Below are 72,089 nucleotides of genomic sequence, written 5' to 3'. Positions count from 1 at the left end.
GCTCATTGCATCTCCAATATCTGTCTTATAATCACATTCTGCGTCTTAATCACATTCTTATTTTGCACAATCTCTAAAAGCTAATCAGGATTAGTTATATTCTTAATCAGTTATAATCAGATTAGTTAGATTCTTAATAAGATTAGTTAGATTCTTAATCAGATTAGGGGGATTCTTAATCAGATTAGTTAGATTCTTAATCATCTTAGTTAGATTATTAATCAGTTATAATCAGATTTTGTAGATTCTTAATAAGATTAGTTAGATTCTTAATCAGATTAGGGGGATTCTTAATCAGATTAGTTAGATTCTTAATCATCTTAGTTAGATTCTTAATCAATTATAATCAGATTTTGTAGATTCTTAATAAGATTAGTTAGATTCTTAATCAGATTAGGGGGATTCTTAATCACATTAGTTAGATTCTTAATAAGATTAGTTAGAGTCTTAATCATATTAGGGGGATTCTTAATCAGGTATAATCAGATTAGTTAGATTCTTATAACCAGATTAGTTAGATTCTTAATCAGATTAGTTAGATTCATTCGAGATGAATCCCAACGAAATAGATTTAATCACGTCCTTGTATGATTCTGAGGATGGTTATGCATCACCATACTCCGCAACCATCGACGATGACTTGGATTCGTCTACATCCGAAGACTATGAGTCGGCTTCATCCGAAGAAGAGGCGGAGGAGGTTGATCCCTTCATGTATTGTTCGGCGAGGTATATTGCGTTCACTAGAGGTATGTACGATTTAATGCTTAAAGATTTATTAGGTCAAGTTAAGGTAACATTTGAAATATTAAGCACACTCGCAAGGGGGGCACCTCTTAATTTACATGCATGGAGGCGCATGAAGAGTCGTCTCACGCTTATGAGTGAGAATGCAATACACCTTAAGGCATCGCCTCATCTTCAGATTACGCACGTAGAGAAATGGAGGGAGATAGTATTGGCGTCACATTGTGGCGCATCGCACCGTTCTTTGACAGGTACTCTGACAGAATTAAAGAGAAATTGGTCCAATGACCTTCGTGACTATGGGATCCCTAGTGCGTATGTGAAAGCAGTGATTGACCAATGCGGTTGTCAAGTTGTGTCGAGGTTAACTCCATCTGACATGGAGGGGACAAGTGTCGTGAAATATAAAAAGTCTAGACCCATAGAAGTGATCAAGATAGAGGCACATAGGGTTGATGATACGTTGATAGATGTTCAATTGAGGTATCACACACGCTTTCGTACAGGGGTCACAAGGGGTGCACATGTGACTAGGTATAATTGTCACCGATTCGGTGTGGCCAACAAGCAATATCCATGCACTCGACGTAGAAAGCATTCATCTCGATGTGGGTGTACTTTTCATGTGAACGCTCGAATGAATGGCGGGGTTGACCATGGGACAGTGACCCTTTCAATATATGGACCTCATACGGGTCATGTACCGGGAAGTAGACCAGATGCATACTATTTGCCAGTGGCCCCAAATGTTATAAGTTGTTGTAGAGATGACCTTTTTGATGTTGGTTGCGCACGACACGTGGCACGGATGAGCATGCGTAAGGAAGCATATCATAAGTCCAAGGCTAGTCCATTAGACCTTGTGAGTTATAGGTTCTTTATGATACCAAAGGAGGTCAATAACATGGCCAACAAGTTAAAAATCGGGAGTGCCATGTCAGGGGTTGATTGGTCTTTGATGATGCAAGATGCCTATGCCCTCCGAGATCTTGGGAAGGTGGCTCATGTCCAACCCTACTTGCCTGGTGAATATGGATCTCCCGCAAGGCAACCGTTCATCTTGGTGCTCCAAGATGAATGGATGTTAGAGATGTGTGAGCGACTGTCGATAAACAACTCTTGGGCAATCGACTCCACGTTTAAAACAAACCAATTTGGCTTGCCATTATATGCAGCTGTGGCTCCAAATGCCATGGGAGTTGGTATCCCATTATGGTACATGATATGTAGTTCTGATAAGGGGTCTAACCATGAGCAAGTAGCTTTAGAAACTTGCTTGAGAGTCATATTTGCACGGATGCCCAATGTGAGGCCAAATGCCATAGTCATCGATAAAAGTTGGACATCGTATAATGCCATAAGTAATGTGGTTGCAACAGACCGATTATCTTGGATAGTTACAAATGGGCAAAGGTCGCAAACACATTGTCGACTTTTGTTGTGTCACTTCCATGCAAAAAAAGCATGGTTGGACAACTTGTTGCCAAAGGTAAGTGCAAGTGAGAGAAACCACCTTTATAATCGGATGTGCCAACTCATGCAATGCATTACGGAATCCACATTCAATGCCCAATGTGAGGACTTAAAGGTAGAATATGCAAACAAGCCAGGTGTTTGGCAATATATAGAAGGAGGATGGTGTGGCTTGACATGTGTGTGGAGGAAACTGTGGCCCAAATTTGGTAGAATGTTCAACTACGGACATGTTGACACTACCAATCTTGTGGAGAGACATTGGCAGTTTATCAAATATACTGCCTTAAGAGGGAGGATAAACCGATCAATTACCGATCTTGTGCATGTTTTAATCGGGGACAGTCAAACTGGCACTTGCATCGGGGGTACTGTTATTGAATGGTACAAGCAACGACAAGAAATATGTGAGAGTGGTAGATTTGCACCACGTGCAAATTGTAGGGATCAAACAACTAGACTTAAAGAGGCCGAAAGGCTACTAGAGAGGTATGAAACTAATAATGCGACAATGCATATTGTGGACGAGCCTCGATATTGGTTTAAAATATTGAGCTTGACAAAACCGGATGTATGGTATAATGTATCGCTCCAATGTTCATATTGTGATTGCCACGACCCTGCGAGTAAATGTAAGCATATACTTGGCATCAGGATGATTATTGAGAGGCACATGCCACATCTATGTGGGTCATTGCCTTTTATAGATCATGCAACCTATATGCGCAATGACCATTTCACAGAGACGGAAATGGAGACAGAGGTAGAACCAGTCGAGGAGACAAACCCTATAACATCACGAGTGGAGGAATGTTTGTCGAAATTACAAACGCTTGAGGGGGCTATTCAATGTTTTAAGCAAGGGTTACAATCCCTCGACTGTGCAACAATTTTGGCATGTATGGAGTCCATTCAAGAAACAAGTGAGACATTGGTGTATCACACAGGTGCACCGAAACCAACTAACGAAGAAGACCGTGGATCCATAGGGCGTAAGCAAGCAATTGGTGCAAAAAGGGGAGCATCAATCAACATTTCACAAGATCTTATTGGCAGCTCCCCAAACACTTCCAAGGCACACACAGGAAAAATGCAAAGAGGCGCAAGTCGAGCTAGGAGGCGGTTGCCAATATGTGCGACAGATAAAATGCGATGCTTGCATTGCGATGCCTTGACCTTTAGATCAAGGGACTCAAATGTTGATTGTTGCAAGAATTGTGGTCGCATCTTGCCATCATCTCCGGATGAGCCATAAATGTTTGGTAACTTTCAACTTTTATGTTTTGCCAGGATTATTTGTTTTAACAGAAGTATGGTAAAGATCGTCGGTTTTAAGTAATTTAAGGTTGAATTTTGTGACTATTTGATATGTTATTGTAAGTTTACATTCTTCGTTTTATGTTTTAAATGTTTTTTAACTTTCAACTTTTATGTTTTAATATGATTATTTGTTTTAACATAAGTATGGTAAAGATCGTCGGTTTTAAGTATTTTAAGGTTGAATTTTGTGACTATTTGATATGTTATTGTAAGTTTTAAGGGTAATTAACAAGCTTATTTGAAGATTTTGGTTGGAATGATACATTTGGTTGGGCGACCTGCAACGGTTGGGAGACCAATCGGTTGGGCAACCTGTAACTGTCAGGGTTGGGTGACCTAAAACGGTTGGGCAACTTGCAACAGTCATAGTTGGGTGACCAATTTCGGTTGGGCGACCAACGACTCAGAGTTGGGTGACCTCTGACAGGGTTGGGTGACCATCGACTCAGAGTTGGGTGACCTCTGACAGGGTTGGGTGACCATCGACTCAGAGTTGGGCGACCTCTGACAACTTTTTTTTCCGCGCGCTCTTCCTTATCGAAATCTGACGGTGCAGATCGCACGCACCTTCCTCTAGGCGACCTGCACCGTCTGTGGCCGCGATTCCCTCACCAGCCCTCTTTATGATTTGGTGCAGGATAGCAACGAGCGTGCCTATCTATGTATCTATGTAATGTATGTGTGCGCCTATGTATGTATGTATGTAATGTATGTGTGCGCCTATCTATGTATGTATGTAATGTATGTATGTATGTATGTATGTATGTATGTATGTATGGGTCAAAGACAAATCCTTAAACCCCCCCCCACTCTTCTCATTTCATGCCCATCGCAGCAAAACCCTCTTCTTCTTCTTCTTCTTCTTCTTCTCTCGCTCTTCTCAGGAAACACACAGAGAAGGGAAGAACGCAGTACAGAGAATCCATAGCCATAGCCATAGCCATGGCCACCACCGCCGCTCGTGCGCTCCTCAGAGCCCAGCCATGGCGTCGCCGCCCCCTTTCCTCTCCCAGGTATCATCACCTCCCTTCTTCCTTCTCCTCCGTGGCCGCCACATATCCGTCTTCTTCTTCCAACTACATACCTGGACACGCTGACGCCGCCGGTACCACCCGCTATGCACAACGATTTGCAGGTCAAGCAGGTATTTCTTCTTCTTCCTCTTCCTCCTCCCTCCCTCTCTGTGTCTCTCGTTTCCTCGTTTATGCTTTGTTTGATTGATTCTCTTCTGATAGCTGTTGATCTGAATTTGCGCTACCTCTCTACCCCTTTCTCGTCTATGGATCTAGCTCGTCTTCTTCTTCCTCCTCGGTGCCACATTAACGAGAGTCCGACCTGCCCTAGCATTTCCTCTGTGCTGCTTAATGCCTGATGTAGACCTATAACGTCTCGCGTTTTTAAACCCTTGCTTTGAGTATTCTATCTCCATTTCTTCCGTATGATCTAAAACAGTGGCTGATGTGGTTTAAATGACGCCTACCCTGCTTGATGCCGTTAGTAACGTTGCCATTTGGTTCCTGTTTTCAAATGTTGCTTTGGACCTCCGTTCTTCTTCTTCTTTTTTCTTCGTCTGTTTTAGCTAAGCAGTGGTTACTGCAGCTTCACCTTGCCGTTTATTGATTGATGATAGCAATGTTAGCCATTTGTTCCTGTTTTTATCCTTTTCTTGGGATTTTGAAATCCATCTATCGTGCTTGTATCATGCATATCTGTCGCTAATGGCTATGTCTGCTTTATCTAAACAGTGGTTAATGCAGCATCACCTTGCCATTTATTGCCATGCATATCTGTAGCTAATGGATATGTCTGTTTGCTAGAAGTCACGTGTAAATTCATGTTTTAAAAACCCTGTTTTGAACCTCCCTCTCTTTGTGCTCTTTGGAGAAGCTACACTTATGAAAGCAATGGGTCTTTTTCATGTTGGTTCGTACTGATAGATTAAATTCATGTTTTGGAAAACCTAGATTTAGATATACATCTCTTTTTTATCTTTGTGTAAGCGTATATCTGAAAGTAATCGAGATCTTTCCCGTGTCTTTGAATTGATATGTAGCTTTTCTTCATGTATGACAGCTGCTGGTCATTTCAGAACACTGAGAGGAACCCCTAAAACTGGAGATCTTGTTGTGTCCTCACTTGGACATGGGACTTACCTAGGTTCTGATAGTGATGCAGAAGACCGAGACTATATAGAGTCGGTTACAAGAAGTATGACTCTTGGCATCAACTTCATTGACTGGTAGGCATCTTCTCACATCCAGTGCTGGGAACCTTCCAATATTAATGAAATACATACACATATATGTATGTATTTAATATATATGTATATACATACTAGAGACTTACTAGTGCCTTCATATCTGTTATGCTCAAATACGCCTACATTAATCAAAATACATATAATTGATATAAACATATGCACATGATTGATATGCATATGTGCATGCTAATATGCTATGGATTATTCATTTTCATCCATGGTAGTTTGTAGTTCTTATGTTATTCTATAATGTTTGGATTATATTTTTGATGATACAGTGCAAGCAACTTCAGAAACATGCGAAGTGAGGTGGCCATTGGACATCTATTAAATCGGGCAATCAAACAGAAGCTGATTGAAAGGAATGAAGTGATTGTATGCTCGAAAGCAGGATTTTTATCCTTTGATTTCCGCGAGGATATTGAGCCACGGACATATATTGATGATACATATGTGAAAACAGGACTTTTTCAGTTGAACGAATTTGTGGGAGGTTGCCATTGCCTATCAGGGCCATTTCTTAAAAACCAAGTGAGTTTTGACCAATGGTTCTAATACCTATAAACATCTTTTTGTTCACCAACCTTATGTATTATTTTGTGGGAGATATTAGTGCTTGTGTAATATTATTTTGATGCCTCGTCCCAAATTAGAAACACAAATATTGATACTAAATAATTAAAAGGGCACCTTCTGACATGTCCGGATAGATAGATAGATTCTATTATCGTCTTTGGAGGTCAAATATGACTTATGAGACCAAAAATGTTACATTTCACATGATACATGTGAAAGTGAGTGGTGACTCTCAATGTTCAAGAACTTAACCAATGAATATTGCAATCGAGATTGGACATTGTGGTTTTAAGAGGAATTCGTGCAAGGATTGGGCTTGGTCGAAGATGTGTGGAAAGCATGGTTGAATATGATTAAAGGCAGAGCATTGTATCAAAGTGTGATGCTCAGACTCTCGAACTTGGTTAGGGCAAAGTGCGCATAGTAAGAGAGAGAGGGAGAGTAAGAGAGGGAGAGTAAGAGAGGGAGGGAGAGAGTTTCTTATTATTTGTGCAAACAGGTCGAGATTAGTAGGAGAAACATGAACCTAGAGACAATTGACATCTATTTTGTTCATAATCCTGAAATTCAACTGAATGTTGTTCCTCGACAAACTGTGCTCTCTCGAATTAAATCTGCATTTGAAGCTATGGAGGAATGTGTGGCAGCTGGAAAGATCTCGATGTATGGTGTAGCCTCGTGGAATGCATTTCGAATAGCTTCAAGTGGCAAGCTTTCTTTAAGCTTGGAAGAATTGGTTTATTTTGCGAAAGATGTTGGTAAACATTTGTCACTCTTTCCCGTTTTATTTGAAGAATTCTTTTTGGATGTGATTATGTTACATAAGAGTTTGATTTGTCCTTTGCTTTGGAAATTTGGAAGACATTGATGCTGCGTATGAAATTTTAAATCAGAAGGACTATCTATACGAATGATGTCTCATGTTGTTAATTTAATCCCTAATTGTATGCCTTTAGTCCAGGATGCTTTTAATGATGAGGGAAATGATATGGATAGCTTCTTATATACATTGTTACATTTATAGAATGTATCGATTATTAGAAGAAACACTCAGAAGTAGTAGAGAAGTATGACAACAAGATTGATTGATTATGAAGCACTGATGAGTAGTAGAAATGGAAGATTTAGATGATGATAAGAATACATTAGACTCTAGAAATACATGTGCTGTTTAGAAATGAATACGATATTTGAGATGTCCATATAATCCACTGTATTTATGATATGCACTGATCATGTGACATCATTTCTGGACTACAGAAGTACATGTGCTTTTTGGAATGGATGGAGGCAGTAGGGTAGATACCATATTATTTTTCATACATTATATGCTCTGATATTGTGAAATAGGATTTGGATCTAGAAATACAGCGGGCTTTAGATATTACAATTTGGTAAGTACCCACATTTCCTAACATAATGTGCCATTTCCATGTCTAGCGGGAGAGAACCATCATTTCAAGGTTGTACAGCTTCCATACAGTCTGAGACACAAGGATGCAGCCATATCACCTGTTCAATCTGTCAAGGGGAAACGTATGCCTGCTCTTCATGCTGCACATCAGCTTGGGGTTCAAGTCATAGGGACAGCTGCCATTAACCAAGTACGTGCATTGATCTTAGTTTTCTTTTCCTATTTTAATTGACAGAAGCCTCTTATTGTATTGGATTTAACAGTGATATTACCATATTTAAGATTGACTAGTATTTAAGTGAGAACCAATTCAACTTAAGATATAACTGGATTTAAGTTAATGCTATTTGGATTCAATCTATATTGATCTAAATATGTATATCTAAATAAAATTTGATTGCATTTTATCTAACTTAAAACAAAAGTTTTACATGACATGTGATTTGACATAGATACATTGCATTTGGAGTTTACTTAAATATAACCAAATGTTCAAATCCTTGTAGGCAAACTTCTCCAATTGCTTCAAACCTGAAGTTCGTGAGTGGTTTCCAGAGATTGGGGATAGAAGAACTGATGCTCAATGTGCACTCCAGTTTGTGCGAACCACACCTGGTCTGACTGCTGGTGTTGTTGGTATGCGAAGTGTAATGCATGTGGAAGAAAATGCCGCATTAGTTCGGGTCCCAGCAAATCCTCGCACTGTAACTGCTTAGAAACCATTCAGTGCTGTCATATGCCCATATGTAAGAAAGAGATACTACAGCTGTTTAATGATTACTGACACCCTTTTTGTGAATTTTGGGAACATCATATGATTATGTTTATACAATTGACCATGAGGGGTATTATGTCATTATGTACTTGCATGGGTTTACTTTTGTAGATCTCTATCTTTTTCTTGGGTGCTCATCTTGTTCTAGCAAGGGAACATTGACTTGTGCTTACTCACTTAATGGCATAATGGTTGGTAATGTCTTTAAGTGTGTGGGCCTAGTTCGTATAAATTGCTTTGACTTAAATTCCTTTCCACTGTATAAAAAACCCTTGATGATGATAGTTTAGCATATACATTATCGTGGGATTATGCACTAATTGTAGCTTTGCTAGTGTAGGTAATGCACGAGTTGAATATGATTAGATAATATGGGAATAGCAATTTCGCTCACTATATCTGACATTGGAGATACTGCAGGACGAATGTTATGTGTACAAGCATTGGTGGTGAAGGACAACAGTTGATAGGCAGTCATCCATTGCATTGATATCATCATTGGTTATGTGTCACTCATATTTCAATTTATGTTGTGTTTATCTTGACACCATTGTTAATGATGGTAATTGCATATCATCAGAAAGATTCTCATATGGTGTGATGGCAAACGTTTATTGCAATACTTTCTTAGTAATGCTTTGTATAGTTTTCATCCATTTTTTAACAAGAGATTAGATTAGATCAGATACTTTTATGCATCCATAGAATGGGCCATATTGACCCATGGGATGTAGTACACAAGTTTTCTTGATGTGTCTCCTCCTTAAGAAAGGATATTTGTGCTTTGAAAGCACAAAGTCATCTTGATGTGTGAATAAGGCATACACATATGAGCTCAACATTCAGCGTTTACGAGCCCCTCCTCTCACAACTTACATGCCTTTATATTTGATGGATTTTGATGCCATAATTCAAAAACTAGCTTGTGTGATCAGGTATGAAGGAGTGTCAATATTCATGTTAATATTCATGTTAGTAACAAGGTAAGGTTGAATATGCTTAATAGGCCCTCTTTCCTTATATTGAATCCAACATTCATGATTGATGTTTGCAATGTAATATTTTAAATTTGTCTTTTAGTACATTCTTGTTTCTTCCTTAGTGGTGGTTCCATTAACCTTCCTCAATAATTGCTTGTTTCTTCTTCTTTTTTTTCCAAAAACAATAATTGCTTGTTTCGTAACATCACCTGAAAGCTTGAAGAGATCTTCCACAAATGCCCAAGTTACTACGAGAACTGTAAATTTTTATCTACAATGTAGATAATCGAATTAAAGGATAGAAAAAGTTAACTACCCAACTAGATTGGAGAATTTTGCTCTTGTTATTCTTTTGTAGTTTACATACAACTATACAAGCAAGATGTGGTAAGCTATGATTTTGCATGTCCTTGATTTTTGTAATGTATCTATGTACTCTTTGTAGTATCAATACCTCTATAGGTCGAACATTTGTTTTCAAGAGCATAACCTAATAGGAGGTGGTGATTCTAACTACCAATTGTCTCCATAAAAACATATTTTGAATTTTCTCAATCTTGTTCCGTGCATTAAGAGGGATGGTTCCTCCTCACACTTTTACTCCATAAAGCAAAACTTGTGTTGCCATGGTATTAAACAACATTAGTTTCACTTCCCATCCATGAGTATCACTTTGGTTGCATTCTTTTTCCAACATATAATAACTTTTCAAAACTAACTTGAAGTCTACACTCAAAACATACACTCCATTTATTTGTGGCGAGCACATTGATACCAAGACACTTAAAACTTGGGACAAATTGTACTTGTTCCATGATACTTGCCTTCCACTATAATGGTTTTGTTATGAATTAGCAATAGTTGAGCTCACCATGATTGTGCGATAATTTGATACTTGATTCTTATCTTGATTTGAAATTTTTAAAGGATGGGCTAGTGAAACAAAGAAGGGAAAGAAGGGTTGGATTGGAGTAGATATTTTTAAAGAAGACTTGGAGAAAGGCAACATTATTGAATGTGAAGATAGTTGATCAGCTTATTATATTTCAATGTAGAACATCCTATGTCGTTTTAAATTGTTGAGGACAATTTTGAGGAAATTGCTTCCCTTGTTCTATTATGGCTCATGTGGGTAAAACACAAATGTTTATTCTCAATTTAAAGATTTCACGCCATCTCTTATGAAATCTTGAACCTCAAATAATTTTTTCATAAAATTTCACCTTTGTTTCATTTCGCTCAAAGCATAGTCTAGACTCTAACCTTTGTATTTGGTACCAAAAACCCAATGCATCACCACTTCGGAGAATATAGTAAATTTACATTTTTATTTTACCTTTGGGAATATCTCCCTTCACAACTTTGATCAAATCTCACGGAGCATGTTATCACCACCAATAGGTATCGTATTTATTTACGTGATCATTAAAATTTTCGTTGAAAGGACATTTTTTTCTTCCTTTTAATGTGCTACTTCAAAACTATTGGTAAATTTGTTTGTTTTTTAGTAGCTCAACAATTTGTGCCCCTTCAACCTTGGTCTTACAAACCAAGTATCTCAATAACGAATACTAGTTTAAGTTCCCCATTCTGTTATCTTAATGTTGATTGAGATATAGTGAAGCATGAAGGCCCAAAATATGCGTGTTTGTAATTGGACATTGTTCGTTACTCATAGGAAATTAAAGATCCCCTTCGGAATGTACCATGCAAATGGAACTTGTTTTTATGCCATGCGATGAACATTGGCATGGTTGTTCTCCTTTCACTAGCCATTCAATCAACAACCTCATCAACCATTTTTGCAAATCTTTGGAATGTCCTCTAGGATAGATGTTTTCTTCTTTTAGCAATTTGGTTAGTCGGATTTATCTTGGCTTTGTATGGATCCCAATTTCCTACTAATATCCCTTTCATGGAATTCATAAATTTCTAGATTTCAAAATGTTAGTGATATTCATTGAACAATACTCATGAGTTGGCAAATCTACATCCAATCCAACTTTATGTAGCTCTAATCTAGATATAGTTAATTGGTATATATCTTGAATGATGAAATTGATCATGATTGTCAGAATGTTGGTCGTCTTGGAAAATCTATTTGCCACATTAGATTAGGCTCCTTGTGGATCATGGTAGGTCCTCTATTATCTATCACATGAGTGATTAGTCACCATCTTCCACTTGTCCAATCCTTGATGTACTTCTTCATTGACCATTATAAGCATACCCTTTGGTAGGCATTAGCTAATGTTGGATATCTTGCTTTAAGTTACTTCCAACAATTATGATATTTGAATTAGTATCCTTCGCCTCTTCCTTGAAGCTTGTGTTTTGATCCATAAATTTGTTCACTTGAACTTTCAACTTTTTCTTTGACTTCAACCTATAGTTGTAGGTTTATGGTAATGATCCAAATACATTACATTGTTTGACATATTACTTGATTAGTTTTGTTGCATTGAGATGGGTTATGTCGTTTGAGTTAAAGGGGTGTCATTGATCATCAACTGGATGTTCTCACAACTTATGACTAATCCATGGTTTGGTCCTTCCAATTGCACAAGTTAATCCCCAATTCTTCCATTGGATACAAGTCCTTCATGTGCACCTCTCTCCTCAACCAAACTTGATTGAGCTTTTTTACCATTGTAGTGATACTTCAACATCAAGATAAAGGCATTAAAAACATCACAAGTTTGCTTTGATGCCGAGTCTTTTATGTGCACAAGTATTGGATTATAGGATGAATGGGCGTTTACATACCAAGGATCAATGTTGATTCTAGCGTATGACCACAACTAGCAACAATTATGACTTCCCATCACTTGTGACCTTCCAATGTTGAACTTGCATCATATTGCTTCCAAAATCATACTCAATAGGTACATCGGAAGATCCATTCACTTTTTTGGAATATGTAAAGATTCGTTTCACATGCATTATGGTAGGAGAAGGAAAGTAATGCAATGTTTGTTGTTAACCTTCCATTTCCATGTACAATCATGAAGGTGTAATGTTTCATTTGAACTCAACAAAAACTTGGCCTATATTGATAGTAATATCCCATTTCAGGTTGGAAGATCCAATATCTAGTGCATTGAAGTGGACTTATTGAGTCATCATTACGTGGTCCTCAACTTATTAAGACAACTCAAAATATTTTAGGCATCCAATGATTAATTTCAGGCTCTCGAGTCTCATGTATGTGGGCATATGCAAACATTTACAATAATTAGTGCTCACAACAAGAAACGTAGCATTTTTAGGACATATACTATGTGGTCTCCACAACATAAAAAATCTTTCTCAACTTGCTAACTATGGATAATCAATATACATTGTATATACAACACTTCAAGAGAAAAGTACCATTTTTTATAGCTCATCTCAAGCACCATAAATTCCAATATTTAAACATGCATGCTCTAAGTTAATGTTGGATCGATTTATACTCTTCTCTTATAAATACAAAGATTATGTAGTAATAAAGCATGTTTGAAAGGGATTGTTTATCATGGTGCATAGTATGTGCCATGTGGAATTCGGAAGCACCCATGCATGGAAAACCTTTTGATAGTGTAAGTATGCACAATTTAAATTCATAGACTGTGTCGAAAGGGGAAGGCTAGTACAATACGGAACTCAGTTAATGCTAGAAAAGATCGAGCAAGTTGATGAAATGAGAAATGTACATTAAACTTGGTTTTGTTCTCAAATCTTGTATAAGGTGTTCTTGAAATTCAAGACATGTTTTTATCAAATTTTCCAAACTCTTCTGAAAGATTTTGTTTTTGAGACCCAAAAGATTTTAAGCTCACATTACATGACAAGACAAGTGGTTCTACACTTTATTTCCTTTCAATAGTCCGTGATGAATGTTCACATGTAGTTTACATTGGCTACAAATTTCCAACGGAAAAAGTTGAGAGGGCTATGATTTTTTGGGTGGCAAAAAGGTCCTCAATTCTCCACTTTCCCCCTAGTGTCCTCTCGACCGTCATGATGAGTGACAATTGTAGTAAGATTTCAACCAAGAAGTAAAACATGTCACCATTTCGTTAGTTTTCTTGAAACTCCCACTCCATTGGCACGGAGTTGCCAAGGTGTGAGGGCAATTTACTTCAAAGTCAAATTTGCAAGCATAAATTTCCAACTCATGTAAGACACCCAAATTGCCATATTTTCACACAAACACACATTGCCTACCTAAATGAGCTTCCGGTGAAGTCTATCTTAGATATGCCAATTTTCAAACATTTCATGCATTTGAAAGCTGGTAGTTGAGCAATTAACACAATGTCCCATTGTTTCTCCAATTTTCCATAGTGCGGTTCCTTGCTAATTGCTCATTTATCTTTTTAGTAAATTAATAGACCTTAAAACCTTGATTCTTATGCAAACGATTTCACACATGAATGCTATTTTGACTATGAAAAGTTCTCAACATGATTAGACAGAAATATAACATCGTTAGGCCTTCCATTATTTGGTCTTGATGATCCATGATCTAAAAAGCTGCGAGAAACTGATTACACGAAAAGAAAATTACGATGACAATGGATTGTGTAAATCCTTGGAATAAACAACACTTCAAGAGAAGTTCCATCTCATACGCATAGAATTCCGATATGACACATTCTTCCAAATTAACACATTCTTCAATAAAACGATGAAAACATACTTCGATATTGAATAATCATTGGACAACTTTCGACTATCCCATAACTATTCACAATTAAAGCAATCCTAAATAATCATCTAATCATTTTGGTTCAATATAGTTAGAAAGATTTTGAGACACTGGGAAATTTTCGTTTTAAGTGTAATGTAAAACACCAATCATTTTTACCAATCACAATTCAGGTCTTTAATAAAATAAAATACTAGTTATAGAATCTAAATGTGTCTTAAGAATATTGAAGGCTCATAAAAACATTTGTTTCCAAAGGCCAACTATTTACTATGGCAAAGGTTCTTAAGAAGGCTCATAAAAACATTTGTTTCCAAAGGCCAACTATTTACTATGGCAAAGGGGGCCTGACTTTCCAGCCTCAATCCAACACCAAACTGCTATGCTTTGAGACATTAACATTGAAATGTTAGCATGATCAATGTTATGTTAGGAACAACTTGGTTGAATACAACTAGATGAAGATGTTGTGGCTATTGTCGCCTTTGATTTATCATATATTACCATCTTTGACATGTGGCATAACCTACTATAGTTCAGCCCAATGACAATCATGCATTTATCACCAACTTTCATGGTTCGACAATATCATTTTGTGTATGAGAATGCAATCTTGATGCTCAATGTAGACAATTTGGTTACCAACTCACATTCATTTGAAAGTACATGAGAGTGTTGATGTCACGACTATGCAATTGGTATGTTGTTTGTGCCAGAAAAGATATGGCATGTATGTCTATCTACATGCTCAGGTCACCTTGCTAGGTGTTTCTTGTTACCTAATGATGGTACTCATTGGGACAAGAGTAGTTATGTGCCAAGTGGACTTCGAACATGTGTGTTTGCTCAATTATAGAATAAGTTACTTTACATCAATGAAGAAAGCCAAATTAGATAAGATCTTTGTTGAGAAGTGTGCCCATATCGTGTCTCATTGAGGCAATAGCTATTCTAGCAAATGCTTTCTCAAAGGCAAACTCGTTGTATGGCCATAGAAGGTTGTAGTCGAGGAGTTGTAAGTTAAAAGGCGCACCGTGAATATTAGAGCAAACTTACAAGTGATGCAAATTCGAAGACAAACTTTTTTATGAAAATTTTCAAATGTATGTGGATTATTTGTCCCCCCATTCAAATATCCATATCATAACTTGGAACCTTCTCTAGGTGGTTGAACTTGAAAAAACCAATTTCATTGCAATGCCAATAATTAAGGTAATGCAATCATTTTTTCGATGGAACGAGAGCTTAGTGAATGCAACCCATTTTGTCTTGAGAGCTAACTAATTCTTTTCTCCAAAACAACTATCTTATTATTAGATGCATCCATTTTACACATTTCTAAAGTTGCAATAGAGAAACAAAGCACAAAATAACTTTTAAAGACTTTGCTAGGATGGTTCCTTAGTGTCATACCACAAACTTTAATCTTTACTTCATAGTTGTGTTGATTCTAGCATTGTCTTTGCAAACAATTCTTGAAAAAGTTCTCAACAGAGTTTAGGGAGCTCGTACACTTCATGAAAGTTACTCATAGTTTTCTTATAGATGTTGTTAAGTTGCGTTAACCACTGTTTTATGAAAAGTGTGTACTTTGGTTCATGCAAAACCCATAATAGTGCTTTTAATTTTACTTCTGGCAATCCAAAACTTGGGAAATGAAAATCGTAACATGATATAGGCTTAGTTTAAGCATACAAGAAAACTTAGCCATCTAAACAATTATAGGGTTGTTGAAGTAGGAGGTAATATATATGCCATAATGTCACCTTGGATAAAGATTGAAACTAGGGGAAATAAGAGGGAAGGGCAGGGAGTGTTGATAGACCAATTGGCCACATCACTCATTATATGTATTGCTCCATGGACGCTACATTTGAGAGACGTCGGTCGGGGATATAGATACATAGATACAGATGATTCATCATCTGAAAGTGAAAGAAGGAAAGAGGTGCATTGAAGCCCATGGTTTGATTCCATTAGGCAATTTTGGTTGATAGAAGAATAGACTAGAACCTTAACCAAGGCCTAATCAAACCAGGGTTAGCTTAAACCAGGCTTTAAAAACCCATGGTTTAACTTTACAAAGGCCTAATCAAACCAGGGTTAACTTAACCAAGGCTTCAACAAACCCATGGTTTAACCCTACAAAGGCCTAATCAAACCAAGGTTAACTTAACCAAGGCCTAATCAGTCTCTGGGTCTAACTTTACCAAGGCCTAACCAAACCAGGGTTAACTCAACCAAGGGCTAACCAAACCAGGGTTCGCCTTAACCAAGGGCTAATCAAACCATGGGTCTAACTTTACCGAGGCTTTATCTGATTAAGATTGCGTGAACGAAACCCGGGCTGTTAAATTCCTGCATACATATACACATAATATAATATGTATATACGTATATGTATACGTATACGTAGAGTGTACTGACAGTCAGATTATCGTACTGTACATCGTAATCAAGTATAAATTAGTTGTAAATAAACCCCAAAAAAGTTTCGAAAAAAATCCGTTCCTTAATATTCTTGATCTAAATTGTGTGTGTGTGTGTTTTTTGGGGGGGGGGGGGGAGGTATTTATGAAAATTTGTCGGCCATTCAATTGGATTACGAGACTGTTAACATAATTAAGCAATAATGTAAAAAATTGGAGTATTAATAATTGAACGATAATGTTGATTGGGAGTATTAATAAATAATGAAGGGAATGGGAAATTCAACACATATACACACATAATTGACAGCAAATAATAAACAATTAATATCTGGCGTATTATATTATTCTGTAAATAATCATTAAAGGGTTGAAAGCATCGAGAAGAGTGCCTCTCTCCAGAACACATACATACACATACGCTTCATGTATCCGTATCCGTATCCGTATGCGATTATGAATGTATATGGGGATTGGATCCGTATTTAGATAGAGTACGTATAAGATTTGCTCGAATTATTTGTGTGAATACGTACACAGCTTGAAGTATGTATGTATATAAATTCGTTACATCCAATATTAAAACGGAAATTTAATTCCTAGTTTTATAGAAGAAAAATCGAATTAGAACAAACAACGAACCCAAAAGCTTACGAAGCCCGAAAAATGGCGGCCACCAGAAAAATAAAAGAAAAGGGGCCCAAAATGTAAATTCGGAAAAGAGTTTATTATTATTATTACCTTTTTATTTTAACGAATGAGTAAACTACATACGCAACAGTAAAACATATAAAGTGTATGTAGTGTTATATATGTTTTTATTTATTTAAAATAAATAAATAAATAAATGAATAAATAAATAAATGAATTTAAAATAATGAATAAATAAATTAGCGTAAATAAATAAATAAATTATTTACTAAAAATTTTGCTTCTTCTGAATTATGAGTTTCTTCGATTTCTTCAATACTTCTCTGTCTCTGTCTGTGTCTCTGTTCTCTGTGCAGAGAGGCTCATAGGTCATATAGGCCATAACCATCGCCATAGCCATAGCCATAGCCATAGCTGCACAGTGCTATATAGCCTCTGTGCCATAGCCATAGCCATAGCCATAGCCCCTTTCTGCTCTTCCCTGTTCCTTTCTCTGTTCTCTGAGACCCATTCTGCTTTGCTTTCTTCATCATACACAGCACACACACACACACACACACATGTATGTGTATACCGTCATCAGCCTTCTTCATCCACGCCATAACCTGCACTCCATCTCTGTCTCTGACAGAAAACAAACCCACCCTAACCCTAACCCTAAACCCTAACCCCTAAACCCTCCCCCTCGTTTTCTGCTCAGTTCTCCTCCTTCACAGTTAACCCACCCCTCTACATGCGCACATCGTATAGCTTAGCTTACCTGCAATATTCGCGCTGCTTCTTTCCTCCCTTTCATTACATACTTATAATTATCATCATGATTCATCATCATCGCCTTCATTATCACCATCTCCAATGTCCATCTCTATCTCCGTCTCCATCACCTTCCATGATTTCCATCTTTCTTCGTTGCGTGCAGTCATAACTCCTCAGGACTGCGTAGAAAAGCTTCAATTAATAAATAATACTAGAACATTCCTCCCTTATTTTTCACGTTAACTTTTCTTTTTTCTTCTTCTCAAATCTGTTTTTTATTACCTGTTTTCTGAAGAGATACATACTTTCTTGATCTGCATCTTCTTTTCTATGCGTAAATCTGCACAGATAAATCATATCTAGCAGAGCAAATAGAAAGGATGAATTAAAATATCCACAGCGGATATAGAATACCATCTCCATAAACCGAGTCTAATCTAAATTCTCTTCAATATCGACTCTAATCCATCATCATCGATTTCTTCTATCCCTATCATCCCTCCGGCCATTTTTCGTTAGCATTAATCAATCGAGCTGCAGTAAAGCTCGCAGCAAGAGAGCAATGGAAATACCATCAGTGATTCGAACAACGCGGAGAAAACAATCGAAGGCTATGAATCTGCTATATTTTCTTCTGTTGGCATTTCAGATGATGATGATGATGATGATGATGATGGGAGAAACGCACCTTTCCATGAATCCATTTGGAGTGGATGCTTTGCCATCGTCTGATTACTCCATGGATCAGGAAATGGTGGTATCTGAAGAAGAAACGACTGCAGTCTACGAAGTGTTGGAGGCGATTAACAACGAGGTTCCATGGAGATCTCTGTATGCAGGGAATCTGTGCGTGGAAGGTCCCCATGGATTCGTATGTGCCCCGGACGATAGCAATGTCTATCACATCGTAGAGATAAACCTCGGATGGGTCTCGAACGCAGACAACAATCCTGTCTGTGGCAAGAATGCTTTCATTAGCCCTTCCCTGCAGAAATTCCCCTTCCTCCGGAAGCTCTTCTTTTACAACTGCTTCACAACTATGGCCATGGAGCTCCCGCCTGTGCTTTGGTCTCTGTCGGCTTCCCTCGAAGAGCTCGTTTTCCTCCGAAACCCTAAACTCGTCGGCAATCTCCCTGCCCAGGTATCCGAGCTTCGAAAGCTGCAGAGATTGGTCCTCACAGGGAATGGTTTGGGTGGAGAAATACCCCCCGAGGTCGGCGAGTTAGGGTCCCTGCAACAGCTCGTGCTTAGCCATAACCGATTCGATGGTGAAATTCCAGAAAGCTTGAGCCAACTGAAGAGGCTCAAAGTCCTTGATCTGAGTTCGAACCAGATCCGTGGAACCATTCCATGGTCCCTTTTGCGAGAGATGCTTAGCTTAATCAAGCTTGATCTCAGTCATAACCTCATTACCGGTACGATTCCTGAAACAATAGGCTTAGCTCAGGAGCTGAGGCTTCTTGATCTTTCGTCCAATCAGCTATGGGGAGAGATTCCAGACGTAGCTATGGCGAATCTGAGTCAACTCAGGGTGATTCAGTTAAGCCATAACAACCTCAACTCAGAGATACCAAGAGCTATGTGGGAGAAAATGGAAAAGCTTGTAAGCTTGGCTATGGCGGAATCAGGATTAACAGGAAGAATACCTGCAGAGATTGGGAAGGTAAAGACACTGAGGTCTTTAGATTTGAGGGGCAATAAGCTTGAAGGAGGAGTTCCCATGGCTTTAAGCCAGATCCCGCATATCTATGAGATTGATTTGAGTTCAAATAAACTCGCTGGAGAGATCCCATTCTCTGCAGCTTTCATGATACGCTTGGGAAGAAAACTGCGTGTTGGAAGCAACGAAGGTCTGTGTTGTAACCCTGATTCTGCGTCCGCCATTTCTAATCTCTCTCCTCATCGTCACCAATACCATATCATCTATCATAATGCAGAGGATGATGATCCCGTCTCTCCATGTGTAGTCTCTTCGTCATCTTCTTCATCTTTGCATCAGATTGAGAAACAGAACCTCAGTGATTCCTCTACCCCTCCTTGATCCTGGTTTAATTTGACTTACATTATTTTGTTTTAACACGACTTCTGAAAATCCATCTCTACTTAGCAGGTTTTCTGATGAAACTATAATACATGATTGTGGCAAAGGTTCTGGACAGAGCACAGAATGTTGTTACTCTAATTCCTGGCAAGTAATAAAGGTGAAGTAAGTAGATTGCAGGTTTTCCGATCCGCAGAGAGTTTTGATTGTCTTCTTGATGGGTTCAGATTATATCCTGAAGGGTTCGTGATTGATTGATCCGTCATCATTACTATTATCTGTTTTTGTAATGGCCAATTTACTTTCTGCATCCATTACAATGGCCTTATATATCTGTGTTGTGTAATGATCTATCCTCTACATGGATCACCATTATCCATCTCCGAGTTTTGTAAATAGTCATTCCTCTCTGCATCTATCATGGATGTCGATCTGAGTTTTGTAATGATCCTATCCTCCACATTGATAGCTATCTGAGTTTTGTAATGGCAAATCATCTGCAGGGATCACCATCATTTCTGGTTCTTGTATTTGATCTATCCTCTGCATGGACCATCGCCATCACCACCACCTTTGCAGTTTTATGTATTTGGGTCTCTTATTAATCCTAAATATTTGTTTTACCACTATTTGAAGTAATTCATCCTCAACTGTTTCAATCCACTTCCTACATAAAGTTTTTAGAAGCTTCCTGCAATATCTATCATTTTTCAAATCATGTCTTTCTACGTATTTTGTTAATGCATCTCGAAACCCTGTTCGATTGCCATGTCAACAAACTTGTTAAGTTTTCTGTGGAGACGAAATTAGGGCATTCTATATAAAGATGATATACGTTTGTTCTAATGTTGGATGTCAATTTTCCCGTGAGACATGATATGCAATTGAACCACTTTGATCCTTATTGTACCTAAACCCTGAACCCTGAAACTCTAAACCCTAAAACACTAAACCCTTAACTCTCAACCTCTAAAACACTCTAAACACTAAACACTGAATCCTAAACCCTGAATGCAATGAAAACAGAAGATCGCTCTGCCAAGTTTGCTTTTTGTAGGGAGTTGCTTCAATATGTTAAAAATAATCGTTAAAAGTCAAGATAAGATAAGTGAATGAAATTGGACCATGAGATCGACAAACCACAATAGTATTCAAATATTGAAAGTGAGGGGCTCAAGTGTTTTTTTAGGAGGCTCTAGGAATCGGCAACGGTTTGGAAGTTTTCAAACTTGAACCAAACCAGTTTAGGGGTTTTGGTCAAAACGGTTTAACGGCTCGGTTTAGGCTTGAACTGAGCCGTTGCCTACTACTAGGTGAAGCAATCAATTCCTCTTCTCTCTCTCTCTCTCAATGGCATGGTGCATCCAAAGAAACCGAGGTCAATTGAGCTTTGGACCAACAAGCTTTTGCATTCTGTGTCCGCATATTTGGTAGTGCTACACCTACATTCATTTAAAAAACCAAGACTCGGACAAAATTAAAATCGAAGTAAATTCGAGTATCAAGCTTTTACTTCAAAAACTCTAATTTCAAGTATCAAGCTTTGTAGTTTTAATGAGAGTTGGTGTGAAATCAGGCCATGTTTAGCATAAATTTTCAATTTGGTTTCTCAAAACTAGGTAAGTTCACACAATATTACATTAGTTAGCAATGCCCATGCCCATCAGTCACATATATATATATATATATTTCAAACTATAATATGCATCCTAAATCATAGTTCATATCCACATTAAGAAAATATGTTTTATATAATACAAAAATTTATCGTTGACAGAGAACAAAATATGTAAGTGATCCTACTATCCCAAAAAAATAAGCAAATTGTTGGCTATGAGTTTGGTTGCCTGTGTTGCTTAGTGGCTCATGTAATGAGAGCTGAGTAGCTTTCACAGATTCATTGACAGCACTACAGAAAGGGCAGTGCAGAAATGGTACATATTTGGAAATAGTCAGAAGTGGATCTGACATGGAGCATTAATCTTAACATATTGAATTTATTTCAAATGTGTCAGTGTTTTGAATGAATCTTCTCTATTACGTTAGAAATGTTGATCCTTGAGAATATTTAAACAAAAACCATGAATCTTCTAGATTACATTCCTACTAATAACTGTCTGAACCATTTCATTCGTTTCCCATGGTATAAAAACTTCAAAATACATGTACAGAGAAAATCAATACAGAATTAATCATTAAAATGTTCACCATATGGCTTTCACAAGACAAAAGAATAGAGGCTATCAGATGACACTAGTTAATGTGCACGACATAAACTATTGATGCAACTAAAACATAGCTGTGACAATAGAGCCAAATACAGATCAAGTTTACATGCTAAAATAGAATATTAATGTTGGATGACTCAATATTGGTACCAGAAACTCACAGATAGCACAGAAGTCTGGTCTCGAGCATAATTATGTGAACACACCTTGAGCCCCAAAATCTAATAACAAAAATATCTGAAATCGTAGAGTATCGTTGTGCAGACTTATTCTCAACCATACTTGAATCAAGTCAGAGTATAAATAATCCACACTCGCACAATCAGATATCGGAAAATGCTATGCTCTTGAAAAAGTATCTATATACCAGCACTATGACACATCAAGAGATAAATATGATAAAGAAAACACACCCAAGGTTATGGAAATGCACACAAACAAGCACTCTCAACTGATAGATTCTATTGAGAAGACATGGCATCAAGTGGAAAATAGATAACACACTACTATGTTTGAATACTTTGGAATCTGTCAACTGATGCATTCTAGAATGGTATGCAAGGACATGAAAGTACACGATGTGGTCATGCTGTGAAGACATCTATATTATCAAGAGCAGACATAAATCCTATGCAAACACTAACGTAACCTTAGTAAAATGATTCTAAAACATTAGTTTTCCATGTTCATCCATCATCAGCATACAACAGCCAGATTTTTACCAATCAATAAAACAACCACCTATCTGGCAGCTGCTCTTGCACTCATGAAGCTATGGTAGCTTGTACTACGTTGCTTTCGGTAAGAAGTATAAACATCATCATACTGGGTAATCTCGTTAGGGTCAGCAACAGCTCCAAGACCAAGCCTCCCCGAGTTTATAGATCCTGGCTTATGTTCTATACTTCCATCAGGAAGTGTATTAGTCTCGGGGTCAACAATCAAGCTTGACGGCGGAGGTATACAATTACCTCCGATACGACTCCTTTCTCGTTCTTCCATTTCATCATCATCATCATCATCATGAGACCTCGACCTTTTCACTTTCCCTTCTAAAGGATCCACTTCTCCAATGTCTTTGAAGAACTTCGCTACTCTATCTAAGACATATGAATCAGAGACAGTTGAAGGAGGAATCACGGCAGGTATATCTAATGGACTTAACGCTGAATAAGGAACTCCTGTTCCTATTTGCATCTTCCTTACCATGCCTGGGATAAGGCCAGGTGGGAAAAGAGGATATGGAGATTGATCTGTCGTCTTCCCTGAAGTTGAGAGCTGAGAGAGATTTGTAAGAGAGCTAACAAAGGGTGTATTTAATGCTGAAACCGGGCCACTTGTTTGCGCATACTGAGCTGCAGCAAGTGCTGCAATCAATGGGTTTTCCTCTTTCCTGGAAGGTGAATGGAAGGTTTGAGAATGGTCAGGCGTTAAAATATGTGCATGTTCTTTGATTCCAGTTGGTTCTGTATGAATAGCACCTGACATCATGTAGGAAATAAGGTCAAAACATCTTCAACGACAAAAGGAGGTTGAGAATCTTCAGTAGCACAATGTGGTTAATATAATATTGCTTGACATAATGAGGATAAGAAGTATCGCTTAGGACAATAAAAAACAGCTCACTTTATTTTCCCTATATTTCATACATGAGAATAGCACACCTGGAATATTGGCAGATAAATGCAGAGACTTCTCCATTTGTGGACCCCTTGCAAGTAAAGCTGGCATTCGATAGCCAGTTGGCGGTCCTGCAATCATCTCATTCTCGAAGGCAGATATTATTTCCTTACCATACACCTCCTTAGAACCCCAAAACTGAACTATCTTCTGCAATCGTATCTGATTTGTTTCTTTGTTCTGAGGATTGTGGTATATTGCAGCTAGCATAGAGCCTAAAACAGGTTGGAATGCCAGTGCTTCGTTGTCAAGCTCCTTAAAATTCGTTCGTCTCTGCAAACTATAAATACTATCCGAATCAATATTCATATTCCAAAAATACAGTAATCCATTATAAGACCTCTTTACAAACCTAAGGTTGAGTAAAGTTCAAATCAAGATAAGTGACATTGCTCTTTAAATGCATTAATTGCAGAAGCATTGCATGGTTATTTCACAAATGAAGATTGGCGCCTTTTCTACCACATTACATTTATTTACTGGTTCTACATTACAATTCCCACCACAACTCAAAATGTGGTTCAAATGATGAGTGGATCCTTCCTTTTTTGTAACAACAATCCCCAAGCAAAAGCCAAACACCTGAGGGCATGGTTCACATCCCTAGAATCATTATGGCCTCAATCATCATTATAACTACAAATCTTTGCTTGTGCAGGCTCCCATCAAATCCCATTCATTGAGTATCAACCAATGAATTTGGTCTTCAATTGCCTTGAAGGGCAGCAGAAAATGCTGCTAACTTATCATTTCCAAATAAAAGAGGTAAATGGAAGAGATGCATTTGATTCTGTTAACACATATGGTTGACCATTACCTCTGTCACTTGGAAAATTGCAGTATGTTGTGACACTTAACATTGATGAAAATGAATTGTATCATAATGATGAACCAAGTATTTCTCCAGGAACAAAGTCAGACGACTTGATAGGATACGGCACCTTATAATAATGTGTTACATAGAAGTATATAATGTATCGCATTTCCATGTGTCTGGATGCAGATATTGTGGGGATTATAATTGGCAATGCACCTGATAGAAAAGGATATAACTGGCAAAAACAGATTTCCAAGTCCAGATGTATACTTGATGAAAATGTGGAGATGCAGGTGAATCTCAATCCATTTATGATATCAAATTGAAAGACAAAGTGTGTATGATCATAATAAGGATGCCCATTAAGGAAATGGAAAATGTAAGATTATGCCTAAATGGTTCTGAGAACCATTATAGATAATCACTCTCCTATGCAAGGACCAAGTATAACTGAGCATAAGTTTGAAAAAAATGATGATGTAACTCATTAGACATTCAATTGATATTTATGGATTTAAAGAACTCTTTCATATGAGGATAGAATCAATGGCAGTCGTAAGTGTGTATTCAGTATGTCAAAGGTATGATGCACCTTGTCATATTCTTATAGCAGTGACAGTTAGCCAAACTTGGTTACAAATTACAATTATTCAAAACAGGAAAATATGATAAGAAAGACAAAAAGAGCACATTGAAATTACAGATGCTGTTTTTTGCTTAGATTTTTAGTGATGTATCATGATAAGAAGCAAAAACACAATGTCCACTTCAAAAGATGAGCAAACCTACAGAAATAAAGACATGTTGACAAAAAGAAGGAAGTAGCAGGATGAGAGAAGGATGTCTGAAGAAATGCTGGAAAATGCTCATGAAACTACAGAGGCTCAGGAAATGTATGTTGCAGGACAGATGGACCCAGATGAGGAAATACAATAGAAGCATGTACTATAAAGGATTGATTGAAGACTTCATGACAGGTTGCCTGAAGCAATAGAAACTGGAAAACTGAATGTAGGAGATATGGAATACTGAATGCTGGCTGAATATATGGAAGATTGATCAGACATCAGTCTTGATCAATCGACAACTTTATAATAGAGAGCCCAGAGCAAGGAAACCTGGCAGGGATGAGGCCTTAATGGACAAGCGTCCAAATCAAAATTCAACAACAGGAAGGAGATCACAGGATACTCAGGACTCAGGCGGTAAAATGGCACAAGATGCTTTGTTAGAAGCATGTTCCAGGAGGCAGATTGGGAGTTTTGTACTTTGTTCTTACAGGATGCAGAACCTAATCAGTTTGATAAGGCAATGCAACTATTGTTTTAACTTTCTGACAGAATTAGCCTCAAAAGTGATCCAGAAATCTAAAAAACAATCCCACAACCTGCTTCTCTGTCTATCATAAAGGACTTGTATACATTATATGTGGTAGTTGGTTGATACAATTGGGGACAAACTAGATATTCAAGATATTTATCTTCCAAAAATTTAAAAAGACAATCTTTAAGTGACCGTATAAAATATTCTAGGGTATCATTAGTAGAAAGTTCAACAAAGAGTACTAATGCTTACAATTCTTCTGTTTATTAAAGCTTGCCATGTGAACAATATAACAAGAAAATAAAAGCTGAAAGTGTATGTCTAACTTTAAATCTGGAATATATCTGTTAAGAATTGTATTTAAAAAGGATCAGGATATTTTATTTCAAGGATATTGCAGTTTCAGCCAGATTTGTGTGGAGTTGACGTTTCAACTGGCATTCACCAGAGAAATTCCATCCCATCGAGACTGATTGAGCCCCAACAAGATTGATTGACATAAATGATTCAGGAGGAGACTAAACCTGATTGAAAGGTAGAAGTTCTAGTTGGAAATAAGTACCGCTATTCAATCTTGGGTATTCCCATATGGACAAATGATTTCTATTTCTTGTGACTATGCAAATTAGAGGGATAAACTACCAAGAAAAAGCAGACATGAGCCACAAATCTCAAGCATCTAGTAAAAGAATGGTATCTTTAACCTTATTGGAGCAATTGTATGCATCCTCCATGAAATGGATGCATATAAGAATTCGGAAGAGCCTCTTGATCTCTCACAAATATGCAAAAATGTAAATTTTTTTGACTCCTAATATGAATGCAACAGCATTTTATTGTTTTTAACAGTGTTGTTTTGGGTGAATCAAACAAGAAAAACAGACAGTTACTCAAGTTATTTGATAGTACAACCATTTAAAATCCCATAACTAAGTTATGTAAGACATATCTTTGTGTTTCAAGGAGTGTATACTTCAATTGTTTTTAAAAAGACGTTTTCCATGTAAACAATGTGATAAGAAAACTGATGCTGTAATGACTGACCTGTCAAACAAGATATCGTTTGCCAAGAAAATAATATGAAGTTGACGAACGTCATCATCAAGAGAGAGAACCCTCTCTCTCAAAGCCTCTGCTAAAGCAGGAGCAAAAGGCAATCTTTGCATAAACCAGTTCTTAGCTCCTTTGATAGATTCTTTAGTTCCTGTAAGATTATCCAATACATTCTGAAGCTCCATGGCGACATCACCAGGCAAAGGACCTGAAAGACCCTTAAATAACATAGGGGGGGCTTCTTGATTATAAGATGGATCAAAGTAAGGCTGATGAAGAAGTTGTTGTTGTTGATTATCATAATATTGAGGCAAAACACCTTGGGTAGGTGCCAAATTAGGGTTTATGTTAAAAGGAACTGGATTTGGAGCTGCCGACATGCTATAGGGATTTGCAAGATGTGGGTTAACTGTGATCCATAGCTTATACCTGTAATAATTGAATCCTTCAGCTCCAAAGAGGAAGGCATAGAGAGGATTTTCTTTCTGTTTCTCTCTGAGCATCTTCTCGAACTCGGGGCCATTCTTGGCCGAGTATTCGACGAGCTTATCAATGCGTTTCTGAAGCTCAGGGTCAGGAGGGGGAGGTGAGACGGGAGGGGGTGGATCCCAAGGGTTGAAGAACCCTTGCATTGGGTGTGGGATGGGGACAGGGTGTGGGAGAGGGTGCGGGTGCGGGTGCGGTATCGGGTGGGGAATCTGGTGAGGAATCTGGTGTTGAGGAATCTGGTGTTGGGGGATCTGGTGCTGGGGAATCTGAGGGAAGGGAGGTGGAGGGTAGGGACCGGATCCTGGTCCGGGGCCGGGTCCTCCTCCTGGGGATGGGCCATAAGGTGAGAAGGCTGCCATTGGGGCAGGCGGGGGCGGCGGGGGCGGGAAGAAGGAGGAGGAGGGGGGAGGTCCTCCTCCTCCTCCTCCTCCTCCTACTCCTCCTACTCCTTGAGGTGGGAAATGAAGGGGATGATGAGGAAATTGATGCTGCTGCTGTTGTGGAACTGGTGCATAAGGAGGGTGCCCACCATAGCCCTGATCCATGGTTCTCTCGCGCCTCGCTCCTCTCAGCTTTCTTTGGCCCCGATCATACACACACGTATGTATGTATGTATGTATGTATGTATCTGTCTGTCTGTGTATTATGTAGCGACTTCCCTGTTTTTCTTCTGTCTGCATTCCTTCTGATATCGTAAGGGAAATGGGAAATTTACTGAAATGCCCCTGCCCCTTCTTTCTTCGTTTTCATTAAATTCTCACAAAATACCCCTTAATTAAGCCTTCAAAAACTCAAACGTTCCCCCCTTCTCTCATATTTTGGACTCTGCTAAATATGTATGGAGAGAGAGGAGTCGCCCACGCAACTACACACACACACACACACACATTCATTTTTGTCAGAAATAGTTGCCAGATGCTAGATGGAACGATGAACATATCATCGTATCAATAAGAGAAAAAGTCATATCTACATTGACTTTGGAGATGCCCCACGCTTGACCTTTTCCTTACTAGATCACCCACATGATGGATATCCATTCACTCCTTGACCATGGCTGCTAGAGGTGTGTGGTTGAGGAATTAATGTCCTAGATGGGCTAATAGTTTGCATCAGCAACCTAATGTAATGTAGGAAATGTAAGGAGAGTGTTAAGGGTAGTTCTTCACTATATGCCACTAACTTTTATTTGTACCTGCTTGCTTAGCGAGATAGCCTAGCCCCTCAACAAGGAATTCAATCTTGCACAATATCGACACTAAATGGAAGACATGCCTTTGACCAATGCTCTAAGTTGTTAGGGGGCTTGGAACTTCTACCAAGCGAAATTCAAGCTGTGAAATTTTAACATTGGCCCTCTCAGTCCTACAATATGATTCCATTTGAACCAAGCTTTTCCAAGTAGCTTGCAACCTGGAATGAATCAACTTATTGGCATGAAAGAACAACTTTGCAAAAAGGATAATCTTTGGAAGTTAAGAAACAAGAGGTACAAGACAATTGAACAAGAAATGAAGTCACGAAAACATAAAATCACAAAAACTAATATGGAGGTGATAGGCTGAACCCAAATGCAAAGAAGCCTAGTCTAAGAATTCATATGGATCCACAACCTCCTATTTCTAATCCAACGTCTAAGATTGTGTGTCAAAATGAATACTTGCACCTTACTTAGAATGGGCTTGGCATTGCTTGAATGGAAACAATTTGTTTTTTGACTTTACATCCTATATAAATATAGACTTGAACAATCACCTTGATGGGGCTTTTCCTATTGTCAAGAAAGCATGGTATTGTGCTTTTATTCTAAGATGGTGATCACATATAAATCAATTTATATTTTCTAACTCATTCCATGTTTCTTGATTTGCTTCCTCCACATACTTTCATTCCAAAAACTAGAGTTTGTAAATGTTTGAAAGAATAGACATTTGATGATTCTGGAAGGATTTAAGCTACATACAAAGTGAAGTCCTAATAACATATGTAGAAACTTATGTGTGATCATGGATAGAATATATATATATATATATATATGTAGGATTATCACTTACACTCAGTCAGACTGACAATTGATTGGTGTTCTTATGATTACAGAAATGAAAAGCATTTTGAGGCTCTAGCATATATTCATAATTTCTTTGTGATTGTGAAATACTCCAAATTGATGTTGCTTATGATTTGTGAGATGCTATACATCATGATGTATGTACATATCATGAGAATATACGTGACTGCTACTTCTGATGAGGCAAGATAAATGATTGTGTGAAAAAAGAGTTTCCAAAGTTATATGAAATGTCATAAATTATGTATTCAAATCTTCTTTCTTGCTTGCATAGAGGCCATCATAGGCACATATGTTTGACATCAATACGTAAGGATTGCCGACTGTAGATTTCAAGCATAATGTATGACCAAAAATCTCAACTGCCAGCTCTAGGTTACCATGCATCTTGCATGCATTCAATAACCCTGAAGAAATAATCTGATTAGAGAAGGTAGGCATCCTTTCTAACAAGTCTTCTATCCTCTTGAAATCCCCTGCCCGTCCAAGAAGGTCTAGAATAATGCCATAGTGTTTAGAGTTGGGGGTTAAACCATGTTTTTTACTTATATGTCCCAAGTAACCAAGCCCCTCGGCAATAAGGCCAGAATAACTACAAACTAGAAGAAGCATCAAAATGCTCACATCATTTGGTTCAAATCCCACCAATTTTAGTTCCTCAAAAATAAGAAAAATCTCAATGGCATCACCTTCAGCTGCATGGCCGGTGATGCGTGAATTCCAAAAGACTATTGAAGGCTCCGGAATCTCATGAAAGATTTCATCTCCATCTATCATGCTACCACAACTTCCATATGCATAAACTAAGGTATTTGCCATATAGGTCATGAGGTTGATCCCTGTAGAGACAACCTTGAAATGTATCTGTTTGCAACCATCCAAGTCTCCCGTCAAAGAATATGCTCGGAGTATCAAAATAAGCATAATTTCATCAAGATCCAATGATTGGTGTTCCATTTTTTTATACAATTGCAAAGCTTTCTCTCCTGCGCCTTGTTCAACATATATAGAAATCATTGCTACCCATGACACTATATTGCTATGCCAAGCTAATGAGTGAAAGATTGTCTCTGCCTCTACAATTTCTCCACATTTGCTATAAAATACGAGAAGAGCATTCGCTACAAAGACATTAGTTAAATAACCCATCCTACTAGCATCCTTATGCAATGCTTGTCCAATTACAATGATTGCTTGTTTCTTTATCAATGGTTCTTCTTCAAGGAGTGCTTTACAAGCTCGGAAACAAATCAAGAATGTGACAGCATCGGGTATTATACCATCTTCTTGCATCTTTTTGAGAAATTGTAAAGCTCTTTTTCCATGCCCACATTCAACATATGTAGAAAACATAGCATTCCATGACACTAGTGTTCGATTACATAGCCGGTCAAATGCATATTCGGCTTCAACAAGTGCGTTACACTTCCCATACATGCTAACAAGAGTGTTTCCAACTATACTAAGAGATGTATATCCTTTTCTATGCGCATCTACATGTAAACCTTGTCCAATTTCCATAGCTAAATGGCCCTTTTTGGCATCCTTTTCATCACAATTTGCAATGATACCACATGCTTGAAGAGAAATAACAAATGTCAATTGATCAAAGCTTACGTTCTCCTCTTGCATCTGCCTATACAATGATAAAGCTTCTTCTCCCTGCCCATTCTCGATGTATACAGACAACATTGCATTCCATGAAACGACATTAGGATTTTGGATATTCTCAAAAACATTCTCAGCTTCCATGGTTGCTTCACATTTTCCATACATACTCACAAGACTGCTTCCAACATAGACATCAGATGTATAGCCTTTCTTTGATGCTTCCATATGAAATCTCATGCCTTCTCTAACGTCTTCCATAGATCCACACGCCTTGAAAAGGGCAACATATGTGTAATTGTTAGGTTCAACGCCATCTTGCAGCATGCATTTATGCAGCCTCAGAGCTTCATGGCCATGGCCAGAGCTTGAATGAGCAGAAATTATTGCAGTCCAAGAGAAAACAGATCTGCACATAATATCTGATTAGGCTTCTCCTTCATGTAAGGTTGCGAATATCTGAGAAACGGTTTTCATCTTCTGATTGGCTGACAAAAGCAGAAGGCTACCTGTAACTGTGTGAAATTAATTCCTTAACTAGCTCTACAAAATAGTGTAGTTAGTTTTGCAAGTCTTATGCGCCATGTTCAACAAGAATAGTTGGAACTTCAACCAAGCAAAAGAGCATTGTTTCTCCAAACTTTCATTGATCCTAGCATTGCAGGTTGAACTCCATGGGTTTGAAGAAGTTACTTTTGTTCAGAACAAGGTTGCTCGGACTTTTGAGCTTGCACACTACAAATCTGATCAGCCATACGAACTCTCCATACTTTAACTGTATGATAATATCTTGAGAACTAATAAGATTGGACCTCTCACCAATTGTATAATCTACCTTATGCCATTCCATTGTCTTTACTTCTATATACATATACTCTTTTTTGGATCCCCGGAAAGGTTTGAATAAAATTATGATTTAAACTTGCATAGAAGTCAGGAGTTGCATTTAACAAGAAATATGAGTAAATGGTGCTGCTAGTATAGATATATAATACAGCATAGCATAAACCACAATTTCAGATCTCTTTCGGATCTTGGATAATCTTGATTCATTTAAATATATTTGTGAATCCCACCTCAATGTTCACATAGTAACATCTAGAAATCTTAACCAATGATGTAGCATTTTGTTTTTGCAAAACAAAAGAATCTTCCGTAAGTTGAAAAAGGGGAGTGTAAAGACACAACATGCACGGTGTGTTTATATCACCATCTCATATTTACAACCACCACAATCATACCAGCATCTCTTTATGTTCTTTGCTATACTTTGGCTGGATGGGTTTAAGCCCTTTAGTTATTGCTTGATGCTAGATTATGTATAAGACCTTTGGGTGCATTGCTGTATTTTCTTTTTTATCATTCAAAGGCTATGCTACCCATCAACAATTAAAGATGTTAGAATTCCCTCAAAGGCTAAAGAGTGCAGGCTAGAATTTACATTATTTCCACATTTATACAACTCACCAAACAGCAAAAGGTGGCCCATGAATTTAGTAGTAAAAAAAACATAGCTGCATGAAAGTGTTGCTGTAGAATTCATCAAAGAAGTGCAAAGGACATGGTAAGCCTTTTGGTAGCATTCTCTTGTAGCATCATTCTTTTCAATACAAATAGTCATGCTGCGCAAAGAATGAAGTATCGTAGAGACCTTTACAACAGGAAGATCATAACGTAGTTATCTTTTTTGTGGTCAAGTATCTGATTGAACAAACAGTATTATCGCTTTCATTGGAAAAACTTGATAGAAGGATTATGTTAAGAATTGTAAAATTAATGTTGTCTTCACAGAAATTTGAACCCTTCAATTACTTAGAATCATTAACTTCTGATCCATATAAAGAGTGTATCAGAGCTTATTGAAAAAGCTTCGCACGCCTTAAAATTTTGTTGTACATCTGTATGAACCTCCATGGACTTTTGGAACATGGAAATCGAAGGCTCTGTTCCTTGATGACAAAAATGTATTGATATTATCCAATGATGCTTCCCATACCACTGCTACAGAATGGAGAATTCAGAGTTTTCAACCTCTTACCCCTTGTAGAGGAATATCATCTCTCAACTCCTGCTTACTGCAGAGGGCAGTTATGCTAAGAACCGAATTCAAACTCTCTAGAAGGATCTATACAGCCTAAATCATGTTAAGAGTCAGATCCTCTGGTTGCCATTCTTATTGTTGAAAGGCCATAAGTTGGCTAGGCGCTCCAGAACTCCCCCACCTTTTGGGAATAGCCCAGAAAAACCTTGAGGTGTTGTTGCTGGAGGGAAGTCTTCTGCTGGCATCGCAAACGGCTGAATCATGCTTTCCAGTTTATGTAAGGTAAGATATTGTGAATCACCTTGTAATGTCTCTGGAGGAAATACAGGCATTGTATGATCCTGATCCCGGGGTGATGCCTGCAAATGCAATGAAATGCATGAGAAGTAAGCCTTATGTCCTTTCCTTGATTTCATGAATGTAGACAGTACTGAGCATTTTTTTGTTACCTCAAGAGGATTCACGGCTGCACCACAGCTGAAAAGTAGCTCAATTCTGAACCTTTTTGGGTCAGTCAGTGAAACCTGACAAATAAACACAATATGAACAGAAAACATATATCCCAAATTATCCAATATGACACAGCAGCTTATTCCACTTACAGCTGTGTTTTCATACATCCTCATAACAATATGGGTAAGATAGTCAAGCTCTTTGGTTTCAAAAATTCTATGCATTCCCTTATCAGGGATAAGTCCTTCCTCTTCTTGTGAATCATCCAAATTGCAATACCTCAAAACATTAATCAATGAGTGTATATGTGACTCCTGTCAAGACAGGTAACGTTCAAACCATGGAGTTGCCTACATACATCATACCAGTTAGGATTGAAATTAAGTTTGTATTCAACATACCGATGTAAAATATAATCGAGTTCGGACATGGCGTTCTGGAGTTCTTACATTTGCATATCTGGAAAGGAAATGAGATAGATACTGTTCAGAAAAAAAATCTCAGACTATGCTAGGGGAGATACTGCCAGTAGCATCCCTCTAATTATGCATTTAACACGGATTGTACAAGGACACATTACTTTGGGTCTAGTCGGTATTGTGTCTCTTTATCATCATCGTCTTCAGTATCTACAGATTTATCACTGTTTGTGCTTGACCTTCTCGAACTATCAATTTTAGTCCTAGATTTTGCAGATGTACAATCATCATCAGTTAATTTGGACAGTTTCAGTGATGGTGCACAATCCTGTGCAGATTTCAGTTCAGCAATGTTGACAGCCTCTTCTCGTGTATTGTCAAGGTCGATCAAAAGTTTTCCAAGAAGCTTTCGTGCTATCTAATAACACAGAAGACAACAGTAATTTTTAGTGATATACATATACCAATGCTTCAGAAGCTTTGTAGACACATGCACAACTAATGATTGCTACATCATATAGCCTCCACCTTAAATAAAAAATTACACTTTATTGGCATATGTTGTAATATGCTACTAAATAGCAGATCATCAGGGCAGTATAAGCCTTCTGAAACTACTCAATGTACCTTTGATCCTATTTTCAGTTTGTGGATGGGATTTATTCCATATTCATTGGGTATTACACCATCTGCAAGATCCTGCCAATAACAGTACAACATCAAGTTGGAACACTCAGAAATGGCATGTTACAAATATATTGGTATGACAAGCACTGGTTTCAAAATATTTCCCTCACATCCATATTTAACATCTGGAGCGTGCTATACATCATGTAGCGTATAGGGCCTTTGTGGCAAATAATGCAAGTTCTAATGACTATTAAAAGCAATCCAATCGACTTTGAGCTCTATAGTATCTGCCCAGTTTTCATCTTCTAATATGTCCTCAGTGCATAATGCAGAATTCCTTGATGCGTGAAAACCTGTCTTCTGGAAAGAGGGAAGCTTGCCTGGTATTCTGTCCGCAGGGATTTTAACAGCCATCTACTCATTTTTGCAACTAAAACGTTTCAGTCTTGGCAAGGGTCAGACAGAAACATCTATATACCGAATGGGTTTTAGAGATCCCAAAATAAATTATCTGAACTGGGCTGTTGGGAAGCGAGCAAGAAGGCGAAGCCCTTTGCAAAAGGTGCTAGATTGGAAGATAAACAGCACATATGTATACCTAATGGAGTCAGAGATACCCAAAAACATTATCTGAACTGACCTGATGCAAAGAGACAAAAAGGGCAAGCATTGCAAAAGAGGCGCCAGATTTGGAGAAAAAATACCATGAAAAAATTGGCAGAAAACATAAAATATATTGTTACATTGACATGCTAGAATATTGAAGACCCATTGAAGATAAATAAACATCATTATCTCCCACCATCGCATGTACAGCGTCGCTTCAGAAATCTCTCCATTCTGCCTTGAGAATCTTACATTCTAGAGATCTTTTAAAGACAGAAATTACAATCTATCTGCCTTGAGAATCTTACATGTATAGCTAATGAGATTATTTACTTTGTTGTTCTCAAAGAGGAGACAATATTTTAATGTAATATCTTCTTTGGTTTTATAGTGAACTCTTAAATGACGTCAATATATCTTCCAGTCTTTCTTTCTCACCATGATAAGGAGCAAAGCATTGGTGCCCAATGATATAATCTGAGCAGAGATTGGGGCCACCCCATTAATCATCGAGGCATTATTTCAATTAGTGATCAGTATCCAACTGCTTTGGGAGTTCAAAGAGTTTGCTAATTGTGTCATCAAGTAGTGGAATCAGAAGAACACTATGTCTAACACTGAACTGTTTTTTATGAAATAAGAGGCAGACACTATTACCTCTTAGCAAAGCTTTGGCTCACTACGCAAGGTAATGGGATATGAGGACCAACGATGCCTGGGCTTGTTCTTGCTAGAACACAACAAGATACAGGCAGATGTTGTTGAAGAACAAAAATGCAATCACCAGCTCATCAACAAAGAATAGTCACCAACTTTCTTTATCCTGATCAGTCCTCATACAAGTCAATTATTGCTACACATGTGACCTTCCAATCAGCACATTGCAAATGGGTTACAATACATTGGGCAATAGCTGTTTGTAATGCACATAGGCCCTAGCCTTGAAGACCATGATCACACCACCCTTATCTCTCATCATTGCAAATGCTTCCTTCGCTTCGGAGATCTCTCAATTTTGGATCAACCTATGCTAGAGATCTTTCATAAACAAAATCTCAATCTATCTGACTTAAGAATCTTACATGTATTGATAACGAGAATCTTACATTTATTTTGGTTTAGGTGATCTCTGGTTTACACTCATAGGCCATTTTGGCCTCTTGGGGACGTTTATATAGCTTCCTTTCATTCTTTCATCTACCGCTGGTTTGTCTAAGCTCTCCACCTCCTTTCAACAAGTATCAGAGTCTTAAAGTTTCCTTGCATGTACAAGGGAAGAACTAAGACTCACGTTATTCTTTGTGGTGAGTCTTACACTTCAGGGATAAGATCATTGAGAACCAAACCTTAGATATCCCATGATTGGGAAACACATTAAAAATGGGCATGATATAATGTCTGGAAGGCCATTCAATCTTCATAGCAGATCGCATATCAGTCGAATTAACATTACTCATATTAGTAGCTTGTATTGGACACTAACAATTCGCAGCAAAGATTCATCTCTCTAGTGACTTTGACAAGAACAAGTGAGTATTTGTTCTAGTGATTCTCGATTAAGAATTGAAAACAAGAACCTTTCAATTCTACCAGCAAAGAGAAAGCTTTCCATTCCAAGTTATTAGCTCTACCTTAGCAACAGTATAAAGTTCTTCAAGTCCATCAAGTTTCAGATGAGTGCTGTGTACAAGGTCATACCTGCCACCAACAATAGACCGATAAACATATATGGAAAAGTTAAACATCATATAGACACTTAATGGGAAGAACTTACTTGGCAGAGTCATAAACATCAGGAATCTTGGTAATGTCAAATCGACTGGAAATCAAATGTAAGGAACCATAATAAAACCTAAAACTGCATTAAATGAAGTTTTAAAACATATAAGTTGGAATCAAATGTTACCCTTTGCGCTCATTATAAATATCTCTCTCTAATTTTTTCCAGCGAGCAAACATAAGCAGAAACCCTTCACTCCCACAAGGCAAACCAGCTGCAATTCGATCAACATCCATATTTGTTTTTCCTAAAGCTGTTGCCAGATCATAGGGTGGTAAAGCTTCATCAGACGTTGTCTCTGCCAACCTGTCTTCCTCTGCTTTACAGAGAACTTTAACTTGGCTGGTGACCTTTTTTACAAGCTCTACCTGCACAAAAGGTGGGGAATAGATATCACTTTTACATACAATTTAACATGTGGCGTTATTCAAGATATTGGCTTCTACAATTTGGTTTATAAACTTCCAAATAATAACAACTTCACATACTTAATAATATTTATAACAATTCATGTTACAACCTTCAAGTTATAAAAACACCAATACATGAGCAAAGTACTTATTTAAACTGATATATTTGACATGTCCAAAACCATAGGCAGGTTCTAATTCAAAGGTCAAAACTTCTCGTTATAAAATTTCATCCTGAAAAGAACCATCTTGTGAAGATTGTTTTGAAAACAGGAAGTTGGAACGAGTACTTCGCAACAAATAGCTTGTGTCCAGAACAATAAGAGGAAGATCTTCTCTGATATCAAAGTCCCCTACACTCCATCAATATCCTCAAACTCATCCATGATCTTAGTTGAGCACTATCCATGAGCATGAGGCCCTCTCTAGCATTAAAGGTCAATTGTAAGAGAGATGATATGTGCCATAAGAAAGAAAGAAAGATATATTAATGTCTTTTAAGAGGCCAAAATGGCCTATAAGACCAAACAAGAGATTACACCTAAGTGTTGTCTTGTCTTTGAGAACAACAAATCAAAATAGAATAAGTATTACTCGGTAAATATATGTAAAGAACAGAGTATGTGATTCTGTGCAGCGGAATGGAACTGTGTGTGTGTGTGTGTGTGTATGAAAGAGAGAGAGAGAAAGAAAGAAAGATATATTAATGTCTTTTAAGAGGCCAAAATGGGTTTGAGTATACCCTTTGGCGACTAGCTGAGCCTTGAACCAATTGATCGTGCCATCCGTATTATGCTTTATCTTGAACACCCAGCGGCAACCAATTGGCTTTTTCTTGATTTCAGAGGATGGGACTAAATCCCAAGTATTGTTGTCAAACAACACGCGCATCTCCTCCCTCATTGCCTCGAACCACCGGGGATCTTGGGCAGCTTCTTTGTAAGTCTCAGGTTCTTGGTCTGCTGCGACCTTCATCATGAATGCATAGTGGTGGGCCATGTACTCATTGTACCCGAACCTAACTATCGGCCTCTTTTGTCGGTTCGATTGACAAAGTTTTCCTTTGGTCATTTCCGGGGCCTTCTTCATTTCATACTTGCTGTGGACTGATCGGGGTGAATGATCTGAGTCTTCACTGGATGTCATGTCCTTGGCCTCTTGCTCAGGCATCTTGCCCTTTTTTTCTTTCTACGGGTGTAGCACCAAGGTGACAGCACATCAGAGGTTTCTTCATGCTGTGCAAGACTCTGATTGCTGGATGACACCTCAGGTTCAGTCAGCTGGAGTGTGGGCAGACTCTCTGCTGGTTCTCCACCCATAATGGTCGTTAGCATCTCTTCTTCTTCACTCTGAGAATCTGCTCTAGATCTGCTTGTTTCGAGCACAGTGGGGGTCACTAATGTTGGGCCATACCATGATGTCACCTCATCAAATACCACATCTCAGCTTACTCGTGATTGTCGAGTGATGGGGTTAAAACACTTGTAACCCTTTTGCTCAAGTGAGTAGCCAACAAAGATCATCTTCTCCGATCAAGCTTTCTCCGCTTCTCATCGGGTACATGCACAAATGCAATGCTGCCAAAAACCTTCAAGTGTGAAAGGTTTGGTTTTGTCCCAAAATACTTCTCGTGAGGGGTGATGTCATGGACACCCTCGGTTGTGCACCTATTGATGAGATACACAGCCGTAACTGCTGCCTCTGCCCAATAGATCTTGGGCATGTTCTTCTCATGCAGCATGGTGCAGGCCATCTCAAGAATTGTGCGATTCTTCTGCTCAGCAACACCGTTTTGCTGTGGTGTGTACCGGCAAGAGAATTCCCGGCGAATCCCCTTCTCTTCTAGAAAGGCCTTGAACTCGGTTGAGAAGTATTCTTGGCCACCATCAGACCATAAGCATCAAATCTTGCGATTCATCTCATTTTCCACACGATTCTTTAACTTGAGAAAGTGGGAGAAGACCTCACTTTTCGACTTCATCGGGCATATCCAGGTATGCCGCGAATAGTCATAAATGAAGGTAACGAAGTATCTACACCCACCGATTGTCACTATTTGAGCTAGGCCCCATGCATCTGAGTGGATGACGTCCAGCAAGCCTTTACTCACATTTCTTTCGCTTAGGAATGGATGCCTATCTTGCTTGCCTAGTTGGCACGCTTCACATACATTATCAGAATGTTTTGAAGTAAATCGTGGCAATCCGTGCACAGCCCCTTTTGTTTGCATTGATCGCAGTTTACCGAGGTTTACATGGCCAACCCTTTTGTGCCACAACTCAATATCAGACTCAACGTTGAGTCCCTTTGCATACATTGTTGTGTTCACCTCAGTCGCATCAAGAATAAACATGTGACCTTCTCTTCTTGCATGAGCGATAAGTTGGCCCTTATCCTCGATGAAGCAACCTTCCTGGTTGAATCGTACTTGCGTTCCTTGTTCGACAATTTGGCCAACTGAGTAGATGGAGTACATCCTTCATGTAGCCCTTGTTGTCGTGATTGTTAAGGGCCACATCTCCAATGTGCTCAATCATGTGTGTGGAGTCATCACCGGTCTCCACCACACTAGGTCTCCACCTCAAATTCATGAATCATTCTTGATGACTTGTCATGTGATTTGAGGCACCTGAGTCCACGAACCATACATCATCAGATTGGGAAACACTTGTTATCATGTTATTCGCTCGGTGTCGCATAACAAACATCGGCCCTTTGTTTTCTAGGTCAGCCATCACAGCATGGTTTGTTTGCTGCCGAGGTGAGGCAGCTGAGTCATTCTTCTTCTTCTGACACTCAGCTTCAAAGTAGCCAGGCTTTCCACAATACCAGCACTCAGTTTGCTGGTTCTGCCTCGTTGATTCAGGCTGGTGGAAGCTCCCCTTTTTGCTGGAATTCCCTCGGCTGTTTCAACCTTCTTGCTGCCTGGAATTAAACTGTTGTGGACGTCGTCTACCTCTTTCTCGTCCATTCCTCCCCTGATTTCCATGACCATGACAGTGACCTCGACTAAGATCATCATGTGTATATAGCATCTTCCCATCAGATGCCGTGCTTTTCGACCGTGTATGGTTCTCCTCAACCATTAGCATGGATTGCAAGTCGAAAAAGCTTGGGGGGTTCTCCCTTGTTGTTATGGCGGTTCGAAATGAGCCATATTTTTGTGCGAGGCTGCCAAGGCAGATATGCACCATCTCGTCATCATCAACTGTGACATTGATGGAGCCAAGTGAATCACATAAGTCTTTGATCCGAAGGGTATAGTCCGTCACTGACATATCCCCCTGCCGAATATTGTTCAACTCCTGCCGGAGTTAAAGTTCTCGCTGTGGTTGATGCCGCGAAAATCTTCTTCAAGTTTTTCCACACTTCTGTTGGGGATTTCACATCACGAATATAGCTTAACATGTGATCTTGCAAACATGTTGCCAAACAATACATCACCCTACTGGCGCCTTGTTGCCATGTGGGGTAGTTGGGATTTGTACTATCGGGGGCTGTTTCTTGAGCTCCCTCAATATAACTCCAATACCCTTGCCCAACTAGGTATTGCTGCATCTTATATTCCCAAGATGCGTAGTTGTGCCTATCCAACTTCTCTATTGGAAGTGCGCTACCCATCTGTGCATTCATTTTTCTGATTTAGCTTGATTCGTATGATCCTGTTAACGTGACCCTCTTGCTGTGCAACACTGCAGCGACGATAGCAGATTTTAAACGTCTCTAGCTGCTCACACAGTTTCAATGGTAGAGCTCAGTGAAGGATCTCTAACCCTCACGTTCTGATACCATGTAAAGAATCTAGCTCTAATAGAGTTTAGTATTCAAAAGCGTAGTGTGTGTGAGAGAGAGAGAGTGAATGTATAAGCAAGAGAAGGAATTACAGAGAATAACCAGAAAAATAAGAAAACACACAGTAGGGGAATGACAGCTTATCCACTTAAGAGAGCTATATTAATTATCTAAAGATCATCAACTAAACTAAATGGCCAAAGGGGGTTTTATATACAAGTCCTCAAGGGACTGACCTATTAAATGTGTTGGTGGAATCTAACCAAGATACCCACTTGAGTACGATTTTGTCATAAGAATATCTAATATTCTTTGACCACACTAACACTTGACAACTACACGGATTACAATAAAGTGTGCTCACACACTTTTTCACACATCGTCCTTTTCTTCATAAGCACATGTTCACACAAGTTGAGCTTGATTCTCAACACTATCAATTCTGTAGTACAAAAGGATCAAAATAGCATATCTCGACTTAGCTGCACAACACAATAATCGTACATCTATGATTAAACTTATTAATGATACTTTTGAGTTGCATTAATTCAATCACCTAAATGTTGTAAATAAAATGCATACTGGTAAGTTGGCTTCCATACCAGCTTAGGAAGAAGTTCCAATGCATTCTCAGGCAAACCAGCTGCATCATCCATCCAGGGTGTCTCCAAATTCAAAGGTTTTTCTGGCTTCCCTGATATAATGATGTCGTAGAGGCGAGACTGTATCAAATGAAACACATTCTCAATTGAGGATATCAGCAAACTACTTGTCACGAAATCTATCACAAGGCAATATCAATGCAAAACTGAGGATAATACTAACATCCAAGTGAGATAATGAAAAGATTATAAGATAATTTCACTTCCAACATACCTTTGCCTCTTCCATCTCTATACTCGCAGTATCTAGCCCATCCAGCATTGATGAGTCTTTGCTTACAAGAGAAACCTTCACATGGGAAGCCAAAACATTTGCTATTCAGAATAAAGAGGAGAAATTCACCATCTTTTCATGCCATTCCAAAATGTAATGCACAAATTATTACCAAAATAGGTGTTAGTGGACCTTCCAAATCAAGCAAGCCTTTTGCAAAAGCTGCTGCTGACATCTGAGACAAGTAAAACAAATATTAGTAATTTGAATCTCGTATCTGAATATCAATTAACAATGTCATCACTAATGTACCAGTTGAAATTATGAAAGACATATGCCATACCTGAACCCGGCCCTCATCGGAACTATAAATCTTAAGGTCATGTCGATATGTACTATGAAGGCGAAGTAACCCAGTGCCTTCACCTACAATCCACAGTCATGATTCAATATAGACAAGCATGTAGAACTTGAATTCCAAGTTGATGTTTTATTCCTAATTTGTGGGACCCAAGTTTTGGAAAATGTGGCATTGATTGAGATTACAATTTAGCCGAAGGTCATGGATTTTGAGCCCCATTAGATGAAATATCGATATGGATAACTACAATCACATCTCCTTGGAAGCATTGCCAAGCAAAAACTCATAACTGCACACTGAGGTGAGAGTTCAACTAAGGAGGAGTCTCCCAATTGTAATCAAGATCAATCATTCTCAGTATCTATGGCAGATGCCCAGCTACGCTTTTCAAACATAAGGTTTGAAGCAGGAGGCACCACTCTTGTATGCACTCAGTATGGTTCCTAACCCACCATACCTGCAAGTAAATAATATTTGCTGAGAACAGGAAAAGTAACCTGGATACATTGAATTTCTAAATACGCGCCCAAGTTCTTCTGCCTGAAATGAGTGAAATACAAATTTCTCAGAATAAGCAAGTTGGGTATTGGCAGAAGACAAAGAGATGCTCTTTGAGATGCTCTTTGAGATGCTAGAAATATGTATTAATGCACAAGAATAGTATAGATTAATGAAGAAGATAATTATAGACTACAATCCTACAGGCTACACTCCCTAACTTATGGTTGCACCTTTTCCAGCTGAGTTTCTATTTGAACGCATGGCTTTATAGAGAGCTCAATTCATCAGATTTCAGCTCTATGTAGTTTGATATCTAGTTATATGATAAAAATGCAAACAATGATTGTTACCCAACAAGCAGTGCAAATGATGAAATTATTAGATTTTAGCTCTATGTAGTAGTTACCTAATCATATGATAAAACTGCAGACGATAATTTTCACCCAACAAGCAGTGCAAATGATGATCAGATAATAACAAAAAGTGCTTCAATGACACCATCATAAAACTTACACAACATATAAGCAAACATGAATACTGTAGTTGTAGGAATATGAATGCTGTGTCTCAGAAAATTGAACCATAAACAAAAACGAATTCTGTAGAAATAAAAGGCTGAAAATTATAAAAAGAAATTTAACATTTGATACACATAAAACTTCTACCTGTTTTCTTCCTGCATGTGTCAAAACACCACCATATTTTAGGACCATCAATGCTTCGACTGGACGCTCCTCCTCTGTTTCATCATCCTCTCTTAGGATCCTTGCCCATTTTGTCGGCTTTAATTGGACTTTACGATATATGCCAGAGAAATGCCCTCCCTAAAAAAAAAGACTACTTTTTATCCACATCAAACTACTAAAGATGTGTATTCATATAATAAGGCCTAATAGTGAATCCATTAAAATGAAGTGTGTAGAAAGAGTGCCTAATAGTGAATCCATCCAATGATGTGTGTAGAAAGATGCCTACTAGTGGACCATCTTCTTACCAAAAGATATTGTGGGGAATTGTGGAGAATTCAAACTATAGGTAGTGCCATTATACTTATGCCGTGCGACTGGAACCATTCTTGTGTTTCAGCCTAGTAACAATGATTACCTCCATGTTCATCAAATTGTTTTGATGATATAAGTGCCAATCTTTATCAAGCTGTTTTGACTAGAAAGTGTTCGACATTCTGTTATTTAACTCGTATCTTGAGCTCATGGCTTCGGGCCTGCTCAATGTGTCTTAATCAACTATCAACTAGTTTTTTGTGCAGCTCATCAAGATGAACTCATCAAGCATATCACAATAAAAAACTTCTCTTACAGTAGTCCTATAAAGATCAACTCAACAATTTTGGCTTCCTGTCATGACACTTGCTTTGTTGAGCAAACAGGGAAAGCAAATATGATGCTATGAACTTCTAGAGTGAAATGGGATCATGGGAGGCTTGCGTTATTCAAGACTGATGAATATCAAGTAAAACCTTGAATTGAAAATGTGCGTTATTCATAAATTTATTTCTCAGTAGGTGTCCCAAAATGTAGTTTTCATAAAAAAAATACTTCTGTAGTAATGTATGTAGTGTGCAATTCACATTTATAGTTTCCAAAGACATACTATTAAATAACCTGCTATGTAGGTAACAAAATAAATAAATCAATGAATATAACAATGTTTGAAATTCTGAAACTGAAAATATGCAATTTAAAATTTAGTATTTAAACCTTCTTTCTAACCAGAGCACAGGAGTCACAATGTGTGAACATTTCAAGACATGATTCTTATCAGTTAAATTTAAAAATTTATATTAAGAATCCACACCTCCTCCAAAACAGCTTTGACATGACGAAGCTTTTCAGCATGTTCTAGGTCCTCAGCTTCACTGTCACTCTCCTTACCAGATCTGCATGAACAGAAACAACACTCAAATATTCCATTCATGACTCGACCCATTCTAGAAGCCATCACAATTCACAGAAAAAAACATAGGAACAACGTAACATGATTGTGCGTGGAACAGAAAATGATGCAGACAAAAAAAAAACATAAGCAATTAATTAAGCTCTTGGAACATGAACAGCTACTACATATTGTGTAATCTTCTTTACTAGGACCTAGAAAGATTAAACAAAATATACTTTTGCCTGGGATAGAAGGATATTATTGTGAATAAAGAACAGAAAATACGTTACAGTAAAATCTGTTGCATATATATACTGTTTTCATGCATTTTAAGCATCACTATCTCAACCACTTTTTCAGCACATTGATTGATTGCACAATTCTTATGATAGAGGGAAAATAGCATCTATTTCCTTGCTTTTACAGTTCTTTGACATTCATCTAACAGGGAAAAAGTAAAGAAAACATTGCTTCCTCAAAGATTGGTATTTCAAACCTAGCTCTTGGAACAAGTAATCTGGTTGCATCTAGAAGGTCTTGAAGTTGCACAGCACTTTTCAATTTTGCCTGTCAAAAGATGATATGAAGATGTTAGAAACATTGAGAATCAATTAGATAGGTATATAGAGTTACAATCACAGAGATGGATATATGAAAACAAAACTTCTATTACATATTAGAGTAGCTCACAATGGTAGTTCACCCATGCGCACACACCCTAGAGCTTAGATGGGATCTGGACCAGCTCACTACAAAATTAGTGGGGACTGATGATCAGCCCAGCCACTGTGTAAGAGAGTGGATTATATTTGTTTGGTCTGAGTGTAACATTAAATGTGCAAGTCAGTTGATAGTAGTGGAGATATTCCTTCTCTGTCAACTGACTTGTCATTTAATATGACCCAGCTCCCTAGATAAAAGCTAGTTCTAGATAGTACTTTTCTTAAAGTCAATGGCACATACTTCAAGACTAAGTACATTGTAACTTGCCCACAAAATATTCTTCTAGTTGACTTGATTAGCCAATCCTATTATCCTACTTCTCTCTTTCCTAAATACAATGTGTCCTACTCATCAACGGTTTCCTAGATTGACACCTTATCGACCCATATGGTCGAGTTGCACAATAGCTACTCCTCATTTGGGGCGCTATCACCAAAAGTGCACTCTAAGAGTACATATGGGGATAAATTGAAAACTTGGGGTTGATCATTGATTATATCTAACAAAAGAAACCATCCACTTATCAAAATAACTTTAAAACATGAAAATGGTGAGGCATGTGCAATCTAAAGTTGGAATCTGTGCCCCATTATGACTAAAGTACCTCTGCCCTTGGTCTTCCTCCATTATATTTCAGCATGAGATTCAGTAAACGCTCCTGTGTGACCTTCATCTTGACCTTCTGTTTAGGTGTTCTATCACCACTGGCATGCACATCCAGATATACATGGAAGTATTTTAATGAGCATAAGTTCAAAACAGTTCAGCGGTGAGAGACTACGAGATTCAAATTCAGTCTGATTCCTTACTGCCTAAGCACTGCAATAACACATCTCAATTCTTCTGATTGGCCAAATGTTCCCAGCATCACACTACTTCCCTGCCTCGTCATTCCCATTTCCACGGGCTCAGTACACTTCCATGGCAAAGGGCGAGGATGGACCAATGTTGATGATAGATGTGGAGCCTTTGCATCCAAGAGCAATTTCCTTAATACACAAGCTGCATCATCATAATACCTGAAACACCACATTCACAATATAAGCTAAGTGCTTCACATCATACAACAAAAATCTTCTATTGAGAGATCAAATCAGAAATGAATTGTGTACTTATATGAATTTTTTACAAAGCTCCATCCATTGACATCACAGACGTAGGACCTTCCTTGTGAACGAAGAAGATCAAACCCGCAAACCTGTACCACAGTTTACCAGGTTCCTTTGCCTTTAGAAAAAGCAATAGAATATCATCCTTCCACCTGAAGAGAACATATAACCTCACCGCTTGCCCAAAAGCTACACAGACCTCCCTTGCCATGTCCTTCTCTGCTGGAGTTAAAAGTACTGGATACCTAACCTGCTCAGCACAAACTGTATCAGGATTCATTATTTTCAACTGATTCTTTTCATTTCCAACTAAATTCTCTCTCTTAAGCATTGCTAACAAGATTAGAACCAGAATCCCTCTTGGGAAAAAAAGGTGGCATACACACTTTTATTTTTTTTTTATTTTTTTTTTATTTTTTTTTTATTTTTTATTTTTTTTTATTTTTTTTTAATTTATAATATTTCTTTTCTTTTCTTTTTTTTTAAAGATGTTCCTAAAATGTGAGAATAAGGTCTAAAAATAAAAAGATTGTTTAAAAACAATTTTTTATTTTTTTTTAATTTAAAAATAATAATAATAAATAAATAACCGTTAAAACTGCGGTTTTTTACTGTTGAAACCGTTAAACCGTTAAGCCGTTAAGCCGTTAAGCCGTTAAGCCGCGGTTTCACTGTTCGGTTCGGTTCAAACCAAACCAAACCGTTGCCGATTGTTAATAACCTTCAAGTTTTGGATTAATTCCTCATTAGATATGTGGTGTGATCAAGGAGTTTTCCCCAAAAACACCAATCAGATGAATACTTTTCCTGTTTGTATGCTCATTTGATCAAATGCTTTTGTATATTACAACAACAAAAGGAGAACCAAAAGAAAAGGGAATGACCTCTTTTCCATCAGCACTACGCATCACAACTCCATCAACAACAGGTGATTTCCGTGCCTCTGCATGGGCATACTCTTGGCTAACCGTATAAACCTGCAAAATTACAAATATAAGAATGTCAAACTTAACTCTAACAAGTCACTAGGTATGCAATATATAATCCTTAATGACATTGAAACAATGAGAAAAAAAGCAGCTCCGAAGTCTAACCTGGCATACAAAATACTGAGTGCGACAAACACTTGGTACATCTAATAATATAACAAAATAATATACCTTTACATCTGTTCCTCCAGTAGGCATGAACTCCTCATATATATACGAAGAGTCTCTCCGAACTTTTCTTACTTGGGGTTGGAATTCACTAGAACGATTGCCAACCTGTTGCCATAGAACTGATTAAATATAAACCAACACTGCAAATATATTATAATTAGTGGCATATTTCAAGAAAACAATCACTAATAAAAATGAGAGACTCACCTTGCGGAATAGTTCTTTCATGCCTCCCCCAGCAGCACTAGGATAATATATTCTAATACTATGATTTTCACCTATAAAAGATGTAGAAAAAGTTGCACAGCAATTTCTTCACCTTAGATTGACAAATACAAAAAAAAAGGTTTCATTCCCTAATTCTATACGTGGCAATACTCTGGTTCAACACAATAAGGATCCTGATAAATAGTAATTAAGAAAAGGTTCTGAAAGAATCTTTCAAATATTTAATGATTCTGAAAGTCATAATGGCATGTGTTCTGAATAAGACTATTACCATCTGTTGGCTTTTCGACGAAAGGCTTGAATATACGCTTTCCTTTTACTTCAATGTAATCCTCTTCCTCAATAAAGTAATCAATGTTTTCGAAAGGGAAGGCTCTGTTTACAAGGACATAGTTGGGAACAGGAATTCCATGTTCTTCCAAATGCTGCAATTTGACAAAGTAGAGCATCAACATACAACAAAAAAAATAGTTGGTCTAGAAGTTCAGATTCCTGCTCATATCATAACACATTACATCACCCAGCATAAACTTAGAATCTTGAATTTCTCCTTTTTCTGATGAATTTTGATACGAACATCGCTTCTACTACACATTGTCACAAGAAGAGAAGAGCCTTAGATTTTTCTAAATGAAATTTACACTTGCAAAGTTTCTTGGTAGTTTTGGTAACTCCATACCTATGCACTAACCCCTGAAGGACGCACAACCTTTTCTTACATAGTCCTAGAGGCATCATGCAACCAATGCCATTTGTGCCAACAATCCACATGAATTCTCTAAAGCTCTTAGTCACAAATACAAGGAGACAATACAATGGCTTCCTAAACCTCTTAAGACAGTATAAAGAGACTGCTATTATCACTGGAAAGAAATTTGAATCGGAAAAGAGACTGCAAGCATCCTAGTGGCTTACAGCATAGACTGCACGACGATCACGAAGTAAATGTTGCATCTTCAAATCATTAACAAGAAATGGCCTGATAAATGAAAATCATGACAGGAAACACATTAATCATAATCTGAATTATAGTTACTATCTAGCATACCTGGCATCAGAAGTCACTTTGCATGCAGAAAGGAAGGAGCATGGTCACCAACATCTGACAGGTGCAAACAGATGTCTATGGCTAGACTTGCAATGCATTCAATCAATCATCTAAATATTTTAAGATTTCCTATATAGATGCTATTATAAAAAATCTTGATTTTTAAATCTAATGAAAAAATAGGATAAGATGGAGAGAAAGAGACTTTCTAAGTTCAGCATATGCTTCTGCTTTCTCCATGGGGAATCCATTTGAATAGAAGGCAATCAAACAGTCACATTTAGGCCACCTGCAATAAAAACATCAACCAAGGTGTATTATGAAACAATTAAGTTATCTTGGGAATAGAAAGAAAGATATATTAACGTCTTTTAAGAGGCCAAAATGGCCTATAAGACCAAACAAGAGATTACATCTTATGTGTTGTCTTGTCTTTGAGAACAACAAATCAAAATAAAATAAATATTGCTCCATAAATATAAAAGTAAATAAGATGAGAAGAGCTAACATTCACAATAAATATCCTGAAAAGAACAGATTAAAAAGCATAATAGCTCAAAAACTCAGTACAACCACCAAAATATTAGTGAAAAATAATAATAAACCTTTAAACTTACTTCTCCACGGGCTCTTCAAGAATGACCTTATCCCCAAAGATGAAAATCTGCCACAAAAATGTAGATATTATTTCTCGAAATGATTTCACAATGAGTGAGGCACTTTAGAATTATATTTTGAAAGCCTTAATTAGATGTTGCAAAAACAATCTATGTTCAAGTTATTATAATCAAGAGTTCCACCAATTTGCATATGCATGATCATAGCATATTCAAATAAAAATACTTTTACTCCAGTGGGGTGTCAATGTCCTATATTACTCATACTTTGAGGCAATATATGCACAAGAATATCTAATATATATGCCCTAATGCAAGGCACACAACTTAAATTCATTGTTTTAGAATATTTCGCATAAAATTTACATACTGTATTAAATTTCACTAGCTCTGAAATCTAGAAAAAGACAAAAGTTGCCAAACAATTCAGAAATTAACGCAGCAACTTCTACAGTTTGAAGCTATAATTCTGGTAATCCTAAGTCTGTGATTAAACGATAATTATTTTGTGGCTGACCCATGTTCTAGCTTGCTACTTTTTTGGTATAACATATAGTGAATATTCTATCTACAAGAAAACCATGCTGTTAAGAGTATTTCACCTCAAAACAACACCAGTAATGTAGTGACTTCTACTGTATGAAACTATAATCCTGGATCCATGATTAATCAATAATCGTTAAGTGGTTAAGTAGGTGCTAACATACTCTTAAGTATGTTAGCTATGCTGTTAAGAGTATTTCACCTCAAATTCACCAAAAGCTCGTAGCCTGTCCAGAATCTGAGTCATCGGCGGAGAACGTGCCTGTGCACATTGAAAAATGTAAGCTACATTAAAGTCACGATAGAAATTCCATAAAAAGGAACACAGATAGGCATAATGGTGTGAGTAACTAAAGGATCCACACAAATTTTGCAAGTTGAGTTATTTTTTACACTAAAAAGAATAAGACATCCCTCGCTTATACAGTCCTTATGAACCTACAAGCCTCTGACGAAAGAAAGGAAGAGAAGCAGCAAGATATATTAACATCTTTTAAGAGGCCAAAATGTCCTTAATTTACAAACACATATGAAAGGACTAACCTATCTTTTTGACATGTCTTAATCTTTTAAATGTCTTTCATGAGAAACAGCATTCCAATTACCAAGCTTAGCCATGTTTCACATGATTTAGCAGAAATGAAATGTTATATTAAAGCCTTTGTGAGGCCAAAGTGACCTACAAGACCAAAGGTTATGTTAGTGTGAATCCTATAAAATGCAGACAACAGTGAAATTCTAGAGCAAACAATGGATTGAAAACTAGACAACAATAACACTTTCATTCTTCTTCATAGCACAAACTCCAATGAATATAGAATTTTCTAAGAGATTACATGCCTTCCATGAGAATGGCACTCCAGGTAACAGGCTTAGCTATTTTTGCATGATTTGTTCCATTACAAAAGGATTTAGCAAACTATATGCATAATTTCCCTATTCCCAAATGCAGATAGGGAGCATTTCCCCATTACAAGAAGGATTCAGTAATCTCTTATACAACCTTTTGGAATTTACATGCCTCTCATAAGAAATACCATTCAGTTAACAGGATTAACCACCATACAATTTCAGCTATTCAGAAACACATGAAGGGAAAATTGATGTCATTATAAGACAGATTCAGCCCCCTTTTAATCTTTTACAATTTATCTGTTTTTAATGATAAATAATGTTCTAGATCAACAGGCTTAACAATTTTCACATGATTCAGCATAGAAAAGTAATTTTAGAACAAGCAATGGATGGAAAACAAAACACAGTAAGACTTAATTTCTTCATCACCACAAAAACTCCACATTTTATACAATTTTTAAAAAATCACATTGCCTTTCATTGAAACAATAATATCCATCAACATAGAAGGTAAATTCAAACATCGAAGGATAAAATTATGAATATGAACTCAACTACTGTACAATACTTCAAATTTACAGGTCATTCGTGAGAAGTAACATTTCAATTAATAGGCTTAAGTGGTACATGTATATCATCAAAACTGGCATTTCAAAGAACAGGCTTGATCAGTTTTAACATTACTCAGCTGAAAACAGTTCATGTGATGCAGCATAAAATGATTAAATTCTAGAACAAGCAACGGTTAGGAAATTATGAATATGCACCTGCATAGAATGATAGAATTATGAAAATGCACCCCAACTTTTATACAGTAATTAAGAATTTACAAACGTTTCATGATAAGTACCATTTTAACCAATACAATTAACCAGTTGGTACAGTAATCAATATAGAATGGTATACTTTTAGAACAAAATATGGTTAGAAACAGTGAGAATTGCTTCCTTGTCCATGAAACAAACTCTATTTAAGAGTGGGTATGCCTTGTCCATGACACAAACTCTATTTAAGAGTTGGCATGCCTTTCAAGTGAAATAGCATTCTAGTGAACAAGCTGAACCAGTTTTCATATGATTCAGCATAATGATAATTAGCCTAAAGTCCTCAAGGTTTTGCATGGCTTTTGCATGAGCCATAGCACTCAAGTAACAAGTTTAACCAATTTCCACATGATTCACAAAAGAGTCGTAGGATCCAAAACAGTAAGAATTGCTTTGATAACATTCCAATTAATAGGCTCAAACAGTTTCCGTGCAATTCAACATAGAGCTGTCTATACAACACAGAAAGAATTGCTTTCTTCTCCACACAAAACTTCATATTTTATACAATCCTTACATTGTTTCAATGCCTTTCGTGAAAAATAGTATTTCATGAACGGGTTTCAATATTTGTTACTATGATTCAGCATAGAACAGTGAAATTCTAGAAAAACCGACGGATGGGGAAAAAAAGAGAAAACGGGAGGATTCAGTCATCTTCTATGTAAACCTTAAGAATTTACAAGGATGTCGTGGGGAATAACATTCCAGTTAACTGGCTAAACAACTTTTTACATGATTCCAATAGACGGGAAAATTTCTAGAGCAATCAAAGAATAGAAACTGTAAGACCTACTTTCTTCTCCATAACACAAACTCCAGCGACTATCTTTGGAAAATGATGACTCGAGTCATCTTGAAACAAAGTAGAATCCTTCATCTCCATATTTTTTCTCTCGGACTTTTACAACAGTAGAAAAAGCTTGACAGTTCGGACAACAAATCTCACTTTACCTGCAGAAAAGGTAGAAACGGATCACGATTTTCTCTCAGACTTTCACAAAAGTAGAAAAATATTGACAGCTCCTACAATTATTCTCTCATTAATCTGCAGGAGAAAGTACGTACATTGAGCAGGAAAACGGCAAGATTGGTGTTCGAAAGGTTCCGCATAGATAGAATAGAAAGGAACAAAAAAGAATGAACTGCCGAGGATATGGGGCTTGTAAAGCAGGTAGACGAAGGAAGGGAGGGACGAAGGAAGGAAGAAGACAGGAAAACAAAGAAAGAAATTGGACGAAGAAGATGACGAAGATATTGATGGCTTACAATCGCAGGAAGAAGAAAAGCAGGAAAGGCTTTCAAACTCATCCACGCAAAAAGAAGAAGACTCCCAACCAAAGCTCACGCAGGACGAAGAAGGTGGAGATGGCGATGGCGATGGCGATGGCGATGGCGATGGCGATGGAGGGGTTTCTGCAAGGATTCAAGAAGAGAAATATATTTTCGGTGTGATCTCTCTCCCTCGCTTTTTTGTGTTGTTTTGTGTGCTATTATTACTTATTTATTTATTTATTTATTTATTTATTTATTCATTTATTTATTTATTTACAAGGACTGTGCACACTGCTGGTGTGTGTGAAAAGAAAACTGTAATGAAGATGCACGTGGATTTTTATTTTGTTTTGTTTTTTCTCTTTTCTTTTTCTTTTTCGTTATTAAATACTTTTCATCCTCGTCTTCCTTTTTCTATTTTCTTTTTCGTTATTAACTTTTTTTTCATCAAGTGTGTTTTTTTTCCCCCATTTTCTTTTTACATGCTTTTTCGTGCCCTTTTTCTTTTTCTCCTTTTCTTTTTCTTTTTTTTTGATTTTTAAATTTTTATTCCCGGAAGGGATTGTTGCGAGAATGTTTCGTGTTTGTTTTTTTTATACGCGAAGAATGAATGTGTTACGGAGAGATCATTTTTCATATTCGTTTCTAATTGGCTTCTCTCTAGGTTTCCCCAAGTTCATAAAGACCAATCCGATTTCTCGTCTCTCAAACCTGATTATGTGTGCCAAATTGAGAATTATGTGGCTTCATAGGCATAAATTGTTAGAAATATTGAGAATCGATTAGATAGGTATATAGAGTTACAATCACATAGATGGATATATGAAAACAAAACTTCTATTGCATATGAGAGTAGCTTACAATGGTAGTTCCCTTAGAGCTTAGATGGGATCTAGACCAGCTCACTACAAAATTAGTGGGGATTGATGATCATCACACCACTGTGTAAGAGAGTGGATTATATTCTCTATTAGGTCTGAGTGTAACATTAAATGTGCATGTCTGTTGATAGTAGTGGAGATATTCCTTTTCTGTCAACTGACTTGTCATTTAATATGACGCAACTCCCTAGATACAAGCTAGTGCTAGATAGTACTTATCTTAAGGTTAATAGCACATACTTCAAGACTAAGTACATTGCCCACAAAATAGTCTTCTAGTTTACTTGTTTAGCCAATCCTATTAGCCTACTTTGCTCTTTCCTAAATACATTGTGTCCTACGCATCTATGATTTCCTAGATTGACACATTATCGACCCATATGGTCGAGTTGCACAATAGCTACTCCTCATTTAGGGCACATTTCACTAAATGTGCATTCTAAGAGTACATATGGGGCTAGATTTACAACTTGGGGTTGATCATTGATTATATCTAACAAAAATCACCCCTAAGCTTTTCGTATTCAAACTTGTAAATCTAGTTTTGCCTCTCTGGCCTGTTTGTGTCGTGTCATTGTGCGTCTGATCGAAATCACCCCTAACCTTTTAGAATTCACACTTGTAAATCTTATTTTGTCTCTCATGTGACTAGTTGAGAGTACCACTAGCAAATTTTTCCCAAGTTCGGCATGGTCAAAATTATTTGTTATTCACTCTTGGAGAGCAAACAAGGAACTATATAATAATTGATTGTTATATCTCGATAGCTTTTGACATTCCTAGCTTATTTCTTGAGAATAGAGAATAGGTATTTGGGATCACTTGTCAACTAGAATGGAATCAAATTGTGAATCACCCATTCATTGTTTTATCACACAAGCATGGTTGTGCCATCTTGTCTCACTTTTGTGATTTGATTTTTTGCATTCCTTGTCTCATCCTACCACATTTCTTGTGCCCGACAACTCACATGAACCAACAACCCTAGGTGAACGAGCATAATGAGCTTTTATATAGTTATTTATGCATATGTAAATTAGAGCGAGTGGTGAATCCGACACTGCAAAAGCTAGGTTTGCTAGATTCTCAATCAATGTTTCAGACATTTTGAGTGTGATATGTATGTGGGAAACACGACTTGGGTGGTTAATTGTGTCAAATGTAGTGAGGGTGGAGTCCTTGCATACCATGCTCTAAATACCTAAAGCGCACACAGAGTTTATTTTAGACATGGTTTTCGACTCATTTGCTCTATCATCATTTTTTGTTTCTTGGAGATTGGATGTCCAAATGTGAGCAAATATATCACAAGTTAAAATAGATTATGTTTAAATTCAAGCTATTATATACATACTAATAATGCTAGGCTAGATTCACATTAATGTCAAGGAAACAAGCACATTTATTCATAATGGTTGAACGTTAAGTGAATCTGAATGTTTTTCTTTATATGGCCATCATGCAAGTTTTTGCCACTTTGCATGTTTTCTTCTTGCAAGAAATTAAATATATGAGATTATCATTAAAAAATACTTGATTGTCAACACAAAAGACAATTTTTTTATTGCGGTATTAAAACCTTTTTTTCCGAAAAAAATGCCACCCATTAGTTATGAAGAAATACAGTAGGAGGTACCATATGTACAAGAGCCAAGCCTCATATAGAGCTCAGTGGCTTCGATTAGCTCTAAAAACGTGGAGCCTAAAGTGGTCCTTCTTAGAGGGGAAGACTAAGGGTCTTTTATTGTCCATGGACAATGGGGGGATGCCGCATGGGGGGATTCCTTGGTGGGAATAGGCACTTCGGCGGGAGATAACACCATTGTATATTGGCGCCCTCCAATCACAACATCAGTGTTCCACTCCATTTCAGGATGAAGGATGCCCATGTCTTGGATGCTAAGTTCATTTCGCTTTGAATATCTTCATATGCCCCACAAAGGAAGGCGATGAGGTGAACCCAAAGTTCCATGACCACCTTTGTTGATGGGGTGAGCTTCCCTTGGAAGCTCCTACAACTACGGTGCTTCCATATCCGCCATGTTGTTTGACCTGCAAGTGTGGTCCACAATGGCTTCAACTTTGTTGACTTTGTTTGCGACTAGGATGGAGAATCAATCATCCTAATTGTTCCCCGCTCCAGTTGCATGAGGGGCCTCATTCATTGAATTGGGGAAACCATGGTTCTGAATCAATATCAAAAAACTATTATACACATAACATTAAACATATATGATATATATATATATATATATGATGCATAATATATTAATAAACATATGATATATGATACCTCAAAAACTATTATACTCTGCAATACATTATATGTTTTATGAAATAAAAATAAAACTTTCCCTCCCTCTTCTCCCACCTCAACCAACTAAATGGTTACTCTATTCTTCGTCCACCTTTAATGACAATTACTCTACTCTTCCCCCACCTTGTTGTTGGTTGGTCTACTCTCCTCCCATGTCAAATTGTTGCTATACCTCATTGAGGTAAGTACCTTTTATCTCCTTCTTGGAAATAGGAAACATGCATGTCATTACATATACATATGCATGCTTTATGTATGGAGCAAATGGTTGGAGATTTTGTTTTTTTGTTCACAACCAAATCTTGACATCAATGCAGGCCCTCCACAAATACAAAATGCAAATGCTTGTCAAGATGAACTCAATCGACTGATAGATATGTTGTGCTTGAATTGTTGAGGTTAGATCATCCATTAAGTTTTTCATATGGTTTGCAAGCCAAAGGATTGGCATGATAGGTTCCCTAGTTTGATGAGATAGTGACAAACTATTTGTTCCTGCCGTACAATATTGTTGCTTGTGAGAGAGGGTTCTTTGAGCAAAATGTAATGCTAGAGATGAAATGAAACAAACTGGACATAGAGCGTACATGATATTTTGCGAATATTATTGAACAACCTAGAAATTCATGATATGCACTAGTATCACATGTTTGAAGTCTAGAAAGATGGAAAAGATCAAAGTGCTAAATAGATACTAAAAAAGATGGAGAAACCAACCATTTATTGAGTTCCTGCATAATTGTCATGATAGTATGTATTAAAAGATTGTCATATATTTAGGTAAGTATAATCTTGAAGACTATGTCGCATATTTTGTAGGTTTTTGTTTTGCAAACTATCAAATGGGATAAAATGACATGTAGGATTTGCTAGACATGCAACAACAATAATTAAAAAACAATATGTATGTGATTATCACGGGTCTATCATGTTGATGCAATTGATCATGATATTATTTATTCATACTTGTTATCACACAATGATCTGATTATCTTGATTGTATCATATAATATGATTCGATTCTGCAAAACAAATGATCATGCAACTATTTGGTTGTCACAATCCTATCGTTCAACTTATAGATAACATGTAATCATGTTATTATCGCAATATTATCACCTATTGTCATGTCTAGAACTATGTGGTTTTCTAGCACCCCGTGTTCAAATGAAATATCTATGATGCGCCCATATCTATCGATTTGCATAATATTACCCTCATTGATATGTTACTAGCATGCATTTCTTATGTATAGGTGTTACTTTGGAGTAAACAAAATCTCTTATTCTTCATACTCACTAATGCGAAATGTGTATTCTGAAGCAAGGAACTTAATTAGATAATGCAGAAGAAGCAAACAACTATTCCATTCACTTATATTTAACCCCTCCATGTCCAAGAGATAACCTCAATATAAAGACATTCAAGAAGCAGCATAATCCATTTTGTTTGTGTAGATAGTTTATATAGAGGCAATGTTTTATGAAAGGTAGAAATAAATGAGATGAGCATGTCATGGGAAGTTGCCAACTTTCACCCAAACACATGTTTATTAGGCGTTTTTTGCCACCAACTTGCCTCTAGATGCACTCCTCGAGTTGAAAAAGTTTGATATGGTCTCAGCGATAAATCTATGACATTCATTATCGATCCTTCAAATTCAACCAATGTACATAAGCATAGGCAAGTTTAGGTTCATATGACCAAACCCAATGCTCTCAATGTGTATGTACTTGTGATAATCTTGAATTTAAGTATGCATTTCCTATCCTTAAATGATATTCACGTTTTATAGTTATGCTTGTGAAATCTTATGTTGTTTTGTCATATGCAACACATTGCCAATGTTATTGAAATAAGCGTCCAAAAATAATTTCCATCATTCACCCAATGACACTTTATTATTGCACGAGCTTACACCCTAAATCGCCTTCTTTTGAAGTAGCCAATCCAAACACTAAGGTCCAAATATTTAAAGATGATCAAATTTCTCACTTCAACACGGTGCATATGTACTGTATCAATGTATTGAACTAACAATCTCAACCATTGCTTGAATTTGTGATACACTAAAACATTATACCCAATCTTCTCACTCAATTATAGTTAAGCTTGTGAAATCTTATGTTGTTTTGCATGTAAGGTCTATGTTTATTTTAAATTTTATACTAGATCTAGGGATTGGCAACAATTTGGTTTAGGCTTAGCCGGATAAGGCCAAACCGGTTAAGCCTAAACCGTTTTGGGGTTCTCAAACTTGAACCAAACCAAACCAATTTGATCCCTAAACCAGTGTCGCGGAAATCCGCGTGTACATGTCGGATTGGGCGGAGCACCGAGGCCTTGAACCAAGGAGCTAGATAGAGAGAGAAACCACAAATCTTGCAATGATCGTTCGACTCGATTGTCGGATCTCCTAACTAAGCGCATGGGCTCGTAAAATCTGTACCCGATCTGGTACTATTGTTAGATTCCAGAAAACGGAGCACATGGGCTCTCAAACATGATGAGTATCGTTGAACGGAGGAGGAGAGCGGCCCCTCTTGGTGAGAGAAACAGAGAAACGAATGTAGGCTCAAAATAGAAAAGGGGTCGGATACAACAAACCAAGAATAAATTAATAGATAGAGAAGAATACAACCAGACTCGGCATGTGACAGAACCTCGAGCTTCGCGCACACGCACACACACACACACACATGTTACCCTCTAGTCGGGAGCACACAAGCTTCCTATGCTAGTAGAGACCTCACCTTCCCTAACCGAATGAGTAGAGCACAAACCCCAAAACTCAGAGCACAAACCGACAACGTCTTCTCCTCCAAAATGATGGATCCCCTAAAACGGTATTCCTTCCCTCCTTTTATAGTTTAAGGAGGGTCTGTTACATCAGCATTCATGACAACCGCTTCTATCAACGATTCTCTCCCCCGATTTCCCTCCATCACACATTTCATTCCCCCCCTTTTTATGGGATATTAAAAGTACCTATTTAAGTCACATTTTCTCGTACTTATTATACTCTACTTATTTACATTTGTTTTTATACAAAGATTCTTTTTATGTGCATCCATGCACATCCCCGTTTTGACCCTATCATGGGAAATTCCGGCTACTAGGAGAAACTCGCCGAATGCGCATGAACAGGGGTGTGTGTGGATGCACACGAAATAGTCTTTTGTACAAACATGTGTAAATAACATAGTATTAGTTGAGTGTTGATAAGTACTAGGTAGGAGAGTTAATAGGTACTTTATGGATCACATGTATAGAGAGGAATAAGGGATTGATGGGAGAAAATCGAGGAGAAAATCTGAGAGAAAAGCGATTGTCTTAATAGCCTAATGTAACGGTCTCTCCCTCCTTGAACTATAAAAGGAGGGAGAGGAGACTGAGGAGGGGGTCCACAACTTTGGAGGACGAAGTGCTGCTAGACCGAGCTCTGCAGACTTTTGCCTTCCTAATCTCTGTTTCTGTCGTCGTGTTGTGTTGTGAGGCCTCCGTTTCGCGTTGGTAGCCCGTGTGCACCCGATTGGAGGCTCACTATCATCCGTGTGCATGAGCGTTAGGAGCTCGAAGCTCTGTTGCAAGCCGCACCCAATTGTAATCCTTTTCTGTTTTCTTTGTTAATCATTTGTTGAGTTTCTCCTTGCGTTTGGGTATGTCCCCGTCGTCTCTATTGTTGCATGTTCATCGCGTTTCGAGCTTATGATCTTATCCCTGTCGCGTGCGCGTATCAGAGTGTGTGAGCCCGTGAACTTGTTGCTACTACACGGCAACTGGCCGAAACATCATACGTCTCTGAGTCGTGCACTTACCACCCGACATCCAGAGGCGGGTCCGGATCAAATACGTGTTACCCGGCAAGACACCGATTCGGCGAAGCTATCCGGAAGCGAACCCGACAAAGCTATCCAGAATCTGATCCCGACAATCCTTCCTCTCTCACCAGCTTCTTGATCTGAGACCTTAGTTGTCCCGCCTCGTGTCAACCCGCATGCATGGAAATCAGAACATCTTTGGTGAACCCGATGTGAAACATGGCCGACAAAGGAGTTCAATATGAGGGGAAGCGAGCTTGTTGAGGCAATGGTGGTGTCTGTCGACCGCCTGGTGAATGCTCGTGAAAGCGCGGGTGACCTCGACAGGGCCATCGAAACGATAGTCGGCACAATAGGCTGATTCAATGGAACGGCCGCGACCAGGTACTTGGAGGCCTACTAGGCCGAGATGATAATGTGGAACATACCGGAGGACAAACAACTGTCCAGATTTCCATGAGTAGTGACGCAAGCATCCACACAGAGATGCTCGAGATTCAGGCTGATTGCCGAAACTGGTCAGAGCAGGAGGAACGACTCCTCGAGAGGTACAACTTCGACGACTCACTTCGGTTGTTGAGGAGGGCATTTATGGAGTGGCTCGAGCTCCCCACAAAGGTTGGAACACCTCAATGCTTGTCCAGGAGTTTGAGAAGCGTTTTGCACACCTTTCGGCATTGGACTGGACTGTGATCGATATGAGGAAGGTCCTATTATTTATTAAGTCGGTTGATCCACTTGACCGGGAAAAAGTAGGTCTCCTATTAGAGATAGATGAAGGGCTCATGGCCGATTGGGCCGTGATAAAAAGGGTTTTTAGCCGTTTTGACAAATGTCATGAATGGAACGATGCGGGGCCATCCGCGGCAGGCCCGACTATCGGGAAGAAGCCGTAGGAACCAATTCTAACAAGGTCAGAAGAAAGATGAAGGTGGCTCGGGTCTGGCGTGGTTCCGACCGACATGGTCAAGGGCCCATCCGAGGGCGCAACTCTGGAGGAACTAACGAAGATGGTGCTACACCTCCTAATTTCCTAGACCCGAAGGGAAGGTGGCGGCCAATCACGTGACCTACACCCACCAATCAACTAGAGATGCATGTGGCACAACAACATCAACTACATGAAGAGAGACAACGTCGACTTCGCCGAAGCACATAAGAACAATGTTGCGGGCCTATCTTGAGGGCCTATCCGGATTGAGGCTAAGGAAGGAAGAGGCGGGCCACATGGAGGGGCGGGTTCAAGAGGTCACTGGATGGTATGATCCGGTTGAGGAGAAAACCAGCTTCATAGAAGGAACGTGCTAGAATTATGAGGTTCTGGTTGAAGACATGCGAGCCGGGAAGACCAGAGGGGCCGGTGTCATGGAGAGAACCGTCCCTAGGCGGAATCGGAGAATATCGGGAGAATCGGCGGTGTGCACCATGTGCACTTACCCTTGTAAAAATGTGTGAATAATAAGAGTTAAGTCGGGACAGAGGATCCCATGTAATAAGGGATTTATCCCACATTGTAACGCATCTCCCTCCTTGTTCTATAAAACGAAGGGAGCGCCTCTTGTGAAGGGGTTGCCCATTTTGAGTAAGGAGGGTATACCACTTAGGTCTAGGGGTTAGGTAGTGTTCTTCCTCTTCATCTTATTCTTGTTCCCTTAAGGTCTTCTCCCTCTTTCGTTTTAGGGTTTGCAAGACCTCGCTCGGCGCGACGAGCCCGTGAGCTCCCCGACGACAGCTTGACGGTAGACTGCTGTTGTGACCTAGCCTACCTCAGTCCGACTCGGAGCCGGAGTTGTATCTCCCCTTGTAATATATATACATACATTCGTGTTTGTTTGTGCATATCGGTGTATTTGGTGGCGTCGGGAGCACAACCCCTCCCCCCCTTGTTTCTTGTGTATAAGAGTCGGTGTAGCTCTCTCTCTCTCTCTCTCTCTCTCTCTCTCTCTCGTGTTCGGTTGCCTCCGGGACGCGTCCGAAATCGTCTTCTCAACATCCCTTTCCTCTCTCGTCCGAGACCCCCGTGGTCCTGCCCTTCGACACGCATGCATGTAACAACAAGACATATTTGGTGAACCCGACGTGAAGGGTGGCAAGGGAGAATGGAGCTAGAAGAAGACGGCTTTGCGCAACTTTTTGTTGAAGTGGTGAGGGAGTTTGGACGAGCAACAGCAAGACAAGAGACGACGCAGCAAGCGATTGAGCGAGTGGTCAAAAGAGTCGGCCGTTTCAACGGGGACAAAGTCCCATTTTACTTGGAAGCCTACAACGCGGAAATGGAGGAGCGAGACGTAGCCGAGGCGTTGAGGCTGGAGTTCTTCTGTCAGGTCGTCGTCGTCTGTATGCATGCGGAAGTGAAGGAGCTTCGAGAATCTCATAGTTCGTGGGAGGCCTTTGAAGAGGCGCTCCTGCAGGCATATGGAGGACGGCGGAAGAGCCAGGGACGACGTGACTTCGACCAGTGGGTTGCATCGGCGAAGACCCACCGGGGTGCAATGAAGGCGTTCCGAGAGTTCGAGCGGCGGCTTCCTCGGCTCCCGGAGTGGGAACAAGGTTTGGTGGGGGCGAACAAAGTCCTGTTGTTCATCAGGTCGATCGACCGAGCGGAACGGGAGGCCATCGGGATTGAGCTCGAAGACGAGGATGGAGCGAATGGCCTTACGGAGGACTAGTCGGAGGTCGGGAGGGTATGCCAATGGCTAGATGACGAACGTGCTGAGAAGGCTAGGAGGAAGGCGCGTGACGGCGCGCCATCACAACGGGAAGAGGCCGAACGGCAAAGAGAGTCGGCAAGGCTCGGCTTTGGGGCCAAGATTGCGGAGGCGTACGCAGCTCTCGAGGCAATGCTCGAGGAAGAGGAAAGATCAAGGCCGCAAGCTGAGACTGAGGAGACGAGCTTGCCCCACGAGGTGGTAGAAGGTCAGTACGACGGTACGACGGGAGGAGGGTGCGAAACAAAACGCCCTCTCAACTTGCGGAGAAAGAACAACCGAGGACAAGGCCGAGATACTGATCGCGGGATTGGAACGTTGGGACCGATGGTTTCAGGCACGTCAACCCAAGGCTCCGGACATTGGAAAAGCAAGCCCAGGCTGGGCTTGCGTGATTGGTAAGGAGTCGACCACCGACCACGAAGAGCTGGTGGCTACGGACAAGGAGGGCGTAAAAAGGACGGGCGATTCTACGCGACTTCCTGCACTTGCTCCCGAGACGATGGCAGTCAGGCCCGAGTGCCCACGTGAGTCCCTAGAGGAGGAAGGCGGTGGCGTAAGACCGAGAATCGTCGGCGAGACGATTCAAGGAAGGAGCGGACAAGAGCCCTCGGAACCGATTCCGAAGAACTCGGCATTCGGGCCCTTACGCCCATGTGAGACCAAAGATATGGATGACGGTATTGAGGAGTCCTAGCATGATGCCAGCGAAGTAGGATGGGAAATGGCTCGCGAGAAGGTCAACGAAGAGACCAAGAAATGACCCGACCGGGGACCGAACAACGCGACACTCCGATTCGGTTGGAGCGCGATCCGGTCGTGGATTTTCTAACTGGGGCCAGAATCGGCATGAGGGTGCCGATACGGGAGAGGATGCGGAACGAGCCACCCTCTTTTACATGGGGAGAAAGACCGACTGGGCGAAGGTCGGGAATCGGGAAGAAGATGATCGAGGGTACGGAATGAGTCCGGCAGGATCGGCATCGGAATCGAAACTCCAGACATTGGAGAATCAAGCCCAGGCGGGCTTGATCGATCATAGAGTGGATGCTATCCACCGGCACCAGTAAAAGGGTTGGTGGCCCCAGATGAGTCGGCGGGAGTCGTTACGAAATCAGTGTCCCCACATCTTGACCGGAGACCTCGACAATTCGGCCGGCATGGCAACGTGAGACCGAAAGAGATGGAAGATGGAGGCGGGAACGCAACAAGGAGAGCAACGACGAGTTCAGGAGAACGAAGACCGGTCCTATGGGTCACCTCACACAGGATCTAGAGACTTCGGCGGTCGGCATCGGATCCGACGTAAGACCAAGATACTGACGGTGGCGGCAGGAGAACGGGACCTTGCAATCCAGAGAATGACGGACAAACCCGGACGAGAATCGGGCGGAGCGGACTTCCGAATAACCGACCCGGAAGAGGGGAGAGAGCAGGCCTACGAAGAGGCCGGGAACACGGTACGTCGGTACCACGGGAGAGGGTGTAGAGCGAGCCACCCTCTCGACTTACGGACAAAGACGACCTGGGATAAGGGTCAGTAACTAGACGGAGGCCTGAGGGGGATCCTTCACACCTGTTCTAGAGACTCTGGCGGTCAACCCAAGAGCCGGCGTGAGACCTAGAGTAGCGAATGGTGGAGGCGAGGGGACGAAGGCGAAGGAAGTGCGGATGGGCGGTCCACGGAGATCCTCGCACTGATCCGGCGGTCGGCCTGAGTGCCGGCGTGAGTCCTATAAGAAAAGGACAATGGCGGCATGTGAATGTGACCAACAGAAGAGGGCGGCGAAGATGGCGAGTGGTGCTGCAACGACCTTACACACACCGGTTCTAGAGACTCCGGCAACCGGCAACAAGAGTCAGCGTGAGACCTAGAGGGAAGAACGGTGGCAACGGCAAGGCGGGCAAACCGAGGTCCCACGAAGATCCTCACACCGATCCGACGATCGGCCTGAGAGCCGGCGTGAGTCCTATAGGAAAGGACGGTGGCGGTAGGTGAACGTGACAGGACGATGAGACGACGAGCGGTTAGCTGCAACCTTACACACACCGGTTTAAGAGACTCCGACGGTCGGCCTGAGAGCCCACGTGAGACCTAGAGTAAGGAATGGTGGCAACGACAAGGCGGGCAACTGAAGACAGAAGGGGAGGTCCCACGAAGATCCTTGCACCGATCCAACGGTCGGCCCGAGTGCCGACGTGAGTCCTATAGGAAGGGACGGTGGTGGTAGGTGAACGTGATCGGACGATGGGAAGCAGAGTGAAAGGAGGAATGAGGCCGGCGAGGCCGCCACGAACTGAATATAGACCCGACATGTAGGGTCGGAAAGATAAAGATCAGACGCTCTTGGTACACGAGTCGGTGACCTAACAAAACGGAGGCCCCAGAAGGATCCTTCACACCTGCCCGGAGACCCTGGTTGTTCGGCCGACGTGGCCACATGAGACCAAGGGTAATGGAAGGTGGCGGCAAGTGGACAAAGGCGGCAACAGCAAAGGCACCGACCAACCAAGGCGTTACGTGAAAGAAGGAGGCCATGCAAGCCATGACGCGGCAAGGGTGATCTTCCGGTGAGCTACCGAGGACACCCGGTTAAGGAGCGGTGTGCCGAGCCGGAAAGGGCACACTTGAAAGCGGAACAAAAGATGTGCGTGTGGCCATCGAGGGTCAAAGCAAAGCACGGGTACGAGACAATGTTCGATACAGACGGTGCTAGACAAGGAGGTGTTGAAAAGAAAGTACGCGCGCGACAGATGGTTGTCGGATCAAGAGATATCGGGTAGAAGGCCGGAGAGGGATCCTCCACACTGGTTCCGGAGGCCTTGGCAATCCGAGCCGACGTGGCAATGTAAGACCAAGGGGAAGGAAGGTGGCGGTGAGGGGACGAAGGCGATGGGCGACCGCACGGGACAACAATCGGGATCACACGGACGATCAACTAAGGCAAGCGGGCCACGACGGGTCTTCTTCAAGCGTAGAACACCAGGCGTATGACGGAGAGCGGAGAGTGCATACGGCTGAACGAAGGGCCAACAATGGGGCATGCGTGCTATGGGGTCACGGCGAACGACCTATTGACGAGTCGAATGAGCCTACGGAGAGGCAAGCGGCACGAGGATGAACCGGACCCGAGCGACTTGGATAGCGAGGACGACCGGTTCGGAGCGAATGGTGATCCGGAGGATGAAGGGTAAGCACGGGCCGATCTTCTCTGGCAAGAATTTAGTTTGGCGCATACTAGTGGATGCGCGGTTAGGTGGGGGCGGATGTCGTGGAGAAAACCGTCCCTAGGTGGAATCGGAGAATATCGAGAGAATCGGCGGTGTGCACCATGTGCACTTACCCTTGTAAAAACGTGTGAATAATAGGAGTTAAGTCGGGACAGAGGATCCCATGTAATAAGGGATTTATCCTACATTGTAATGCATCTCCCTCCTTGTTCTATAAAACGAAGGGAGCGCCTCTTGTGAAGGGGTTGCCCATTTTGAGTTAGGAGGGTATACCACTTAGGTCTAGGGGTTAGGTAGTGTTCTTCCTCTTCATCTTATTCTTGTTCCCTTAAGGTTTGTACTTTGGTCTTCTCCCTCTTTCGTTTTAGGCTTTTGTCTTGGTTTCTTCTTCTTCTTCTTCTTCCCCTTCGTGTTTGTTGAGGGTTTAGCCCGGTGAAGAGCTTGTATGTTCTGTGAGGGTTTACTTCTGCTCAGCCTCATGTGCAAGACCTCGCTCGGCGCGACGAGCCCGTGAGCTCCCCGACGACAGCTTGACGACAGACTGTTGTTGTGACCTAGCCTACCTCAGTCCGACTCAGAGCCGGAGTTGTATCTCCTCTTGTAATATATATACATACATTCGTGTTTGTTTGTGCATATCGGTGTATTTGGTGGCGTCGGGAGCACAACCCCTCCCCCCTTGTTTCCTGTGTATAAGAGTCGGTGTAGCTCTCTCTCTCCCTCTCTCTCTCTCTCTCTCTCTCTCTCTCTCTCGTGTTCGGTTGCCTCTGGGACGCGTCTGAAATCGTCTTCTTAGCATCCCTTTCCTCTCTTGTATGAGACCCCCGTGAGCGGTCAGAAGAGAAACAACAGAGGTCCAACCGGGTCACAGGAGAAGATTGTAAAAGATAATGTGCGGAAGCTAAGACAAAACTAGCTCGTCTTGATAACAGCAGAACACTGAACAGAGGTTTAATGGAAAGCTTGAATACACAAAAGAGATAAAGAGAGCAAAGCAATAAACTTAATTCAAAATAATAACACTCTGTACATACAAATGTCAAACAAGACACTTTTTATATACAAGTTCTTAAAAGGACTAACAGAAGTACCGACATGTACTTCAATGCTCATACAAGCGACTTACACTAACTCTAAGGATTATGCCTATGTACTAGGCTCGGACTGTAGGCTCCAACAACCTACCGGTTCTCACTATTCTAGAGTACAATCCGGTTCTTCGGTTCGGCTCTAGGTTCCGAATACCGATATATTCTATCAAGATTCGAACTCTTGACATAACCATGTTGTAATCGAGTGTTATGTGTTAGCCACACATCTAACATATAATCATGTATATACTTCCTCATTGTCGGTTTTAGCTAGCATCATGTGCATAATTTCTCCCTTGTATTATTAACACTTGGCACATGCATGCGTACCTACTGCCTACATGCTTTATTGTATCACATGCGTGCAACAGGTATGCATGCCACTTAGTATAAATAGTTGAGTTCACCTTGAAGGAATTCAAGGTGAACAACGCCAGTCATAGACATATCAATCTAGTATTCTCGTTTCGCCCATCTTCTCTCCTTAATCTTCATCTCTATCTTTATGCTCTTGTGTCATTCCGTCATCGCTCCATCGTAGCCTCATCATCCGTGCTCCATCTTAGTTCGCACTTGGTGTGTCTATGACAGTTTGTTCACCTTCCAACTAGAAGCATCACCCGTCTCCGTCATCACCCTTGCTTCTAGAGTTACCATCATCACCGTACCATCATTAACATCGCTTCATTTCCTCTCTTCCTCGTCATTTCTATCTCCTGGTTTCTTCTCATCATTTTCATTGGCTTTTAGTTCTCCTCATCATTGTCTCTATTTTTTAGTTTCTTTCCCGTTCGTGTTCGTGTTCCAGTTCTCGATGAGGGCCGCACAAGGCCGCTCACTCCCGTTCGTGTTCGTGTTCTAGTTCCCGGTGAGGTCCGCACAAGGACGCTCACTCCCGTTCGTGTTCGTGTTCCAGTTCCCGGTGAGGGTCGCATGGTCGCTCACGCCCGTTCGTGTTCGAGTTCCTGGTGAGGGCTGCATGGTCGCTCACGCCCGTTCGTGTTCGAGTTCCCGGTGAGGGCCTCATGGTCACTCACGCCCGTTCGTGTTCGAGTTCCCGGTGAGGGCCTCATGGTCGCTCACAGTCGTTCGTGTTCGAGTTCCCAGTGAGGGCCGCATGGTCGCTCACTCCCATTCGTGTTCCAGTCTTCGATGAGGACCGCACATGGTCACTCACTCCAGTTATTTTTCATGTTCCACATCTCGGCGAGGACTGACATGGTCACTCATGCCCATTGCGGTTCATGTTCCAGTTCTCAGTGAGGACCACACATGGTCGCTCATGCCCGTTGGTGTTCGTGTTCCAGTCTCCAGTGAGGACCACACATGGTCGCTCACTCCAACTATTGTTCCTGTTCCAGATCCCGGTGAGGACCGACCTGGTCCCTCATGCTCGTTGTTGTTCATGTTCCAGTTCTCGGCGAGGAACACACATGGTCAATTACTCCCATTCGTGTTCCTGTTCCCGGTGAGGGCCACATGGTCGTTCACTCATTCGTGTTCCAATTCTTAGTGAGGACAACATGGTTGCTCACGTCCGTTGGTGTTCGTGTTCCAACTCTCAGCGAGGACCGTTCCAGTTCCCGGCAAGGACCACACATGGTCACTCATGCCCCTTGGTGTTCATGCTCCCCGTGAGGACCGCACATGATCGCTCACACCCGTTGATATTTGTGTTCTAGTTGTAGGCGAGGACCACACATGGTCGCTCATGCTCGTTGGCGTTAAATACCTCGTCTTGTGGAAGAGTTACTCCTTGTCTAGTGTTTACAAAATACTTTGGAGGTGATCTAAGCCGACAAACGATTTGGGAAGGCATCGTTGGAGGGGGGATAGTGTCAAGATTCGAACTCTTGACATAACCATGTTGTAATCGAGTGTTATGTGTTAGCCACACATCTAACATATAATCATGTATATACTTCCTCATTGTAGGTTTTAGCTAGCATCATGTGCATAATTTCTCCCTTGTATTATTAACACTTGGCACATGCATGCGTACCTACTGCCTACATGCTCTATTGTATCACATGCGTGCAATAGGTATGCATGCCACTTAGTATAAATAGTTGAGTTCACCTTGAAGGAATTCAAGGTGAACAACGCCAGTCATGGACATATCAATCTAGTATTCTCGTTTCGCCCATCTTCTCTCCTTAATCTTCATCTCTATCTTTATGCTCTTGTGTCATTCCGTCATCGCTCCATCATAGCCTCATCATTCGTGCTCCGTCTTAGTTCGCACTTGGTGTGTCTGTGACATATCTGGACACCGATCTAGATACTTATCCAGTTCATCAACATAGGTACCGATCTGGCTCTGGCTTATTCAACCAATCCAGATCTGGTTGAGCTTGCCCGCTCAACACTCCCCCTCAAGCTCAACTTGAGGTCGGATCACTATGTGTGTCCACAAGGTCCTTTCCTTCAGCTCCTCTTGGCGTCTTCCCGCCGTACTCGTGCTCCTTGACCTGTCCACTTCCGCTTCGCATGACCCATTTGGTCCCGTGCACCTCGACCTTCTCGGTCGTCTATCTGCTCATAAGGCCCTTCTTAGCTCCTTCGATGTTGTGACTTCGGCGCTTCTCGACCCGTCGGTCCCTTCGTGTCGATGTCGACTTCTGTTGCCTCCTCGTCCGTTTGGCCTCTTTTTTATTCTGCTCTTTCGAATCAAACTCTTCTTCGTAATCGACTACCTCCGATTCTTTCCAGCTCTTGTCTGAATTGGCTATCTCCAATTCATCTTCAACCTTTAAGCCCTTCATCACGTTGGACCACATCCGGTTGTTGGGCTCCTTGTTCCGGTCGACTCTGTCCTTATTGACTCTGCCGTCGTCATCGCTTGTTCCAACTTTATTGGATGTGCCGACTTCTTCAGTCGACTCGGCTTCCTTTTTCTTCTTGTCTCCCCCTGCTTCAGTTGTTTCCTTCTCTCCGGCTGCTTGTCCGGTGCCGGTGCTAGTTTTCCCAGTTCCCATTCCGGTTTTCCTCGTTTCTCCCCCTCTAGTGTGGCATGTTGAGATGCTGAAGACCAAGCATCTCGAAAAAATGTTGCAACTTGTCCATGCCGAGAGGTTTGGTGAAGATGTCGACAGTCTGTTGATCCGTCGGAACATACACAAGTTCAACTTCACCGGAGAGAACACGCTCACGGACAAAATGGTAGTGCATCTCAATGTGCTTGGTTCGGGTGTGAAAAACGGGGTTCTTTGCCAACTAGATGCTGCTAAGGTTGTCTCAGTAGATTGTCGTCGGATCGGACACCTGCAACTGTAGATCCTTTAGGAGCCTCTTGAGCCATATGGCTTCGCATGTCATGACAACCGCTCGTCGGTACTCGGCCTCGGTGCTGGACAGTGCTACGGTCAGCTTCTTGTTACTACTCCAGGTGATCGTTGTCGCGGTAATCTGCGTGTATGTGTCAAAAGGGGTGGGACCATGGGGGTCTCGGACAAGGAAGAGATGGATGCCAGGAGATCGACTCTCTCCGGTCTTGGCTGCACAGGCTATGGCACAAACCAGAGCGATTCCGGACGCGTACTGAAGGCTATTGAACGGGAGAGAGGGAGAGAGAGAAAATACGTGCAACACCGACTCAACACACGCTACTTATGTACAGAAAGGGAAAGAAAAAACTCCGAAGACGCAGACACAGACACAAATGCACAAAGCTTCTCTATATTTGTACAAGAGCAAGATGCAACTCCAGCTTCGAGCCGGACTAAGGGAGGTTAGCTTACAACAGCAGTCTGCTGCCAAGCCGCTGATCGGGGAGCTCTTGGGCTCATTGCGCCGAGTGGGATCTTGCACAGGAGATAGAGCAGAAGTGAAAACCCCTTAGGAAATACAAGCTCTTAACCGGACTAAACCCTAAACAGACACGAAGAATCAACTCACATGATGACGATGAAGAAGAAGACCTCAAAGAACCCTAACAGAAAACAAGAAACTAAGAAAAGGAAAGATTATCATACCTTGGACCTAATGGTATACCCTCTTAACTCAAAATGGGAAACCCCTTCACAAGAGACCCGCGAGGATGAGAACCGATATAAGCGTAAAATGGCGAGACCCGAGTTGAGGAGTGAATAACGTTGTTATACGCAAACTCCGCAAAGTGGAAAATATCAGCCCAATCGTCCTGTTGATAACTCAGAAAACACCGAAGATATTGTTCTAGCGTTTGATTCGTTCGTTCCGCTTGCCCATCGGTTTGGGGATGGTAGCCAGAGGAGAGATTGCAAGAGACCTTGAGCATCTTGAAGAGATGCTTCCAAAATTTGGAGACGAATTGAGGTCCTCGGTCACTGATGATACTGTCTAGGAGGCCATGATGCCGAAATACCTCACGCATGACAAGGGATGCAATTTCCTCACTAGTGATGGCCTTAGTACAAGGCACAAAATGTGCCATCTTAGTATATCGATCGATGACAGTTAAGATAGCATCAAAACCCTTGGAGACTGGAAGATTTGTGATAAAATCAAGACAAATGGATTGCCACGACTTAG

At 39.9% G+C, this 72,089-nt stretch overlaps 6 protein-coding genes across 6 annotated transcripts; 3 read left to right on the top strand and 3 right to left on the bottom strand.

Annotated features, from left to right (window-relative positions):
• The first annotated feature begins 550 nt into the window (after positions 1–550).
• On the top strand, positions 551–4,033 carry LOC147858677 (uncharacterized). Its single transcript, XM_087325669.1, has one exon. It carries the CDS (start codon positions 551–553, stop codon positions 3,473–3,475), a length of 2,925 nt encoding a protein of 974 aa, XP_087181795.1. The 3' UTR covers positions 3,476–4,033.
• A 370-nt stretch (positions 4,034–4,403) lies between these two features.
• On the top strand, positions 4,404–8,771 carry LOC147858676 (uncharacterized). The gene is made up of 6 exons (XM_087326283.1): positions 4,404–4,684; positions 5,614–5,779; positions 6,079–6,331; positions 6,876–7,134; positions 7,817–7,980; positions 8,297–8,771. Exons 1-6 carry the CDS (start codon positions 4,483–4,485, stop codon positions 8,504–8,506), a joined length of 1,254 nt encoding a protein of 417 aa, XP_087182409.1. The 5' UTR covers positions 4,404–4,482; the 3' UTR covers positions 8,507–8,771.
• A 9,807-nt stretch (positions 8,772–18,578) lies between these two features.
• On the top strand, positions 18,579–20,658 carry LOC147858675 (uncharacterized). Its single transcript, XM_087325273.1, has one exon. The coding sequence runs from the start codon at positions 18,637–18,639 to the stop codon at positions 20,113–20,115; it is 1,479 nt and encodes a 492-aa protein (XP_087181399.1). The 5' UTR covers positions 18,579–18,636; the 3' UTR covers positions 20,116–20,658.
• A 2,269-nt stretch (positions 20,659–22,927) lies between these two features.
• Positions 22,928–28,308, bottom strand: LOC147858674 (SWAP (Suppressor-of-White-APricot)/surp RNA-binding domain-containing protein). The gene is made up of 3 exons (XM_087325823.1): positions 27,208–28,308; positions 24,008–24,303; positions 22,928–23,824 (listed from the first exon to the last, which is right to left on the bottom strand). The coding sequence occupies exons 1-3, from the start codon at positions 28,248–28,250 to the stop codon at positions 23,085–23,087; spliced, it is 2,079 nt and encodes a 692-aa protein (XP_087181949.1). The 5' UTR covers positions 28,251–28,308; the 3' UTR covers positions 22,928–23,084.
• A 1,705-nt stretch (positions 28,309–30,013) lies between these two features.
• Positions 30,014–31,798, bottom strand: LOC147858673 (putative pentatricopeptide repeat-containing protein At3g01580). Its single transcript, XM_087325668.1, has one exon. The coding sequence runs from the start codon at positions 31,796–31,798 to the stop codon at positions 30,014–30,016; it is 1,785 nt and encodes a 594-aa protein (XP_087181794.1).
• Positions 31,799–33,173: 1,375 nt separating this feature from the next.
• Positions 33,174–53,404, bottom strand: LOC147858672 (inositol hexakisphosphate and diphosphoinositol-pentakisphosphate kinase VIP2-like). The gene is made up of 31 exons (XM_087325428.1): positions 53,322–53,404; positions 53,050–53,207; positions 50,777–50,836; positions 50,032–50,078; positions 49,620–49,703; positions 49,282–49,345; positions 48,638–48,791; positions 48,346–48,416; positions 48,139–48,243; positions 47,863–47,955; positions 47,154–47,228; positions 46,982–47,067; positions 46,679–46,888; positions 46,474–46,573; positions 45,643–45,713; positions 45,066–45,147; positions 43,916–44,074; positions 43,247–43,289; positions 42,732–42,814; positions 42,561–42,623; positions 42,389–42,463; positions 42,115–42,234; positions 37,437–37,678; positions 37,305–37,349; positions 37,162–37,228; positions 34,922–34,993; positions 34,456–34,712; positions 34,277–34,334; positions 34,025–34,189; positions 33,872–33,946; positions 33,174–33,781 (listed from the first exon to the last, which is right to left on the bottom strand). The coding sequence occupies exons 2-31, from the start codon at positions 53,137–53,139 to the stop codon at positions 33,533–33,535; spliced, it is 3,165 nt and encodes a 1,054-aa protein (XP_087181554.1). The 5' UTR covers positions 53,140–53,207; positions 53,322–53,404; the 3' UTR covers positions 33,174–33,532.
• Between the last annotated feature and the right edge of the window lie 18,685 nt (positions 53,405–72,089).

The sequence above is a fragment of the Azolla caroliniana genome, unplaced genomic scaffold (genome assembly GCF_043228905.1).
Source record: "Azolla caroliniana isolate FFs.n. ecotype wild unplaced genomic scaffold, voAzoCaro1.0.p SCAF_10, whole genome shotgun sequence".
Classification (NCBI taxonomy): domain Eukaryota; kingdom Viridiplantae; phylum Streptophyta; class Polypodiopsida; order Salviniales; family Salviniaceae; genus Azolla; species Azolla caroliniana.
Note: the sequence above shows the minus strand (reverse complement) of the source record. Positions and strands in the feature narration are given on the sequence as shown.

Coding starts and splice junctions, on each gene's coding strand:
- LOC147858677 (XM_087325669.1), top strand. CDS start 551: ATGAATCCCAACGAAATAGATTTAATCACGTCCTTGTATGATTCTGAG.
- LOC147858676 (XM_087326283.1), top strand. CDS start 4,483: ATGGCCACCACCGCCGCTCGTGCGCTCCTCAGAGCCCAGCCATGGCGT. Junction 5,780..6,078: donor GGCATCAACTTCATTGACTG/GTAGGCATCTTC, acceptor TTGATGATACAG/TGCAAGCAACTTCAGAAACA. Junction 6,332..6,875: donor GGCCATTTCTTAAAAACCAA/GTGAGTTTTGAC, acceptor TTGTGCAAACAG/GTCGAGATTAGTAGGAGAAA.
- LOC147858675 (XM_087325273.1), top strand. CDS start 18,637: ATGGAAATACCATCAGTGATTCGAACAACGCGGAGAAAACAATCGAAG.
- LOC147858674 (XM_087325823.1), bottom strand. CDS start 28,250: ATGGATCAGGGCTATGGTGGGCACCCTCCTTATGCACCAGTTCCACAA. Junction 24,304..27,207: donor AACGATATCTTGTTTGACAG/GTCAGTCATTAC, acceptor TAGTATTTATAG/TTTGCAGAGACGAACGAATT. Junction 23,825..24,007: donor TTTATCTGCCAATATTCCAG/GTGTGCTATTCT, acceptor ACATGATGTCAG/GTGCTATTCATACAGAACCA.
- LOC147858673 (XM_087325668.1), bottom strand. CDS start 31,798: ATGTGCAGATCTGTTTTCTCTTGGACTGCAATAATTTCTGCTCATTCA.
- LOC147858672 (XM_087325428.1), bottom strand. CDS start 53,139: ATGGAGATGAAGGATTCTACTTTGTTTCAAGATGACTCGAGTCATCAT. Junction 34,190..34,276: donor CTCGATTATATTTTACATCG/GTATGTTGAATA, acceptor CTGTCTTGACAG/GAGTCACATATACACTCATT. Junction 33,782..33,871: donor CAGCCGTGAATCCTCTTGAG/GTAACAAAAAAA, acceptor TTGCATTTGCAG/GCATCACCCCGGGATCAGGA.